We start from the raw sequence: 72,089 nt of genomic DNA, 5'->3' as shown, positions 1-72,089 counted from the left end.
ATATTAATAGATGCTGAGAAAGCTTTCGATAAAGTACAACACCCATTTATGATAAAGGCCCTTGAAATTCTTGGGATACAAGGAACATACCTCAACACCATAAAGGCCATATATGACAAGCCCATAGCCAGTATCATTCTCAATGCTGAAAAGCAGAAAGCATTTCCATTAAGATCTGGAACAAGGTAAGGATGTTCACTCTCGCCACTGCTTTTCAACATTATACTGGAAGTCTTAGCCAGAGCAATAAGAAAAGAGAAAGACATATAAGGAATCCAGATAGAGAAGGAGGAAGTTAAACTGTCACTATTCGCAGAGGACATGATAATATACATAGAGAATCCCAAAAACTCCACAGAAAAACTAATTCAACTAATCAATCAGTTTAGTAAAGTGGCAGGTACAAAATCGACACGCAAAAATCAGTAGCCTTCCTATACACAAACAATAAATCTGAAGAAGAAGAAATAAAAAAAAAATCCCTTTTATTATTGAAATAAAAAAAAATCAAATACTTGGGAATAAACCTAACAAAAGAGGTAAAAGACCTCCACAAAGAAAACTATAAAACACTGTTAAAAGAAATAGAAGAAGACACAAAGAAATGGAAAGACATCCCCTGCTCATGGATTGGAAGAATAAACATTATTAAAATGGCCATCCTACCATAAGCAATTTACAGATTCAATGTTATTCCAATAAAAATTTCAATGACATTCTTCAAAGAAATAGAACAATTATTGAAGAAATTTATATGGAATCACCAAAAACCCCGAATAGCCAAAGCTCTCCTGAAAAACAGAAGGGAATGGAGGCATCACACTCCCAGACTTCAGACTATACTACAAAGCCATAATCATCAGCAGTGTATTTCTTCAGTCTGCCTGTTCTGATCCCCACTCTGTCTCCGGTGAATCCTCTCGCCCTCCCGTGCAACTAGCCTGTATCCTGGTTCTTGTATGGATGAATAAATCTTAAAAAAAAAATTAAAAAAGATGATGTGCACAACCTGGAAACTATGGTAAACCATACTCACCTATTTATTTGAAAGTTGAAAGAAAGTAGGTTTTCAAATTTCTTATTACTAGAAAAATAAATTTTTAACTTTGTGAAGTAGTGGAGGCTAACTAAACTTACTGTGATAATTATTTTACAACATATACATACATCAAATCATTATGTTGTATACATTAAACTAATTTTAATTTTCTTTTATGTCTTAATAAAACATGGAAGATTTTTAAAAGATTTTTATTTATTTGTGCATAGAAGAACTGGGGTATAAGCCAGAGGAATGGGGTGAGAGGTTTCACCAGAGACAAAGTGGGGATCAGAACAGACAGATCTATGGAAATACATTGCTAAGGGGAGCATTGGGTGAGACAGGAGACATCTGCTGAGCTATATGTGGATTAGCTCCCTGGCTGGGATCGAACTCAGGCTATGACAGTGGTAGCACTGAGACTTAATCCTTTGGCCACCAGGAAGTCCCCCCCTTCAGGGAGAATTTTTTATTTTTTAATTTTTTTTTTTTTAGATTTATTTATTTTTACATACAAGCACTGGGTACAGTCAGAAGCGTGGGAGTGTGAGAGAATTCACCAGATCCAGAGCGAGGAGCAGAGCAGGCAGAAAGACTGAAGTACACTGCTGAGGGGAGCAGCGAGCGGCAGGAGAGGTCTGCGCCCCATGTGGGACCCTCCTTCAGTGGCTGGTGAGCAGCCGGGGATCGAACTGGTGCTGCAGAGGCTGCGGGCAGCTTTGCAACCCAGCGCTCAACCGCTGCGCCACCGGGGAGGCCCTCAGGGAGAATTTTTTTAAAAGAACATCAATAAAAGAAAAATCTCAGCAACTTAGAAGAAAATATGCTCAATGATATGATAGTCTATGGCAAAAAAGATTAATTATACACCTAGAAGTATGTATCTGCAGGCAAAAATTAGACAACTAGATAAATCATAGAGAAAAGGAATTGGGAAAAAAATACCTCCTTAGTTTGAGGTATAATGTATTTTATATTGTGCTTCATGATTTGCAAAATTGCAATCATCTTGCCATTTGATCCTTATTAATCTCCTAAGATGATCAAGGAAATGTGTCTTCCTTATTGGAGACACAAGGGAAAAACATGGCTTAAAAATGAACACTGCCCAAGATTACATGGAACCTTTGTGAATATGTCCAAAAAGCTAAGCAATCTGGATAAAGCTGGTGGCAGGGGCCTCAAGGTCACAGCTTAATAACCTATCTCTTTTCTACTTAAGGGAGAAAGTCACAGTTGTCCACCAGACTTGGGCAATCAATGTTCAGAATGCAGGGGCCATGCTGATTTCCCTGACAGATGTTAAACGATAGAAAAATGCAGATAACATACATGGGAAAGTATAGCCTTCTCTTTCTACAGCTGCCAGAATGATCTGCCTGGGGCTTAGTCTGTTTCCCATATATTCTTCCTTAAGTAAAATCCCAGTGATTGTGGCTAGTTAAGAGGGTGAAAGAAAATAGATGTCATCACTCAAATGTTTCCCATGTAGGGTATGTTTATTAGTCATCAGTCTTATATATCACCATTCAATGGAAAGGTCCACATTTACAGTAACCATGTGCCCCTTCATTTTCTCCAGGCTGCAACTAAGTCTGGATAATTTAAATGCCTCTGTAAGCATCCATTTGTGAGCCATTGTAGCTTCTTGCCAAGTTATCGTGGCATTGAAGTCAAAGGTTTGAAAGGAACTTTATGGTACAGCTAGAGAAAATTAACTTTCCAGGAACGTATCAAAATGCCTCATTTGCCTTTTCATCATCAAAGAAGATCCAACACTCAGCTACACAGTACCATCATTCAGAAAACCAATTCTCATTATGTGAGGAAACTGCATAACTGCAAACCAGCATCATTTGCTACACAAAAAAGAGAGCTGCTTTTCAATTGTTTGGTCCTGTTACCCTGTTACCTGATTGTTAATAATCACTTGTGTTCATTTCAATTTTAAACATTAACTGTCTTTTAAATAAAAATACATGTGAACTTGGCAAGTTCTGACTCAAAACACTTGGTTGCCTATAAATCTGGGAAATGACACAGTACACACTTTGCCTCTGGAACACCTCTTCAAAAACCAATGTTATGCAAGGAGGGACACTTGAGAACCAGCGACTCCTGTTCCGTAAAGCCTACCAAATTCTGGGAAGTAGGGGCATGCTAAAAATGACAGGAACAAAGCTGTTTAATCACCTGGGATTGAGACTGTGTGTGTGTATATTGGAATAGATCAGAAATGAACCAAGCTGAGTTTTACTTCCTAGCAATCTTAAGCAATAATATCCTGAAGAGTAATATTCTCCCCATTTGCTTATGACTTTCATGGTTTTTAGTTGAGTTTATTAGAATCACGTATCTCAACTTGTTTGTATTACCCAGTTCTCCAACCAATTATAAATTTCTCTTCTAAAAACTGTTCTCACCCAATAAAAAAAAAAAGGTCTATTTTAAAATGTTGTGTTTCCCTGACTCTAACTATTCTTCCAATCACATACACAAAGCAAGTAATCACTCAACTGATCTTGCAATTGCCAGAGTCCCTTTACATTTTGTCTTTTTAATAATCCCATCAGATATCTAAGAAAGCTTTGTTCCTCAATTAGAGATGAAAAAAATGTCCATAAATATTGAAAAGTTCTGTTCATGGGCATTAGAGATCAGGAGTGCTAATACCTAATAAACCCATAATGATAATCAAATAACTGCACATTGAACAATTATACAGGAATTGTAGTCAGTGTCTCATAGTCCTTATCTGTATGAATCCTCACAAAATATATGTGGGGTAAATGAAACCTATCAGGCTTTTACATCATTGGCCTCTGTGGCTATCATCTGTGGCCTTGATCTTGGTAACATAGAGGGTACATGGGTGTGGGACACATGACTGAATATGGACACCTGAGCATGGGTGTGTGTGAGCATAGAGGTCAGGAATATAAGATCAGTGTTACTCAGAGATGGCTGCAGTGGGATGGCTTCAGGAGGATGAGTGGTGATTACAAGAAGAGACCTCGAGAAGATGCCAGAGGAAAGAGCTTTAGAAATTCTAAGGAGGCTCAAGTTGCTATCCCCTGCTGGCTTGTTTCCCCTGCTTACCATCCAAAACTTTGAAAATGATGCCCCATTTGGAACTGAGTAGAAGAGAGGGAGGGCTATGCCAACAAGGTGAACTGTGGGTTCTGGGAAAGTGTGGCCCTGCCAGCTGGGCAGTTGGAAGCTAGCAACCCTGGATCCCCTATGGGACTGAGTAAAGACAGAGGAAGGGCTCAGCAAACAAAGGTTAAGACAGCAATGTAGGGGAAGAGACCAACAGCATACAGAGACATGGTGATCTTCAGGGACTGCGCCCATCAGACCATCCACAGCATCACTATCCTTGTGTATTATGACATAACAGCCCTGGACTTGGTCTGGCCACCAGTTTCTCACTTCCCAGAAGGAGCACCTGAAAGAGATGCCTGCCAGTACCAGTGATACAGTGGCCCAATGCATGGAACAAATTAGAACACAAACTAACAAACTACAGGGAGAAGGAGAAATAAAAATAACCAAGCCAGCCTTGTGGGGAAGGCACACCACAAAAAGAAAATCAGCCACCAGAACTCAACAACAAAGACATGGACGAACGTCTCTGCCTGCCAGATAGAGAATTTAGAATCGCCATTATTAAAAAAGATAAAGAAGTCTAAAAGAAAAGAATGACATGAGAAATATAATTAATGAGCTAAAGAATGAAATTGAGTCTTTGAGAAAATGAAAGAAAGCAGGATATTAGAAGAGTAATTGAGGAACTAAAGAACTCTGGGAAAAACAACAAAAGCAGAATTGATGTAATGGAGGAACAAATCAGTACTCTCAAAGATACAGATATAGAAAGAGCCAAAAATGAAAAGGCAGTGCAAAGGAAAAAGAATGAAGAAATATTTCAAGAACTATCTGACACCACATGGAAAGGAAATATAAGAATTATAGGAATTCCAGAAGGTGAGAAGAGAGACAGAGAACTTCCAAAGCATGAAGAAGGAGATGAAAATAGACATACAGGAAGCTAGAAGAACACCAAACTACCACAATGAAAGGAAAACTACAGCAAGAAACATAATAATAAAGCTTCTAATTGTCCAAGGCAAGGAAAAAATAATAAAGCTGACAAGGGGGAAGAAACAAATAACCTATAAAGGAAAACCAATCAGGATGACATCACACTTCTCTGAATAAACATTATGGGTAATAAGGAATGGAGTGACATATTCAACAAACTCCAAGGCAACAAATGCCAAAAAAAAAATAATTTACCCCACAAAGCTCTCCAACCTCTATGAAGGAAAAATGAGGACCTTCTCAGACAAACAGAATCTCCAGAAATACATTGCTATTAAAACCCCATGCCAGGGGTCTCCCCAGTGGCGCAGCGGTTGAGCACTGGACTGTGAAGCTGCCTGCAGCCTCTGCAGCACTGGTTTGATCCCCGGACACCGGGTGAGGGTCCCACATGGCACAGGTGGTTGAGTGCAACACTGTGAAGCTGTCTGCAGCCTGCAGCTCCAGTTCGATCCTGGCTGGCTGGCGAGGGTCCCACATGGTGAGGCAGACCTCTCATATCTCGCCTGCTGCTCCTCTCAGCAGTGTATTTCGTCAGTCTGCCTGTTCTGTTCCTCGCTCTGTCTCTGGTGAATCCGCTCATCCTCCTGCACATCTGGCCTGTACCCTGGTTCTTGTATAAGATAAATAAATAAATCTTAAAAAAAAAAACTTTAAAAAATAAAATCAGGAAGAAGATAAGGATGTCCACTCTTGCTACAGCTTTCAATATAATATTGGAAATCCTAGCCAGAGCAATAAGACAAGAGAAAGACAAACAAGGAATTCAAATAGTGAAAGAAAAAGTAAAACTATCACTATTTGCAGATGACATGATAATATACATAGAGAACCCTAAAAACTCCACAGACAAACTAATTAAAAGTTTGTCTTTGGTGGCACAAGGGGTTAAGATGCAGCACTGTGAAGCTATCCACAGCCACTGCAGCACTGGTTCGATCCCTGGCCAGGGAGGTGACCCACGTAGTGCAGCAGATCTCTCCTGGCTTACCCACTACTCCCCTCAGCAGTGTATTTCAGTCAATCTGCCTGTTCTATTCCCCACTCTGTCTCTGGTGAATCCTTTCACCACCCACACCTCTGGCCTGTCCCCCGGTTCTTGTATGCATAAAAATAAATCTTATAAAAAATAAAATAATATCAGTTTAGTAAAGTAGCAGGATACAAAAACAACATACAAAAATCAAGTCTTCCTAATGCAAACAATCAATCTGAAGATGAAGAAATTAAGAAAACCATCCCATTTACAATTAAAACAAACAAACAAAAAAAGCTAGGAATAAAGTTAACCAAGGAGGTGAGTGATCCATATAAAGAAAATTATAAAACATTGTTAAAAGAAATAGAAGACACAAAGAAATGATTAGACATCCCCTGCTCATGGATTAGAAGAATTGACATTATTAAAATGGCCACACAGGGCCTCCCCGGTGACATAGCAGGTTGAGCACCACGCTGTGAAGCTGTCTGCAGACTCTGACGCAGGTTCGATTCCTGGCTAGCCAGGGAGAAACCCACATGGCGCAGAACACATCTCTTGCCTTGCCCACTGCTCCCCTCAGCAGTGTCTTTCGTCAGTCTGCCATTTCTGCTCCCCTCTCTGCTTCTGGTGAATTCTCTTACCCTCCTGCACCTCTGACCTATGCCCCAGTTCTTGTATAAATAAATAAATCTTAAATAAATAAATAATAAATGGCCATACAACTGAAAGCAATTTACAGATTCAACACAATCCTGATAAAAATCTCAATGATGTTCTTCAAAAAAATAGAACAAATATTGATTAAATTCATAGGGACCCACAAAATAACTTTGACTAGTCAATGCTCTCCTGACTAAAAAGGAGAATGGAGCTATTACACTTCTAGACTTCAAAGTATACTAAAAAGCCCTAATAACTAAAATAGTATGGTACTGGAACAAAAACAGACACAAGACCAATGGAGTCAAATAGAAAGCCCAGAAACAAAGCCACACATATATGGACAACCAATCTTTGACAAGGAACAAAGAATATTCAATGGAACAAGGACAGTTTGTTCAATAAATGATACTGGGTCCATCACATGCACAAGAATGAAGCTAGACCACTACATCACACCACAGGCCGTGCAGGATTATGGCTCATTCTGGAAAACGGAAACGTAACTTGGAGCCCTCAATAGATTTGACAAGCCTTTAATGCTGAAGCAGGGGATCAGACACATAAGCAGATCAGAGGGCAGGGAGGCAGGCAGGTATCCATCGTGCCCCTAGATGCCCTCAACCTCAGTGATCCCCCATCATGTCCGAGATCTCTTGTTCATACTTGTAGGTGCACATGCCCCATGCACATGTTCCTAAGTGCTTTCTTATGATAACATGATATCATGTGTGAGTTATGAAATCTAGGAGGAAAACATAGCTGAGGGTGGCAGCCACAAAAGCTTGTGGTGGGAAGTGAAGAAGAGCCTTATTTACCCCATATTTCTTATAGCTTGTAAGCAGGGAAGATAGGGTCCAAATCTCAGTCTATCTAATTCACAAACTGCTGGCTTCAGCACTGTGCTTTTTTCTCCATGATTCTAGTTTGCAGACTAATGCATGTACTGAACTAGTCATCAGAAGTAACAGGGCTGATTTTCTCTTTATAAATATGTGTTTTTACTTTTCCATATTCTTATAAATCACTAATAATTCACTAATCAAGATAAAGGATCTAATGACACCCAAATAATAAGAGAAAAACAAAGTCACAAAAGCAATATGGAAAATAATGTCAATTAACATTGGTTCTTGGCTAAGTGGGAATTTTTGTTCTATATTATGTTCCACATTGGAAAAACTGCATGCAAGTACTTACTAGGATAATGTGAGTTTAGAAGACTGTTATGTTCTAATGCTACTTCACATGCTGATATTTTCTATCAACTTCCTTTCACATGGCAAAATACTATGTAGGAGGGAAGACAGAACCCAAGCTGGCTAAATATTTACATTTTCTATGGTTGTGAATCTTGTCAAAATAACTGTCTCATAGACATCTCAAACAATTTTTTGCTTTTATTTTAATTAATTCAATTGAGTCTATTTTTCTTGATTACCAGTTTACTTTTAACACATTTCTTCCTCCATTCTGGTGGATGTAGACTATCATCTAGTCTCCCCACAACCAATGAAAATAACACAGCTTCAGGCCCTCCCAGGGGACACCAGGGGTTAAGGCACCTCACTATGAAGCAATCTGCAGCCTCAAAAGCATGAGTACGATCCTCGGGCAGCCAGGGAGCATCCCACATCTGCGTCTTGTCTGCTGCTCCCCTTAGCAGCGTATTGCAGTCAGTGTAGGGGCAGGACAGGACACAGTGCAGGTTTTCTATTATCCAGCAGACCAGGCAAAGGAGGAGTCAGAGTTCTCAGTGGTTTTTTGCATGTCTTTTATTGGGGTTTACCTGGTACACAGCAAGCGGGGATGCTGGGGGGCTGGGAGGCTGGCAGGCCTCCCAGCCCCCAGGAAGTCTTCACTCTGTCTGGGCTCTCTGGTGTTCTCTGCTTCTCTGTTCATCCATTCATTCTGCTGCTTCACAGCTTCTCTTTGGGCTTCTCCTGGTGTCCCTGTGACACTGCCCTTAAAAGCCTAGTCTTAGCCCAGGCGAATCCCATCTACCTATGCCCACACCCTATTCAGGTGCCCGCCATCAGGCATGCACTCAGGACCACAAAGATCCATCATCTATCCTGATGGTGGGAGAGCAGAAAAGCCTGACATTTTTCCTTACCCTACAGTCAGTCTGCCTGTTTTCTTCCCACTCTGTCACTGGTGAATCCTCTCACCCCCACCCCCTCATCTCTGGCCTGCACCCCAGCTCTTGTATGCACAAATAAATAAATCTTTTAAAAAAAAAAAAGAGAATAACACAGCTTCAAAGAAGCCTAGGCATACTCCATAAGGTAATTTTACCATTTGCTTTATCACTTTAATGTAAAGTGATTTTAAATTTTGATCAATTTGGATTTGAATTCTTATGTTAGAAAAAAGGTATTTTGCAAGTAAAGATGACTTTGTCATTACCAAGTGTAGGGTAATCAGGTTTTTTCCACCCTCCTGATTAGCATCAATGATCACACTTGTAGTCTTACATGCACACCTAATGTTGGTGTCTGGAGTGTGGTCTGTGCCTGAGTGAGTGGGCGCACCTGAGCGGGGAGAGGGAGCATATAAGCGGGGCAGCAGAGGAGTGCAGCAAGGAGCAGTGGAGAGAATCAGTGACCAGCTAAGAGAGAAAAAAGCATAGAGGGATTCACAGTGGGGCCCAAGTTGCTGTCTCCCTGATGGCTTGTTTCCCCTAACTGGCAGGGATGATGCCAAGGGCTCCAAGTTTGTTTTTCAAGCTGCCTGAACCCATGATGAACCTACCAGGCCTGGATGGTTGCAGAACAAATGGCATAGACAACAGGATGGTTCAATGCAGATGGGTATGGAGCCCTTTGAAACATGAGGAGGGATCGTGGGGTGGCTGGTCAGGAGCAGATGTTATCTGGTGAGAACTGGGGATGTGGCAGGCCGTGTATAATATGAATGCTCATGGTCCTGACTAGGAGCGTTGTACAGCAGGAATGAGGGATTTGGTACTAAAAACTTCCCCCTAATAATTTGTATCCCTTATGGTGATTCTAGCACCCTCTGTGGGATGTCAAGTACACAAAGTCACCACAATGACAACCATCTTGGGTGAAATTGCCTGGCGCTCTCAGACTCAGAAGTGAACACGGGTAATTGTTGAACAACCAAAAAGAATGCCAAAGAGGACAAGCAAGCCTCTTAAAGTCACAGAATATGTTTGTTACCTGTACCCAAATGTGGACAGATTTAGTGAAAGCAGGTGTAGATCATTCTAAAATACACACAAAGTCCAATGCATACCTGTTAGAACTATGGAAGCAACTTCCAGAAGACCAGAGATCATGCCCATAAGAAGACAGACTGCTGAGAACTCCAGGCCTCAGGCACTTGCCCTCTGTCTGGAGGAATTCTTGCTGCTGAGCCCGGCCCAGGGAAATGCCCTGTTCACTTTTGAATAGGGTGAGGGCTGAGGAACTCATCCACAGGGGACAGGCAGGACCAAAGAGAGGCCACATGAGGAACTTGCCATCCACAGGCCCCAAGTAATGTTCAAAGAGTTTTGGCTTTAGTAGGAGAGTGTACTCTGCTGTATGGGAATCTAGAAAAATTCCAGGGGCTCCTTGTCACACTGGTGGCTATGAAAGCAGTGAGTACCCCTGGGGATTGGGTGATACCCCAAAAAGATTATAGACTGCATCACCAATCTCAGAATGCCTTCATCCTGGGGTGGGTGCGGTGTGTGGCTTGTGTTTGGGACCACAGCCAGAGAAGACCAGGAAGCCTGAAGACTACTGACATGTGACAGCAGATGCTGTGAGTGAATAGAGTGATTTCCCCCTCGAATGAACAGAGCCTTCGGCAGCAGAATTAATGGATCATCTGCTGGTGCCAATAACAATCTTGCCTATTTGCCCCTAGGTCGGTGCCTGGGCTCAGTTGTATTTTGTTGCATTGCTAAATTCAGTTGCATTTTGTCTACTTTTGTGGATCATGGCTGCATTGCTTATATTCACTAAGGGAAACTTATGTGTAGATTGAACAGTGAAATCCTAATGCTTTGTGTGATGGTATCAGGAGGTGAGCTTATTAGGAGGTGATTAGTTCATGGGAGGAGCCCTCATGATTGGGATTAGTGCTCTCACAAAAGAGACCCCATTGATTACTATCCCCTTCCACCACATGAAGATAATGACAAAGCTCCTGTTAAAAACTAGAATGTAACCATGCTGGGGACATGATTTTGAATTTCCCAACCTCCAGGACTGAGAGAAATGAATTTCTGTTGTTTATAAGCTATACAGTCTGTGGCATTCTGTTAAAGCAGTCCAAACAGACTAAGACAAATATTCAATGTATATTCCATTAGTCTGTGTGTCTGTTTTAATTGTTATTTTTTAAAGATTTATTTATGCATACAAGGACTGGGGTACAGGGCAGAGGTGCAGGGGGTGAGAGGATTTACCAAAGACAGAGTGGGGAAACAAACAGGTAGACTGACTGAAATACACTGCTGATGGGAGCATTGGGCGAGACAGTCCAAGAGGTCTGCTGCGCCATGTGGGCAGCACCCTGGCTGGCCAGGGATCGAACTGGTGCTGCAGAGGTTGCAGATAGCTATGCAGTGCTGTGCTTAATCCCTTACCCCTCCAAGGAGGCCTGAGGCTGTTTTAATTATTGTGGCTTTATAATATAGTTTGAGGTATGGTAGTGTGATACTCCATTCTCCTTCTTTTTCATGATTGCCTTTGCTATTCAGGGTCTTTGTGATTTCATATGAATTTCAGTAGTATTTGCTACTGTTCTTTGTAATATGTCATTGATATCTTTCATTAGAATTCTCTTGGACTTGTATATTGCTTTGGGTAGAATGACCATTTTGACAATGTTGATTCTTCCAATCCATGAGCAAGGAATATTTTTCTATTTCTTTGTGTCTTATTCTATTTCTTTCAACAATGCCTTATAGTGTTTTTGGATAGATCTTTTACCTTTTTTGTTAGGTTTACTCCTAGGTATTTCATTTTTTGGTGCTAATTGTAAATAGTATCACTTTCTTAATTTGTTCCTCTTTTAATTGTTGGTGTATATAAGGCAATCGATTTATGTAGTTGATCTGTCCATTGGTGAAAGTGAAGTGTTGAAGTCTCTTATCACAATTGTGTTTTATCCAATTTTTTTTTCTTCCCCCAGATGATAGTATTTGCCTGGTATATTTTGGTGCTCTTTCATTTGGTGCATAATCATTGATGAAAGCTATGTCTTCTTGATCTGTCTTTCCATTTATCATTATATATTATCCCTCCCTGTTTTTCATTATCTTTTTAAATGGAATTATATTTTATCTGATGTAAATATGGCTGTCCCTGCCTTCTTTAGTGCCCCTTTTGCTTGCAGGATTGTTTTCCAACCCTTTATTTTTAGCCTATGTTTGTCCTAGGAATTTAGATGTGTCTCCTGAAGACAGCAGAAGGCTAGATTCTGTTTCCTGGTCCAACTATGTCCTTTAATAGGTGTGCTCTATCCATTTATGTTTAAAGTGGTTATTGATATATGATAGTCTGCATATATTGTTTGTAATAGTTTTTAAGTATGTTTTTTTGCTTTCTGAAGATAATATCATATCTTCTGCAAATAATGATAGGTTCAAATATTCTTTTCATACCTTTTATTTCCTGTTGTCTGATTGCTCTAGATAAAACTGTAATACTGAATTTAACAGAAATGGTGACAATGGATATCCCTCATTTGTTCTGATATTAAAGGGAAAGTTTACATTACATCAGCATTATCAAGTTGAGTATAGATTTATGATGTATCTGCTTTATTATGTTGAGGTAGGTTTCTTTTATTCTCATATTGTTTGGAATTTTTATAAATGTTTGCTAAAACTGATTTTTTCTCCTTATTTATTGATATTACACGATTTTGAGATTTTATTGTGTTAATGGAATCTATTACATTGACTTATTTAATAAATCCATCCATGCCTCCCAGAAAAAAATATATCACTTGGCCATGATGCAAAATTTTTGTAATGTTTGTTGAATTTGATTTATTAAAATTTTCCTTGAAGATTTAAACATCAATTTTCATCAGGAATATTAGTCTATTTGTTAGGTTGTACTCTCTGTCTGGTTTTAGTATTAGGGTAATGCTGGCATAATAAAATAATGGGGAGTATTCTTTTTCTTAGATTTTAAAAATAATAAGTCAGATGGCTTAGTTATACTTTAAATGTTTGAGAAAATTTGCTCAAATATCCATCTAGTTATGGGCTTTTGTTTTGGAGAGATTTTTTATCACTGTTTCAATATAAGTTTATTCAGCTTTTCTATTTCTTCCTGGCTTAGAATTAGCAAAGTACATTGAAATGTACTGTTCTAGGATTTGTGTCCATTTCTTCAAAGTTTTTTTTTACTACATTGGCAAACAGTTACTCATATTAATCTCTTATAATCCCTTGTATTTCTATACTATCTGTGGAAATTTCCCCTCTTTAGCTAATTTCCTTTTTTATGCCATTTTGAAAGCTTTATTTAGGGCATTGCATTTTCCACTTACAATTTAGTATTTATAAAATACAATGTTATTTCCTTTCCCTGTGCACATGTACCGTATTTAAGTAGTAAGAATCCCCATTGATAGCTATAGCTCAACCTTAATTGCCAGGCAAGTTTGGGTCCTTCAATTTTATGGGTGGAACAATGATAAATTCCATCCTTTTTAATTTGTAACACTACTTATTAATGTGTTGTCTTTTCTTTTCTTAATCTAGCTAAACGTTTGTGGATTTTGTTTATCTTCTCAAAGAACCAACTTACTTACATTGATCTTTGGTACATTATTTTTTTATTTCTATTTTATTTTCATTCCTATTTTTATTTTCTGCTTTATAATAACTTTAGGTGGTCTTTTTTTCCCCTCTTCTTCAGTTTTATTTAGATGTTAAATTACTTGCTCATTTAGGATTTTCTTGCATTTTAATGTGGGGATATCTATTATATATTATTGCTCTTAAGACCACATTTCGTGTATCTCAAATTCTGATCATTTATATCCCCTTTTTCATTAGTTTTGGGGAATTTTTTAAAGATTTATTTTTTGTTTATTATACATACAAGAACTGGAGTGTAGGCCAGAAGTGCGGAGAGGTGAGAGGATTCACCAGAGAAAGAGTGGGCAGCAGAACAGATGGAGTGGATTGACTGAAATACACTGCTGAAGGGAGCAGCAGGCAAGACAGGAGAGATCTGTTTCACTATGTGGGTTGGCTCACTGGCTGGGGGTTGAACTCATGTTGCAGTGGCTGGGGATAGATAGCTTGATAGTGCTGAAACTTAAACCATACACCACCAGGAAGGCCCTCAGTCTTGGAGATTCTGCTCATTTTCTTATTTAATCCAAAGTTATTGAGCAATATTGTTTTTATTCTCCAAATATTGTTTTTTTCTCCAATGTCTTTAATAGTTATTTTCAAACTTCATGGCAATATGGTAAGAGAGTATTCTATTCGGTAAAATTTCAGTCTTCATAGTTTTATTGGTAATTAAGTTATGTACCAACATATGACCTATTCTTAAGTGTTCCTTGTGTACTTGATAAAGATGTATATGCAATGTTTTAAGATAGTGTATTATTCTATACATATCTATTAAGCCTATTTAGTCTAAATTTTGTTAAGTCTATTCTTTCTTTACTTATTTTTTATTTACCTCTATGTCCATAGTTTAAATAGAGTACTAAAATCCACTATTATTATTATTATGCTGCTTTAATGCTTTAATCCTATTAGTGATTCTCTATGCATCTTGGTGCATCATCAGTCAGTGCATATAACTTTGTCCCTTCTTTCATTAGGAAATCATAATTTCGATTTCTATGTCCTATTATTTTTCTTTAAATTCAAAACCTATTTCATCTGATTTAACTATAGATGTTTCTGATTTTTTTTTGATCACCAATTTCTTGAAAGATTGACTTGCAAATTTTAATTCTAAGTCTTTGTTGTATCTTTTCTGGTAAGATGAATTTGTGACATGTTCTTCTCTCTCTACATTTTTTGCTTTCATAGTTTCTAATAGAACTGTTCCTATTTTACCTTAATAAGTGACTTTATCCACCTCTTACAAGAAGCTGGGTATAATCCTAGTTATTTATTCCCCAATATCTGTAGTCCAACTATTTGTCTTCTATTAAACTCATCTATTCCTCCCATTATTCCTGTCTTTTTAGGAATTAAATGTGTTTTTCAGAATTTTAACTCTGTTTGACATAGTTTTAAGACCCCTTTGTTTTACTGTTTTAATCACCACTTTGAGGTTAACAGTATACAGAGTTTTCCTGGATATAGAATTGTAAGTTGGTATGATTTTGATAGCACTTTAAGTGTATTGTTCCTGTATATACTAATCTTTATTATTCCACTCATGTATTAAGACTTTTTCTCTGATAAAGATTACATCTTTTTTCACTGCCTTTCAGTAATCTTATTATTATGTACCTCCATGTGTTTGTGTGTATATGTATATTTCTCCTATTTTTTTTAATCTGTGCAGTTATATTTTCTTCACATTTAGAAAATTTGGGTATATTGTTTCAAATAGCCTACCATATTCTCTCTCCTCACATTTTTTGTTCCCAGATATGTTTTCTAGATTTTATCAATACTGATTCTCTTCATTTTATTCACAAAATTTTAATGGTACATTATTTTGTCAAGTTACTACTTCTGTATCCTCAAGATCACTAATTTTTCATCTACATTGTCTTTTGTTTTTCATTTCATTAATAAAATTTTCATGCAGACATTCTTCACATTTGGCTATTTAATTTGGATCTTTGTACATTTCAAGTATCTCTCATAATGCTTGTATTTTCTTATAACTATTGGACATAGATATCAAGATATAATTTTAAATATTCTAATTGCATCATCTTTGTCATTATGTGTCTGTTTCTAGTGGCTGCTTTTTCCCTTGTCTCTGAGTCAAACTTTTTATATTTCTGCAGATATCTATTAAATGTATTAGATCTCCAGATTATAAATTTTCTGTTTTGAAGCTCTATGCTGTTTTAAATATTTTATGACCTCTTATAGTTACTTATATTACTTATGGTTAGTATTTTTAAGTTTTAATACTTGTTTTAAGTTTTATTAGGACATATATAATTAACCTCTAGTCTATGGATAATTTTTTTTCCATCTATTAAACTTTTATCCCTCTGTACTCTACTAAATCAACCAAGTTTTGGGCAAGATCTCATAGCCCTTGTTAACATGAGAAAATATTTAGTATTTTTATTTGTCACTCTTTTCTTGATCTCATGGTGTTTCACCCTATACATGTGCATTTCAGATTTACTGAGACTCCAGGGGAACATTGTGCAAACTTTTGGAGTTATTTTTATGAGTAGCTCTCTCCCCTCAGAACAATGTTTTACAATTGCTCATATGAAAGCAGAAAAAGTGGGATCTTGTATTGATGTAGTTGGTTTATTTCCCTTTTCTCAAGGATCTCAGTCAAGCTAGTTGTCAATTTCTGGGAAAGTTATTTCATGTATCTTGTTCACTTTCTTTAAAGAGGGGATACAAATTCTTACTTCCATAAAGCAAATTCTATTATAATTATAATAAGCTATAACTTCCAGCTCATTAATTCTGGACATGAAAATCTAAGCTTTGAGTTTTTGAAATATGAACCATATCTCATTTGCCTTTGTTGTACAGTACCAAGTAGTTTGGTTAGAATACATAAAACAATACATAGATATTTTCTTGAAATACAAAAATATGAAAAAAAATTGTGTATGTTGGTACAGAAAAATAAAGAGAATATTTAAATATTTTAGTTTTTTTTCTGTGCTAATACAGTATAACAGCAAATTGCCATTTACAACCATCACCCCTAACTCAGACAAATGAAAGAAATTTGGCAGTTGCTGTTATCTTCATACCTCTCTGCTGTTATCTTCATACCTCTCTACTATTCACCATCTGTTCTGAGCATAATCTATACAAAATCTAATCTGTGTATTCTGTCTTGTTGAAGAGTCACAAACCTTTGCTTAATTGTTATTTTGCACCCTTACTTGCCCTACCTCTTCACCACAGACACAAAGCCTTTCTCATTATGAATCTGATTTAGCTTATCTTCCTTGAATTCCAATATCATGTAAAATGTTATATATGAAATTCATTATTCTGCTCTTTGATTAAGTTATTAGCATTATTATCTTACACATTACTAGATTATGATGTTAAGGAAATCAAAATAGTTCAATTTTTCACTAATAATTTCTTTTTTTTAAGATTTATTTATTTATTTATATAAGCACTGGGTATAGTCAGAAGCATGGGAGGTTGAGAGAATTCACCAGAGCCAGAGCGGGGAACAGAGCAGGCAGACTGACGAAACACAATGCTGAGGGGAGTAGCGGGTGGCAGGAGAGGTCTGTGCGCCATGTGGGACCCTCACTGGTGGCCGGGGATTGAACCGGAGATGCAGAGGCTGTGGGCAGTTTTGCAGCCCAGCGCTCAACCACTGTGCCTCTAGGGGAGGCCCCACTGATAATTTCTTTATTATAATATAGGGGCTACATTTTTACTAGTTCATATTTATACGAGTTCAACTAAACCTTCACAAAACCATGAATGCCAATGCTCTATTCCTTCCTTCTCCCATCCCGTCCTCCTTCTCTCATGTTCTTTATAATAACCAGTAATATTTTTCACTAACCCCAAGATTTGTTTTTGCTGTACTTTGCCATTATTTTTTTATTTTTGTAATTTGCATTTTATAGATGGGTGAAACCATATGTTACCTGTCTGTCACTTTGTGACTTATTTCACTTAATATAATGTCCTTTGGCATTACTTGGAATTTGAGCTTATTACCTAAAATTTTAAAATACCTGTGCTTAATACTTAATCGAGTATATATTTCATAATTTCTTAATCTATGTGTCTGTTGGCAAAGATGTGGAGAAAAATGAACTCTCCTACATTGCTGGTAGGAATGCAAACTAGTCCAACCATTATGAAAAGCTGTGTGGAGGATCCTCAAGCTACAAAAAATAGAGCTTCCATATGGCCCAGAAATTTTACTCCTAGTAATACTACCCAAAGAACACAAAAACATTAATTCAAAAGGATAACTGCAACACTATGTTTATTGTAGCACTATTTATAATAGGCAAGATATGGAAACAACCCAAATGCCCCAAAATAGATGACTGGATCAAGAAGATGTGGTATATATACACAATGGAATAGTATTCAGCAATCAAAAAAGATAAACTCATGCCATTCACAGCAACCTGGATGGAGCTGGAATAGATTATACTCAGTGAAAGAAGTCAGACGGCAAAGAAAAATATCAGATGGTTTCACTTATATGAGGAATATTCGTGAACCAAATAAGGAAGAAGGGAAAAATATATATTTTTTATTTGTTAGCAGGTAATTATAAATCAGGCATTTGGCAATCCAGTTTTCCAACACCGTTTACTGAAGCTAAGAGGCTTTCCCTTTTCCTGTGTATATACTATGCTCTTTGATATGGATTAGTTGTTTATAAATGGGTGGCTTTATTTCTGCACTTCCAGTTCTGTTCTATTGTCTGTTTTTATTCCAGAACCATGCTGTTCTAATTATTATGGATCTCTCATATAGTTTGAAGTCTGGAAGTATAATACCACCATTTTTCCCTTTTTAATTAATGAGAGGTTTGGTTATTTGGGGTTTTTTGCAATTCCATATAAATTTCACTAATATTGTTCTATTACTTTGAAGAATGCCATTGATACTTATTTGTATTATACAGAATCTGTAAATTGCTTTGTGTGGGATGTCCATTTTAATAGTAGATTGTAAAACAAGAATGATTATTCCTATTTACGAGCAGAGAATATCTTTCTATATCTTTGTATCTTTAATTTCATCTAGCAATGTTCTATAGCTTTCCTTGGTAAGGTTTTTCACCTCCTTTGTTAGATGTATTCCAAGGTATTAAATTTTTATGGTAATATTATAAGTGGGATGAATTTCTTAATTTCTTTTCCTTTTAACTCATTGCTTGCATATTAGAAGGCAACGGATTTGTGCATGTTGATTTTGTATACTGCAACTTTATTGAACTAGTTTATTGTTTTAACTATCTTTTCACGGAACCCTTGGGATTCTCTAAGTAAATAATTATATGACTTGTAAATAATGATAGCTTTAGTTTTTCAGATGTTGAACCATCCTTGTGTTCTGTTATAAATCCCATTTTGTCAAGATCTATAGTCCTTTTAATAATAGATTGTTGGATGCAGCCTACAAATATTTTGTTGAGTTTTGCATCTGTGTTTATCAAGGAGATTGGTCTGTAGTTTTCTTTCCTTGTATTGTCTTTGTTTGGCTTTGGTATTAGTGTGATGTAGGCCTCATAAAAGTTGTTTGGGAATATTCCTTCAATCTCAATATTTTGAAAGGGTCTGAGCAGGATAGTATAAGCTTTTCATCATTAAAATCTTGGTAGAACCCACTTGTGAAACCATCTGGTCCTAAACTTCTGTTTTTTGGGATAATTTTGATTATTCTTTCAATTTCTTGCTTGTGATTGGTTTGTTTAGGTTTTCTATATATCCCCAGTTCAGTCTTGGTTGATTGTATAATTCTAAGAATCTGTTCCTCTCAGCTAGGTTGTTGAACATGCTTGCATATAAATGTTCATGTTAACCTCTTAATATGCTCCAAATTTCTGCAGTGTCTGTTGTAACACAACTCTTTCATTTCTGATCTTTTTTTAAAATTTGTTTTCTCCATATTTTTCTAAGTGAGTCTAGGTTTCTATATATTGTTGATTTCCTCAAATAGATTTTGGTTTCGTTGATATTTTGGACTGTCTTTTTTTATATCCATTCCATTTATTTCTGCTCTAATTTTCTTTTCCTTCCTTTTACTGGCTTTTAGACATTTTATTCTTTTTTTTTAGTTCCTTGAAATAAGAGACAAGGTTTTTTATTTGGGGATCTGTCTTGGTTCTTAATGTGGGCCTGTATTTCTACATACCTCTTGCTAAATACTGTGATATATATATATATATATATATATATATATATATACTCATTATCATTCATCTAAAGGGATTTTTTTTCTTCTTTGATTTCCTCATTAACCCAGTGGTCCTTCATAATAAGGGTTTTGTGTTTCAGTTTCTTCTTGTCTCATAGAATTTTTTTTTCAACATTTCTTTTATGTCAGTCCTGGTGTGATAAACTCTGTTAGATCCTCTATGTCTGGAAAAGCCATCATTCACATTCATATTTGAAACATAATTTTGCAGAATAGAGTGTTCCTGGTTATGAGTTATTATCTTTTAGAACTGTGAACAATCCCTTCTACTCTCTTCTCTCCTGAAGTGTGACTAGAATAAAATCCAAAGATGTCATAATTTGGGATATTTTTATAAATTGTTTATTTTCTTGACTCCCTATAAATTTTATTTACCTTTGATTTTTAATTATCAATAAGGTGTCTTGTTTTGGTAATTTTTCATTTAGAAATTTATCTTCCTACATATCCAAGTGTATTTCACTCCTTCTCATGTTTAGGAAATTATCAGCTATTATTTATTTGAATCAGGTCTCTCCTGCTGCCTCTGTCTTCTCCTTCTGGAATAGTCATTATATATATTTCCTCTTCTAATTAAGTCTGATATTTCATCACTTTTCCTTTGTCTTGTTCTTTCTCTTTTTTCAGTTTGAGTAATTTGTACATTTGAGGTTTCTATTTCTGAAATTCTTCTACCAGTTTAATTCTAATTAAATCACATTCTATTTTTTCTTCATTTAATTTAGAGTCTCTATTTGTGTTCTATTATTTTCATTCTCTTTGGTGAAAAATTCTATTTGTACTAGATATCTTTTATAAAACCTTGCACCTTCCTATCTGTATTTGACTGACATTCCAGTAGTTCTCTTATTTTCAATATTGCTGTTTTAAACTCTTTGTCTTATAGGTTCTCCATCTCTGTATCATTTATAAATGTCTCAGAACATTTATTTTTTTGTTTTCCCATCCCTGTTTTTTTCAGTTTACTTTAGTGTCTTTTTAGTTTACTTTGGTATGAGGTGTAGGCAGGGTGATAGTCTGGGACTTAAATCTTTGCCTCAGTTTTGATAAAGAGTGAGATTAGTCATATCTGCCTCTTCTCCATAGAAAAAAATCTTTCAGTGTTTTGGTTGTCCTCAGTTCCCACCCCATCTGTCTGATGTTTCATTCTGTTGGGGACCATTGTTAAAAGGATTAACTTTGCTGGTAAGGGGTGCTAGATCTCTTCCACAGGACTCATGCTACATGATTCATTTGGGCCTGAAAAATGGGACACCCAATTGGGGTGTATTTCCCATTGCCTAGCTATGGTAGCAGGAGACAGCCACCTCAGCAACCACCACCACAGTAGCACTGATGAGAGAAATGGGCTACAAACGCAGCACTCCTGCTTGATATTTTTCAATGGATTGGCAAGTTCTTTGTTACCATTCTTCCCCTTTGCATCCATAATCGATCCCAGCTTTGCTCCCATGAAGACTCTGTTATTTTACCTCTGGGAAGGAACTGGGGTAAGCTTGCCTTACTTGTAAAGATGCCAGGATTCCTAGTGTCATAGAATGGCCATATGCCAGTGAGTGGTTACTTTCCCTTTCTGAAGAGTCCCTCCAGAAAAATCCATCATGCTCCAGAGTGCCCCATAGATTCATGAATTGTGGGCCCCCAATTTATTCTGCTGACTGGGTGACCTTCCTGGCAATACTTCTCTTTGTCTCTTCCTTCTGCTTCCCTTCAGCAAGCCACAAACCTTAGTGCACATGCTCCTTGGGTAGATGCTAGGCCTCTGTCAGGGAGTTTATGAATCTTCCTTTGAGCAAATATTTTTATAGTTGTGTTTAGGGGATAGAGCATCTCACCTTCGCTATTCCACCATGATGTGGGGGGAATTTCCACTAAGATTTTAATGTACAACTTTAAAATTTTTATTATGTGCAAAATGCACTTAGTGAAGAATATTTACCAAATTGAACTTAAATGATATTTCTGCACCTTTCTTGGATAAATCATGTTTCACCAGTGAAGCAATATCATTAAAATATGCACAGGTAGAAAGAATTAGTTTAAAGAGTAAGGTCACAGAAATAGAATGGGAAATCAAAAATCTGCAGGGTAGATCAGCAGGCTGGAGATTCAGAGACCTGATGTTACAGTTCTCTCATCCAAATCTTTTAGGCTGAAATCCAGAAAAGAGCCAATGTTTCAGTTCATATCTTAATACCATCTGCTTCAGAGTTCCTTCTTGTGAAAAAGAGGTTGTGTTTTTGTGTGCTTCAGAGCTTAAACTAATTGGATAACCAACCCCACTCATATTTGGAGGACAATCTGTTTTACTCAACACTCACCAATTTTAAAAATATCATCCAAAACACCCTCACAGAAACATTCAGAATTATGCTTGACTGAATTTCTAGGCAACGTATTTAAGTTGACATGTAAAATTAGCCATTACAGTCTCAATTATTTATCAGGATTGTCAGACCACAAATACACGTGTATAAGAATTCAAGAAATTCCTAGTAGATTTTCCATTGTACTAGGCAGTGTGATAATTTATCCTCAGTATTTTGATAAATTCCTCTATCCCTAGAGTTATGTCAGTCTTCCAAAGATATTCATTGATAAATTTAGCCATAAATATAGAAAATCATGGGTTAATGCTAAGAAGTCTGGAGCATCCATCTATACGGGATCTTTAGATTTTATTTAGAATTTTCTAAATACATCTTTACAAATGTCTTATTGAGCAATGCAATATAGAGTCTTGATATCTACTTAAATGGGAAGAAGAAAGGGGAGAATCCATGGAGATATAAATTAAAATGCCAACAATTATAAGCAAATTTGGAAACTTTAGTTAAGAGTTTATGATTAAGGAAGTAATAAAGATGATATGCTTTCATTTGTTTATGCATATACACATCCATTCATTTATTCTCTCAACACCCCAATATTCTTTTATATTTATATCACAGACTGATGCTAAAAATTGAAAAAAAGGAGATAAAAAATGTTCTGATCTTATGGCTTACCTAGGAAAAAGCAAAATATAACATTAGTGAAAAAATAGCCAATAGTGAGTGGTTCAAGTCTGAATCTTGTCAGTCAGCTTAGATCACTGCTCTTTTAAAGTCTATCTTCAATAGTTCTTAATGATTTTAATCTGTAAACATATCTTGACTTTCAAAATTCTCTGTATACTCTGCCACCATCTTGGAACAAGCCATCATCTCTTGCATAGAGAATATATGACTCCCACACATTTTTTTCCTAAATCCATCTTTCCCCTAGAATGCATTCTCTATGGTAGAGATAAAGTGATCTTTTTAAAATCATAGTAGTCAATTCCACATCCCTCCTTGAAAGTCTTAAATTGTCTCTTATTGCTCTTAAAATAAAATTAAAAAATACTTGAAATGGTAGATAATGCTCTGGGTAATCCAGCTACATTCTTTTAACAGCTTCTTGCCCTCCCCTCTCCTTACTGATTTACTTTATGCTCCCTTTGCCTTTCTTTGTTCCTTGATATATTTCTTCCCAACTCAGAATGCACTATTCTTGGATACATACTGGTCTCTCTTTGAATATGGTCTGTCTCTGACATGAATTTTTCTATCTCTCTCCCCTCCATTCACTGAAATTTTGCTTTACCCCTGAAACCTGACTTTCCACTCCTATGACTCCTCTATCTCCATGATAACACTCATATCATCATTTTATATCTTTCTTGTTACCTTATAATTGCCTAATTACACTTAGTTTTTAAAAAATATTTATTTATTTATGCACACAAGAACTGGGGTACAGACCAGAGATGCAGGGGGTGAGAGGATTCACTAGAGACAGAGTGGGGAACAGAACAGGCAGATTGACTGAAGCACACTGCTGAGGGGAGAAGCGGGTGAGACAGGAGAGGTCTGCCTTGCCATGTGGGTAGCTCCCTGGCCAGGGATCAAACTTGTGCAGCAGAGGCTGCGGATTGCTTCATAGTGTGGTGCTTAACCCTTTGCATCACCAGGGAGGTCCCACTTAGGTGTTTTAGACCTATAGAAGTATTATGTCTCTCTCCATGACCAGATTCCAAGATCCATGAAGTTGAAAAATGTATTTGTTTCTTAACTTTTATATCTTGAGCTCACTACACCCTGCCAGACTATAGGAGGAATGTAAACTGAATCACAATGTGAAAAATATCAGAAGAGAGTTATGACATATTTTGGGTAATCAGTGGCATAATCAACTTTGTTGGAAAAGATGACATAATCTTAAACCCATCCCCATTAATCAAGATTACAAAAGATATTATACATTTTCTATTATACGTGACACTATGCCTTTATCAGAAAAGTGAAGTTTCTATTTACTATTCCCTAACTTGCCTTTTTTTCCTGTTTAATTAGCATTCATTTCTCAAACATAATCATTTACTCTAAAGTTAAATCTCATTTGTCCTGTTATGAAAGAAAATGGTCTCATGACAGCAAATTTCCTCTTAAGTGTTTAATATAAAATGAAGCCCCTAGAATAATTGTTACTTTAGTGATAGAATTCTGAAAACGTTGGCAAAGCCAATCTTTTTAATTAATTTTCTTACATCTTTGTAAAATTTTGAATAATATTTGATGTTTCCCCACAGCTGAAGTTCCTGGGGTTCTCCTACTACCATAGCACCCCACCATCCATTAACACAATCCCTTGTACTCTCTTATTGTGACCATAAATGATAAGAATTCTGGAATGTTGATGCAAGACTTTCTATTTCTTACTCTTGGATTCTTTTATAATTAGTCTCAATAGACTGACTAAAAACTCCAAATGCTGTTGACTTATGACGTCATGCAATAGTTTAAAGCAGTGTTCTGGGTGAAGCTGCTGCTCTCACTTTATTTCGAAGAGGAAATCTCTATGACTTTGTTATCCTTTGGGTGCTGAAAGTTACCTGCATTCAGTTGACCTATGGGGAGAGACAATACAGATTGATAATAGATTCATTTGCCAGAAAACTATAGGTCAACTATAAAACAGTTCACTTCAGTTTTATCTGTATTATAATGCAATGGAGACTAGGAAAAAGTTCTAACTGCATGACCAGGAAGGAATGGAAAAAAGCTGGTAAACAAATGGCAAGTTCCTAACATATGAAAGATTGCCCCCAAATTTTTAATATATCATTCAGATACTCCCATTGTACAGGTCTGTATTCATATACTTACCTTACCCCAACCTAAGGAATCTGTAAACAGTATATATAAATATTCCTGTACAGCTACTAACACTTTAATTAAGTTATTTTATTGTTTTCACTGTTGCTTTGGTATAGGGAACCATACCTGGCATTCCAAAAAAAATATATATTTTTGGTACCGTTTGAAATATATTTTATTACCCTCATTTATCTGGATTCTGCACTGTACTAGAATTTTCAAGTAGAGCTGGAAGAAAAGTAGACAAATGACATTGTATTCACAGTTCTTTTCTTCAAGCTCCTTACATTTGTAAAACGTGCATAGATACCAATTCTGGCTATGGTGACAAAAAATAACACTGCTAAAAAGATTCAATTTTCCATAACTTTGTTAAAAAATATTTTTAATGAAAAATAAAACACACAGGCAAAATTGCAGGCAGTGAAGTGATAGTTAAGATGTACTAAAAAGTTAAAATATCTTATAGTTATTGTATAACCAATCCTACTACTACCTAAATTAGAAATATTTTTGTGACCATTGTATCAATCCTTTCTGACACCCCTCCAAAATCCCACAGTTTATATTTGAATAAATCCAAAGCAAATCAAATCTAGCAAATGTTTTCACCATATACTCAGACCCAAAAATGAAGAAATAGTTATGAATTGGTTAGTGTGTATGCTTTTGGATTGGTCTACTCATTCTTCCCAGAAAATATTTGTAGGCCCATCCATTTATTTTATCATCCAATAATTTTAATTTTAAAGGGTGAATTTGATAAATTCTATGTGTCAAGTATTGTAGTGAATTTTAATTCCTGAAGAACAAAGTCATGGCTGAACTAGATTTAACGCCTAATACATTAAAACTCCAATTTTATATCCACAGAAATTTGTCATCTCACTGGCAAAAATATTCATGTATCTATTTATTAGAAAAGGGTAAAATGAAACTATAGATAATTTGAGGATCACACTGGTCAATCTAGATAAAAAATGCTGAATTTACTTGGAAGAATCAAATTTCTATACCCTCTTTTTTTTTTTCCAAATGATAGGGATAATGAATATTTCACAAATCTTGCAAAAGCAGGTTTCTCTGACTCATTTCCAAAAGCTTCATGCTGATATATTTTAAGGGACTATTAAAGTCACTAGTTTTTAAAGTAGGCAAAAATAGAATAAAGCAGTGAAGAATGTGATAAGAAACACTTATCCTTGTTTAGTCATCATTTTAAGATGAAGACAGTTTGCAGTGAATGAAGAGCCTATTCAGATTCACACATAACAAGGCAGAATAAAGAGGTTGGGATCACTCTCTCCTTAAAAACAACTATAAAAGACAATATTTGTTCATAGGAAGATCCTGGCACTCAACACAAGCATTGGAAACTCTGTGGATGCAAACCCAGGTAACTGAAAATTCCATAGTTAGTATGGTTTCCCCACTTTCCTTATGGAAGAGGAGACAGAAGACTGAGCCAGGATGAACTTTGTTAAAAGCCCAACAGCAGAGAAAAGGAGTTCTTAGATAATTTACAAATCCCTTGGGAAAGTAAACTAAGAGCAAACAGATATTGTAGCCTGGCAGAAGCAACAACAGAGGAAGGGAGAGGGCAGTGATGGCCATTTTTGGCGGCCATAGGGATAAGTCTGCACATGTCCACCTGCCATACTCTGTCACAGTGCTGCCTCTCAGCCAAACACAAATTCATCGCAGCTCATGAGCCTACTGGCCCAGATCTTGCTCTTCCCACTGGGAGATTCAAGCTTCGAAGATCATGAACCACAGCAGAAAGAAGCAGCAGGGAGGCAAGGCAGGAAAATAAGATAATCTAAGCACAAATTGTAGCTTACTGTGAAAGAAAAGAGGAGGTAGAGGTGGCAAACTTCAGTCTTCAAACTGAGATTGAGCATTTTAGCTCTAGACACCTGTTCCCATCTCTTGCTGAGGTAAACTATAAATAAGAAGAAAAACAAAAGCACTAAAACCCCACACACAAACATATTATTCCTGGGAATAATATACAGGATATAAAAATAAAGGATCTATCACACAAAGACTTCAAAACAATATATAAAAAGGTCACAAAGAGAAACTTTGAATGAAATGCAGACAAATTTAGAAATTGCTTTAAATTGAGTTAAATTGGAAGAAAGAATTTCAGATGTTAAAAAAAAAAAAAAACCCTCAAATGAACAAATCACCTATTTAGGAAAGAAAGAAGCAAGGCAAAGGAAAAATAAGGAAATTTTACAAGAAATATCACACTCAGTAAGAAGACTAAATTTAAGAATGATTGGAATCCCAGAAGGTGAAGAGAGAGAAATGGGACCAGAAACCCTTTGAAAGAAAGAACTGAGTATTTTCCAAACCTAAAGAATGAAATAAACATGAATGTCCAGGAAGCAGAGAAAACACACAAATTTTTTAAAGCAAGAAGACTTACATCTAGACCTACAATTGTCAAATTATCACAAATAAAAATGAAGAAACAATTTGAAGGAAGCAAGGGAAAAAAAAAAAAACTTACAAAACTCCCCAAATAAGGATTTCCCTGGATTCAGCCAGGGAAGAAGGCAAGAAGGAAGGCAACACTCCAGGCAAGAAGTGGAAGGCAGTGCTCACAATTCGAAAAGATAAGAACTGTCAGTCAAGAATACTCTATGTGTGTTGGGCCTCCCCTGGTGGCACAGCGGTTGAGCGCTGGGCTGTGAGGCTGCACTCAACCTCTGCAGCACTGGTTCATTCCCTGGCTGCAGGTGAGGGTCCCACAAAAAAAAAAAAAAAAAAAAAAAGAATACTCTGTGTGAATATAAGTAAAACCCCATGGTAGTCACTAGTCAAAATTCCAGAATAGAGACCAAAGGATGAAGAAACAGAGGGACTGATTAAAATATTAAGGAAACCTATCTAGAAAGAGGATAGAGAAATAAATAGAAAAAGAAACAACAGAAACATAAAATAATCAAAAACAAAATGACTGATAATAAACAGTTCATATCAATAATCATCCTACATGTATATGTTCTGAAATCACTAATAAAAAGTCATAAACTAATGATGTGGGGTGGGCAGAAGTTTCAGCCATCAAAACTTCACTTATAAGGGAACCGTTAAAGCTGAAAAACAAATACAAACTAAAATAATAGGTTAGAGTATACTCATGCATGCTAATAATTCAAAGAGAAAAGGAGGAACTGCTATACTCATATCAAATGAACTAGACTTTCAACTAAGAAAGGTAATCAGACTTTCAACTAAGAAAGGTATATAATGATAAAGTGGACAATTCACCTAGACGATATGACTTATTTATATACCCAATACAGAAACACCTAGTTATATAAAGTAACTATTAACACATCTAAAGCCAAATAGCAGTAAAAATACAATCATTGTTGGAGGCTTCAAAACATTAACTAGACTAATAAAGAAAGGAAAAGAGGAAATCCAAATAATATTGAATCAGAAATAAAGAGGCAAAATTATAAGAGACACTGTATAAATACATGAGATCATGAGAACCTATTATAAAGTTTCTATGCAAACAAACTGGACAATCTTGAGAAAAAAAAATGAACAAATTTATAGATGTATATTATCTCCCAAAAGTGAATAGGGATGAAATAGATAGCTTAAGCTGTGCAATTCCAAGTGCTAAAATTGAAAATATAATAAAAAGTCTCTGTAAGAAACAAAGCCAACGTCCATTTTTGAGTTGGTTTATTTGCATGGTGTGAGGTAGTAGTCTAGCTTCATTCTTTTGCAAGTAGCAGTCCAGTTTTCCCAGCATCATTTACTAAACAAACTGTCCTTGTTCATTTACATATTCTTTGCTCCTTTGTCAAAGAATAGTTGCCAATAAATATGTGGGTTCATTTCTGGGTTTTCTGTTCGATTCCATTAGTCTGTGTGTCTGTTTTTGTTCCAGTACCATCCTGTTTTAATTAGTAAGTCTTTGTAGTAGTGCTTGAAATCAGGGCATGTGATACCTCTAATCTCCATCTTTTTACTCAGGAGACTTTGACTAGTTGAGGCTTTTTGTGGTTCCATATGAATTTCATCAATATTTGGTCTATTTCTTTGAAGAATGTCATTAAATTTTTTCTGAGAATAGCATTGAATCTGTAAATTGCTTTTGGTAGGATGAACATTTTGATAGTTAATTCTTCCAATTCATGATCAAGGGATGTCTTTCCATTTCTATGTGTCTTCTATTTCTTTTCACAGTGTCTTACAGTTTTCTTTGGAAGACCTGAAACCATAAAATATATAGAAGAAAATATAGGCAAAAGACAACATGACATACATCTCAGTAACATCTTTAAAGACTTATTCCCCCAAGGCAAAGAAAATGAAGGAAAAAGGAACAACTAGGATTATGTCAAACTAAAAATCTTCTGTACAGCAAATGAGACACTAACGAAAACAGAGAGACACCCTATTGATTGGGAGAAAAATTTTACAATCCATACAACTGATGAGGGACTTATAACAAAGATCTACAAAGAATTCACAGGACTCAACAAAGACAAACAATCCTGTCAAAAAAAAAATGGGCAGAAGAGCTAAAAAGACAATTCTCCAATGAGGACATAAAAATGGCCAACAGATACATGAAAAAATGTTCAATATCCCTTATAAGCAGGGAAGTGCAAATCAAAACCACAATGAGATACCCACCTTACACCAGTAAAAATGTCACACAATTAAAAAGCAGGCAACAAAAAATGTTGGCAAGGATGTGGAGGAAAATCAACTCTCCTACTTTGCTTATGGGAATAAAATTGGTCCACCCACTATGGAAAGCTGTGTGGAGGTTCCTCAAACTACTTAAAATGGATCTACCATATGACCCAGCAATTCCATTCCTAGGAATCTACCCAAAGGACACAAAAACATTAATTCGAAGGATACCTGCACCCCCATGTTTATTACAAAAATATTTACAATAGGTAAGATATGGAAACAACCCAAATGCCCAAAAATAGATGACTGGATCAGGAAGATATGTTATACATACACAATGGAATATTATTCAGCAATCAAAATAGATAACTCATACAATTCACTGCAACATGGGATGAGCTTGAAGAGATCATGCTCAGTGAACTAAGCCAGAAAGAAAAGGAAAAATTATAGAATGGTTTCATTTATAGGAGGACTATAGGTGAACCAAATAAAGTATCAGGAAAAAAATAACAATAATAATAATAAAACAACAAAACTAGCAGGAAACCATAAATAAGAGACATTCTGAGAGGGAGGAGGAAGAAAGGGATCAAAACAGGAGAGAGGGGCCTCCCCAGTGGCTCAGTGGTTGAGTGCTGGGTTGCAAAGCTGCCTGCAGCCTCTGCAGCTCTGGTTGGATCCCCGGCCACCGGGGGAGGGTCTCACATGGTGCATAGACCTCTCCTGCTGCCCGCTGCTCCCCTCAGCAGTGTACTTCGTCAGTCTGCCTGTTCTCTTCCCCGCTCTGGCTCTGGTGAATTCTCTCACCCTCCCGCGCCTCTGACTATACCCAGTGCTCGTATAAATAAATAAATAAATATTTAAAAAAAAGAAAAAAACAGGAGAGAGAAGAGCACAAGGGACTATGATGATGGTTCATGGGTGAAAAATGGTGGTGGGGATTTTATAGGGAATACACAATGATATAAAAGATAATAATAATAACAATAATAATAATAACAAAGCCTACAAGTTAATGGCTTTTCCTGGGAATTTTACCAAACCATACCTATTCTACTGAAGTTCTTCAAAAATAAAGAGGGTGGGGCCTCCCCAGTGGCACAGCAGTTGAGCGCAGGGTTGCGAAGTTGGCCGCAGCCTCTGCAGTGCTGGTTTGATCCCCAGCTGCTCCCCGGCCACCAGAGGAGGGTCCCACTTGGATCGCAGACCTCTCCTACCGCCCACTGCTCCCCTCAACAGTGTACCTTGGTCCTTCTGCCTGCTCTGCTCCCAGTTCTGGCTCTGGTAAATTCTCTCACCATCCTGCGCTTCTGACTGTACCCAGTGCTTGCATAAATAAATAAATAAATAAATAAATAAATAAATAAATGAATGAATAAATGAATGAATTAATCTTTAAAAAATAAGCCTCTATAAAATGGGAATAAATTGAATTTAACTACATATTATAAGAGCCATTTTGTAAAAGACCCACAATCAACATCATAATGGTAAAAGTTAAAAGCATGTTCTCTTAGATCAGGAACATAACAAGGATGCTCACTATTACCACTGTATTCCACATAATATTGGAAGTGCTAGCCTAAGGAACTAGGCAAGAAAAAGACAATGGAAACTGTTGCTACTTGTAGATGACATGTAAATATAACAAGAAAATCCAATAGATTATGCCAAAAATTATAAAAAATAATGAATACAGTAAAGTGACAGGACACAAAATCAAAAAAAAAAAAACATTTGCATTCTATAGACAATCAATTGTATCAGAAGAAAATCAAACAGAGATTATAATACCATTAACAATGCACCAAAAAGAATGAAATATATGTCAGTAAACCTAACAAAGGAGATGAAGGTCCTTTATATTTAAAACTATAAAAGAAGACACAGAAAAAATGGCAAGATATCTTTGAATTGGAAAAATTAACACCATTAAAATGGCCATATTACTAAAGTAATTTACAGATTCAATGCAATACCTATCAAAACACCAATGACCTTTTTCAAACAAATGGTAGAAATAATTGTACAATTTATATGAAACCATAAATGGCCTCAAATAGCTAAAGCAAGTCTGAGAGAAAAGAACAAAAATGGATGTATCATACTACATCCAGACTATATTGCACAGCAACAGCAATCAAAATAGTATGGTACTAGAGCCCAGAAATTCAGGCCAGTGGAATAGGATAGAAAACCCAGAGATAAACCCATGAAAATGTGGACAGTCAATCTTTGAGAAAGGAGTGACATAATGGAGAAAAGATAACCTTTACAAAATGGTTCTGGGAAATATGTATAGTTACTTTCAAAAAAAATGAAACAAGATCCATACTTAACTCCACACACAAAAATTCAAAATGGATTAAAAATCTGGATATAAGAATGAAGCCATAAAGTAGTTGAAAGAAAATATGGGGACATACATGTACCAAAAATTTGTATTTGGAGACTCAACCCCAATGTCAAGGGAAACAAAAGCAAAATTAAACAAGTAGAACTACATCAAACTAAAAAGCTTTTATACCTCAAAAGAAACTCTCACAAAAACAAAAAAGGCAATCAATAGATTGGGAAAAAATATTTGTGCATCACACAGACAAGGGGCTTTTCTTCAAAATTCATTAAGTTCTACACTATCCAAAAGCAAAAAAAAAAAAAAAAAAAAAATCAAGAAGTGAACAAAGGACCTTAAAAGGCACTTTTTTAAAGAAGACATTCAGATGGCCTACACACAAATGAAAAAATTATTCAATGTCACTTTGCAAATACTACCTCATCTCTGTGAGAATGGCTCATATAAAAAGAATGAGATCAACAAATTTTGGAGAGTTTGCAGTGATAAAAGAACTTTCATTCACTGATAGTGGCTATATGACCATCTTAAGAAAATAAAAATGGAAATTCATAACTCCAGCAATACCTTTACTAAGTATTTATTCAAATAATACAAAAACTATAATAGGAAAAGATTTATCTATGCCTATGTATATAGCAGCACTGTCCACAGTCGTCAAGCCATGGTGCCAGCCTAATTGCCCTACAACAGGGAAATGAGTGGATAAAGATGAGTGGATAAAGAAATTGTGGAATATATACTTGATGGAATACCATACAGCTATGAGAAAAGGATGACATAGCGATATTTGGCATAAAATGGATGGGCTTGGGGTTATTATGTTTAGTGAAATAAGTAAAAGTGAAAGACAAATATTGGTTTCACTCATTTTGAGATTATAAATAACAAAAAGTAACATATACAAGTAAGTATAGTCAGAGTGAATTTTGAACTCAGTAAACTGTTAGAATGGTTACCAGAAGAAATAGGAGGGAGGAAGGAAGACATGGAGGAGGGAGGCAGAAGGGGTATTGTCATGGGTGGTTTGATAGAGGGTAATGGGACATGTGCACATATTGTAAACCAAAAATGTAACCTCACAATTTTTTTAAAGCCTTTTGAAAAAGTAGCTCTTTATACAGTTTTGATCACAAAAGAAATGAATGAACATTCTTCTCAAGTACATGTTGAACATTCTCAAGAACAGATCATACATTGGGACACAAAAATAATAATAAAAATATTAAAATTCTATCAAGCCTCTTTTCTGATCACAATGGTATGAAAGTGGCAATCAATCACAAAGGTAAAACTAGGAAAACCCAAACATGTAGTCTCTAAACAAAATGTCAAAAAATATGTCCCAAAACCGAGGAAAGAAATAACAGTAGATATCCAATAAGTTGACAGTACAGCCAATTTTATAATTGCAAAATTATCTACACCAAAAATTATCAGTTAAATGATCAAAACTCAGCAAGTAAAAAATATTGAAGACTGCTAGGGGTAAAAAAAATAATTAAATATAGATAGTTACACCAATCAAGCTTTCATTAGACTTCTCAAAAGAAACAGAAACTATACGGACTAGAAGATAGTGGAATGATATATTCACAATCCTAAAAAACAAAAAAATGCAAGCCATTAATAAATATCTTTGAAACATGATGGAGAAATAATTTCCCAGAGCAACAACAACAAAATTTAATGATATTCTTTTCCACCATGACTTTCCTTACAAGAAAATGTCTAAAGAAGTTCTTTTATATAAAAAGAAAAAACACAAAATCTTGAGCACTATGATAAAAAGGAACAGAAAATCAGAAACATAAACAAGAATAATATGAGACAACAACAAAACATTAAATGAGAGAAAGAAAAAGACAGAATCTTTATTATCAAGTGGTAACAAGTCAATATTAGTACCAAAAGAAGATTAATTTAGATGTAGAAAATTTAATACAATTCTCATGGTAACCTCTTACACTAATGGAGGAAAGGTAGGCTGGTTCAGTGCCCATGGAAGCCATGCTGAGTTTCCTGAAAACACTAAAAATGAATCTGCCATATGAACCAGCTATTTTAGTCCTAGTAATCTCCCCAAAGAACACAAAAACGCTAGTTTGAAACACAAAAGCACTAATTCCCCCTATGCTTATTGTTGTACTATTTACCATTGCCAAGATATGGAAACAACCTAATTGCCCAAATTGCTTTATATACATAATGAAATTCTACTCAGTGATTAAAAAAGATAAACTAGTGTCATTTGCAGCACATGGATGGAGCTGGAAGGGATTATGAGAAGGAGAAAGATAAACACTGATGGATTCAATTACATGTGGAATATAGAGAAATCAAATACAGGGCCAAAGACATACCTTAAAAGCTGGCCATAGGTCTGAAGCATCCTGGAAGTGATAGGGAGGGAAAGAGTGAGTGGGATGGTAAAAATGTGGGCGGGACAAGGAGCACAGGGACTGTGTTGGACGATGGGTGGTGGACTATGTGTTCCTTGCTGGTGTTAGAACTATGGTGACCACATCTGAGAGGGAAAAAATCCTTTATTGTCAAAAATGAACAAGTATGTAAGAAAAAGTTACTTCATTAAAAAAGAATAAAATTTTTGAAGTGATGTCCATAATAAAGAAAACTAAGCTAAAATATATGACTTACCTAAGCTCCATATCAATAATCACTCTTATATGTATAGCCGAGTTCTGTTAAAAATTGCATGGAGGGAGGGAGAGTAACAACATGGTAGAACTGCTTGCTACAGGTAAACCTGAAAGAGAAACCAAAAGTATGTGAAAGCGCAATGAAAACAAAATCCAGTTCTTTGTTGAAAATTAAAAAAAAAGTGATAAAACCTTTGCTAGGCTCATTAAGAAAAAAGTAATTAATAATTAGAAATAAAAAAATATGAAACCATTACAGATAACACAGGAATACAAAGGATCGCAAATGACAATTATAAATATCTAAATGCAAACAAATTGGAGACAACCTAGAAGAAATGGACACTTTCAGAATTATACAACCTTCTAAGACAGAACCAGGATGAAACAGCTTGAATAGACCAATCTCAAGCACAGAAATCAAAACAGTGATCAAAAATCCCCTGAAGAATAAAAACCCAGGACAAGGTAACTTCACCAGCGATGGTACAAAACATTCAACAAACATCAAATACCTATCCTTCTCAAACTCTTCCACAAATCTAAGAGCTTATGATTTCAAAACCAGAAAAGGATCGCACATCTGGTACCAAACTTTCAACAAACATCTAATATCTATACTTCTCAAATTCTTCCACAAATCTAAGAGCTTATGAGAAACCATAAACTAAAGAAAACGATAGAACTATGTCTCTATAAACATAGATATGTCTCCACAAAAATATCCAGGAACTTACAGGCCATGCAAAGGGATATAATATCACCTATTAGAAGGGAAACGCAAATCAGAATCACAATGAGATACTACCTCATTGCTGTGAGAATGATCTGTATCAGAAAGACTGGAAACAAGTGTTTGTAAGGCTATAGAGAAAAGGAAACTCCCACTGTCGGTGGGAATGTAAAGAGGCAACCTCTCTGAAAAATGTTAGGGATATTCCTCAAAACAAAACAAAACAAAAACATGGACATGCTATATGATCAAACAATGCATGCTAGGATTTATCTAAAGAATAGGAAAACACTTATGAAAAGATGAATGCTCCCTTTTGTTCATGGTAGCACTTTTCACAATATCCACAATATGTTATCAACCTAGATACCCATTGGCAGATAGAAATAAAGAAATTGTGGTATAGTCAATAGAAAATCAAAAAAATATAAAGTCATGCCATTTGCAGCAACATGGGTGTAGCTAGAAGGAATTATGCTCAGTGAAATAAGCCAGAGGGAAAAAGAAAAATATCTGAGGGTTTCACTTATAGCAGGAATATAGGGAAACCAAGTAAGACATCAGTGTAAAAAAATAACAGTACAAAACACAACAAAGCAAAAATGGACAATTATAAATCAGAGACATCCTGCAGGGGAGGAGGAGGGAGAGGGATCAGAGGGAGGGAGGGAGGAGCACAGGGGACCGAGGTGATGGTGCACGGGTGCATTGGTGAAGGAAACTCGGTGGGGACTACACCTGAGGGGGTGGGGGGAAGCAAATATTGTTTAAAAATGAACAGTGATGTAAAAAAATTAAAAATATATATAAAAAAGAGAAACAAAAAGAAAATAATATGAATATAGAATACATTAAATAAGCTTGACATCCTGGATTTATATATATCCTACACTATACTCCAAATTATGCCATATGCCTTCCTTACAAAATCATTTATAATACTTAAGACATTGATTATATGTATATCAGGCCATAAGGGAAACATTCCTAGCTGGTCCTCTAAGAAAATAAATAAAAATAAGACCTCTAGAAGGAAGAAACAGCATCAAAAGAATCCAATTGGAGTTGTTGAATGTAAGTATGTACATATATTGCAATATGATTACTAATGTAGCTTAGTTAGCATCTCTATCCCGTTACGTAATTACTATTTCTTTGTGTGTGTGTGTGTTCTTAAATAATTAGATCTAGTCTCAGCGATTTTTAAGTTTACAGTACAATATCGTTGTCTATGGTCACTATAGTGAGCATTAGCTTTCCAGGACTTATTTATCTCCAGCTTCAAGTTTGTGGCCTTAAAAAAACATATCTCCAACTCCCCATATCCCCAGCTGCTGGTAAACACCACTATACTCTGTTTTTACAATTTCTGCTTTCTTAAGAGTCCACATCTAAGTGATATACAGCATTTGTTTTTGTTTGACTCAGCATAATGACCTCAGAATCATCTCTATTGTTGTATTCCCTTCTTCCTTATGGTTAAATAATATTCAGTTGTATCTATGTATAAAACAACTTCTTTTTTCATTCATTCATTGATGGACAGTTGTTTCCATATCTTGAATACCGTAAATCTGGATTATAACCAGTATTGGAGTTGCTGGATGATATTATATTTTCAGTTTTGTGAGGACCCTCCATTATATCTCCCATAGTGGCTGAAGCAGATTTATTTTTTATTGAAGTATTACTGGTTTACAATGTCGTATGTGATTCAAAGGTATAGGATCACAACTCTTCAGATATATGTTACCACAACACATTCACCACCAAGGCACCCATAATCCTCCATTCTAAAGTAGCCTCAATTCTGGAGTCAGACTTCTACGTTTGTTATAGCTTGGTTTCTGTCTCACCCTCTGTTTTATTTCTCTATATCCCACATATAAAAAAAAAATCCAGTATTTGCCTTTCTCCTATATTTTTTAAAGATTTATTTATTTATGCATACAAGAACTGGGGTACAGGCCAGTGGTGAGAGGATTTACCAGAGATGGAGTGGGGAACAGAACAGGCAGATCGACTGAAATACACTGCTGAGGGGAGTAGAGGGTGAGTCAGGAGAGGTCTCTTGCGCCATGTGGGTAACTCCCTGGCCAGGGATCGAACTTTTACTGTAGTGGCTGTGGATAGCTTCATAGGTTGTGTCTTAATCCCTTTGCCACCAGGGAGGCCCCTTGCTTTTCTCCTTCTTAATTATTTTCCATAACATAATCCTGTGCAGTTCTACCCATGTTGTCAAAAATGACAAGAATTAATCTTTTTTTTTAATACATGAGTATTATTCCAAGTGTATATATACCACATCTTCTTAATTATCTGTCTTTGTGCACTTAGGTTATTTCCATAACTTGGCTATTTTAAATAAGTGCTGAAATGAACATAGTGTGCAAAAGAAGTCTTTTATTAAAAATGCTTTAAAAATATTTACCACAAAAGAGTATACTAATGAGTATACTTTCATTAAGCTAACAACTTCTATACTGCAAAAGGCTATGAAACTATAAGTCATTAGCTCTGGAAGACATTTGCAATATGTAATATTTATGAAAGGAATATTATCTCAAAATTAAAAAAAAAATCATGTCCATAGTACAGTTATTCTATAAAAAATTGGGCAAAAAGATATGAGCAGGAGTTTTACAAAATAGGAAACATTTTGTTAATCAATATTACAAAAGGAAGTTTAACCTCAATAATAGGGAAATGAAAATTAAAATACAATGAAAATAATCCAGTCAAAAAATGGGCAGAAAAGCTAAAAAGAAACTTCTCCAAAGAGGAAATGCAAATGGTCATCAGGCATATGAAAAAATGTTCAACATCACCTGTAATCAGGGAAATGCAAATCAAAACTACAATGAGATACCATCTCACACCAGTGAGAATGGCACATATTAAAAAAAACTAGCAACAACAAATGTTGGCAAGGTTGTGGAGAAAAGGAGCTCTCAACAACAAGCAACTATAAAACGGAGACACACTACAGGTGGGGTGGGGCGAGGGGAGAGGAAGGATTAGGGTCAAAATAAGGGGGGGTGCAATCGTATGGGAAATATAACCAAAATGAAAATGCATACCTTGTGCAAATATGAAAAGTGATGTAAGAATTATATAAAATAAAATATTTAAAAAATACAATGAAAGATTTTAGCTACTCAGTAGGCAGACACTAAGACTTTGATGACACACTAATTGGAAAGATATGGAAACTCTTAGTCATTGCTGGTGCAGTATGGATTCTTTTCAGTTAAACTTTTGTAAATATCTCATTTGTTTCCTACCAGGATACTGTCTGACACACATGCTCTTGCTTATGTCCTAGCTCTTAGCTTCATGGTTGTATGCTATATTCTTGTGCTTTATATATATTAGAAAGAAATGTGTATTTCTATATATATTATATAAATTATATATATTAGAAGAAAAACATCCATTTAAAAAATAATATACAGGCTATTATTGATATCACAACTCAAAGAATCCTTGAATTAATTTTTTTTTTATATTCCTAGGTTCAAAGGCATTTAATTAGATAGAGTCTTTGTGATAATAATCACATTTACAAATGAAATTTTCTGAAAAACTTGAATTTCCACATTTGTATAAAACAGATTTAATTTTCCTCTTTCTGAAATGTAGTTGAAGTTTTCCTAAGAGGTGACTATAATCAAGTAGATTATACTTTGTAAATTTCAAAAATTATTTATTTATTTTACAGTTCAAAAATATTTTAAAATATATTTCTCTCTTAAAATAAGCTTGGATGGTGGGTGGATAAAGCAGTTACTAAAGGAACCACTGAAGTAAACAGAAGCTAAGTCTTTAAGAGGGTGACTTCCATATACTAACTAGTTGCATAGTTTATACTTGACATTTCAGTCTTCACTCTTTCCCAGACACGGTTTTACCTCTAAAGATAATAATAAGCTTATAAGTCTGTGAAATGTTTCACCACTTTCAAAATGCCTTCCATGTCACGTCATCTGTTTTGATTCTCACATTCACCCTTGAGTTTCTTTAGCATATTCCTTCCTTCTCATAATATATAGAGGGCATAATTTAAACCAAACATAGTATTAGTTATGAAAATATAAGACCTTTTTGTTAAAAAATTTTCTAGATAATCATATCAAAGTAACAATAAAATAATCTTATTTTGTTTCACAAACCCTATAGTTATATTCATCTATTTGCCTAAGAAATAAGTGAAATAATTTTTTTGGAAGTTCTTGGTATTTTTTTTTTTTTCAGAGGAGGAATGAATGAATGTTTATATATCATCCAAATAAGATCTGCTTCTCTGGGTTTTGTGAGGAAAAAAAGGCAATGTGTTCCTCCCTCTAGAAACCTATTTATTTTACATTTAGCAAAGGACAAAGGAAATCTTTCTAGAAGATTTCTTTTAAATGTTCAATGACATCTAATGAAAAGTATTCAAATTAATAATATAGTATTATTAAGCAATCCAATTTAATTTCATTCTTATTTGTGAACATATTGCTTATTATTATTTTTTTTCTCTCTCTCCCTAATATCCATGAGGCTTGCCTGCAAATTGTAGTCTGCTTACAGGCAAACTACATTTCACATCCCATCAAACCCACCTGCTCACACTTGGCAGGGTTTGGCTTGAGTTGCTGCTCATTAGAGCCCCTGGCAGAGAATAAGGGTGGGTGGAAGAAGCAATGAAACCAGTGCCTGAAAAGTGAAACTGAGGGTTAGGTTTTATGTGGGGTTTTATTTGGTGAGTGGTTACACTGCTTTTCATTATACCAGATAGCAGGTTGCTGGCAGCATATTTAAGAGATATGGGACTTTTAAAGGGCTGAACATGAAATTAAAGCTTGATGAAATGAATTCTAATCTGCGCCCCATAGTCTTATGCGTGCCAGGAAACATACACACTAATGCTTTAATTGTAATCGGGCTGGTGTCTTAAACGCTGCAACAATAACCAGTTTGGTGCACATGGAGAATCTAGAAAACAATGCCATTAAGATTTTATATGCCATCTTATGCTCCATTTTTTTCATAACATTACAGTTCTATTACATTCATCAGGTCTATAGGCATTTTCTACCCCATTTACCAAACTGGTTCCAGTCAATGAAGTTTTGCATTATATGCCCCCAGGGAAAAAAATAAAGCAAGATTTTTACTGTCCATGTTAATGCCATTTAAACATTACTCAAACACATGCTTAAGACCAACAGTTCTGATTACACAACTTTGGTTTAAAGTAGCTTCCAAACTGACTTCTTAACTGGCAAATTCTCAACGGCTCATGTCTTCCCAAACTTCTTTTTGGAGGATTGGAGGTCCGACAAAGTGTAGTTTGAGATGCCACAAACACTCTGGGTTGTTTTTAATAACTTCATTTTCTAAAAAGGAAGAGAAAACAGTATTCAGTCTATTTGTTTTGCTTATTTTTTTTTAAATGCGTTTTAAAATGTTGCTTAAACTGGAACTAATTCTCACCTACCTCTTGGGAGGATAATATCTTTGAAAAATGATATAACATTCTAAAAATGATGTGAGTCCAAAAGTTAGAGTTTGAAGTAGGAGTGAATAGTGAGGTACAACAGCATTCCGTCTCTTTTTTAGAGGACTTGGATTTCACTCCACTATTCGAGTAGGAGAAAACAGATCTGTCTTTTCTCTGTTTGGATAAGGAAGGGAGAGGGCTTAAAGAAGAGAAACATTTTCAATACCAGCTGTTCCCTAACTCAAGTCCCACATAAATTTATTCTCTCCTGACTGGAGATACTAGGACAAAATCCTAAGAGAGACAAAAATAGAATAGTAAAATTGCACCACTAATTCACTTCATATATCTCAAATTTTGTTACAGGAGAAGAAGAAGGCAGGAATACATTAACCCTTATTCAGTCTAGTGATACGAACATAGATAAGAGTTTAGGTATCAAATAGAATCTCTGGACTATACTGTAGTGGTGGGAGAGTTTTAAAGACACCTCAGTGTGATAAATCCCAGTTGCTAATTCTTTCCATTAGGGTCTCCAACATTTTTAAAAAATATACCAGATATGCAAATAATGCCATCTCAAGACTATGCAACTCACTGTCCTTCTTTTGAATAAGTATCAAGACTTAATATAGTCTTAATGTCAAAGTTTTCATATCAAATCTTATATTTGTATTTAATATTTAGGGATTCTTCACGAAGTTTGGGATATTTACCTCATAAACCTATTGCTAAGTGAATTTACCAAGCAAGTTTGGGATGTGTGTGCTTAAGCTCGGCAAGAATTTAACTATTTCACTATAAAAGTTTGAATGAGATTTAAATGAATAAGCATGTCAAATGGGAATTTAAAATATTGCTTTAATATGGCTGCATATTTTATTCATTTTGGCCATTGACAGATGTCTACTTAAAACTAATGTATGGAGGGCCTCCCCAGTGGCGCAGCGGTTGAGCGCTGGGTTGCGAAGCTGCCCGCAGCCTGTGCGGTGCCGGTTCAATCCCCGGCTGCTCCCCGGCCACCAGAGGAGGGTCCCACATGGCGCGCAGACCTCTCCTGCCGCCCGCTGCTCCCCCCAGCAGTGTAGTTCGGTCCTTCTGCCTGCTCTGCTCCCCGCTCTGGCTCTGGTGAATTCTCTCACCCTCCCGCACTTCTGACTGTACCCAGTGCTTGTATAAATAAATAAATAAATAAATAAATAAATAAATAAATCTTTAAAAAAAAATACAAAAAAAAAAAAACTAATGTATGGAAAATCCAGGCAACCTAAAATTCTATAATTTCTTGCTTCAGCCATTATCTTATGACAAAATATTTGCTAGACATTTTCTTATTTCTTGTCGGTGACATATTCTTCACTGAAATTTCCCATGTCTTTCAATGGTGCCAATATTTTGGAAATGTTCATGTTCATTTTATTTCTTTTCCTACACTCTAGTATAGGCTCCATATTTTTGCATGCATTTTCACCTTCCAGACAACCTAAAATCTGCCACATGAAAAGTCGTAAATTTTGGAACTCAACAGAATTGGTACCAGCTCCATTTCTATCACTTGCTAGTATGTGGTTTTGTATGTGTGTGTCTGTTTGTTCGTTTTAAATTACCATCAAGTGTTTTTTTTTTTTTTACAAGTATTTTCTTTTCTTTTCTTTTTTTTTAAGGTTTATTTATTTATTTATTTATACAAGCGCTGGGTACAGTCAGAAGCGCGGGAGGGTGAGAGAATTCACCAGAGCCAGAGCGGGGAGCAGAGCAGGCAGAAGGACCGAGGTACACTGCTGAGGGGAGCAGCGGGCGGCAGGAGAGGTCTGCGCGCCATGTGGGACCCTTCTCTGGTGTCCGGGGAGCAGCCGGGGATCGAACCGGCGCAGCAGAGGCTGCGGGCAGCTTCGCAACCCAGCGCTCAACCGCTGCGCCACCGGGGAGGCCCCCATCAAGTGTTTTTAACTTAATGTTATGACCCAGCATTTCCTCATCTAGACAGGGAAACAGTTTTATAAGGGTAGTATTAGAGATACTGTGCAAGGAAAGTATTAAACTGATGGAAGTTCTCAAAAAAGTAAGGACCTCTGGGAGAGTAGAATGAAGAGGGATCCATATGGCATTCTGGAGACGACTAGAATGTATCTCTCCTCATTCCGAAAAGAGTATGTGAGTTAGATCTGAAACTGGAAGCAGCTTGATAGTTCACCAGAGAGCAGTGAGTCTTCTCTGAGAAAGGAATCCTTGGCCACAGCTTGACTTCTCCAGTGACTAACTCATCCGGGCAGGGGAAGCGAAGCCTGAAATGTTCGGTTTGCTGTGAGGGGAAGTCAGTCCGACAGGCTGAGTTGCCTTTCTTGTCCTTGGCATTGTAACAGTGCACGGTCTTCTGTTGTTCCTGGAACCACTCAAGCATATAATAAATGGAGTAACGGTGATTGGAAACGGTCGGCCCTCGATGATATTTCCGCAAGTTGTTTTCCTTCTACAACTTGGTAATGGGTTTTTCTAACTTTAACAGGATGGTTGAAGTGTCTCATGATTTTATATGCTGTTGCCCACTCTGGAGCCAACTCTGTCCAGTTATCATGTCATTTTTTTTTTCAATACTGCAAATCCATTCTTTTCCCAAATCTTATGTTTTCCTTGGAGAGTTATATGATCCTAAGTAAACAAACACTGAAGAATCATTTTGGGTTTTCTGAAGAAATATGAATACATTTTTTGTTTTTAATCAGTTAAGTTTTCAGATCCGTAGACTAGGTTCACTAAATTCTGTAGAGGTCAGGAGAAAGTAAGGAATGCTTGACAATCTTGGTGCAGGAGAGAAACTGAGCACTGTGAGGCTGACCCATTTCCTTTACCAACACCTGGAAGGGGAAGGCAGAGGTCCAAGTTATGAAAATTAAGTACTGAAATACTATGAAGACAGAATAATCAGAATTACTAGGGTTGAAATCCTAACAATATGCCTTACTAGGTGAATGACCTTGTACAAAATTCTTAACATCTGTGAATTTCAGTATTCATGTTGTAACAACATTGGTGGGATCAACATGGTTTGAACACTTATTATACACTGGCTACTTTTCTAAGTACTGTGCTTCTAATAAAACACTTAATTTTCACAACAATCTTATGAAGTATGAAGAAAATGTTGTTTGACTTTGTAAAGAGGAGAAAAGTAAGAGAAAAGACACCTGGCTGAAGGTAACAAAGTCAGTAATGACAAAATTAAAATTTGAATCTAGGCAGCTTGACTTCAAAGCCCATATTTTAATTACTATAATATAATTAAATCACATGGCATATAGTTAGCAATTAATAAATGTGAAGTTTCAATATATACTTATAATTATTTCTATATTCAGACATAAGCCTTTGTAGCTATATTCAAGGTTTGTTTTTAGAACATTGAGCAAAATTCCTCAACCTTTTGTCTGCTAAAAAAATCAGCTTTGGGAATTTGCAGTTGGAACTACAGCGTTGGCAGCCAGACAATCACTGATTTAGGAAGAGCTATTTTCCTCCTGAGCACTGACTGTAAACACTGAGATGACAGGGAAGCTCTAGAGTTGGCATTCACATTGGATAGGAGTCTTTTCCACTCTGTTCCTCAGCATGATTTCCTTTCTTTGAAGGGGAAAATAAAATTAAATACCTTTTTTAAGTTTAAAAAAATCATCATTTAACTTCTTTTGTTACTGAAGCAACATTGGTTTACCACTGTATATGGTTCAGAGTTGTAGGATCACACCTTTTCAGATGTATGTTTTCACACCACACCCACAACCCAGGCACCCATTGTCTTCCAACATATTTCCATTGGACCCTGCACACTTTGCTCTCCAGCCTCCCCTACTTCACTGGTAGCCCCAATTCTATAGTCAGAGTTATAATATTTACTATTTATTTGGATTTTTCTGATCTGTTGTTTGGCTTTTCTATATTAGACATAGAAGTGAAGCCATCCAGTGTTTGACTTTCTCCTTCTGGCATTTCATTTAGCATAATCCTTTTCAGTCCCATCCATGTTGCCTCAAATGGCAAGATTTCATCGTTATTTACAGCTGAGTAGTTATCCATTTTGTGCATCAAATCTTCCTAATGTACATATCTGACTTTGGACACAGATTGTTTCTTTGAATTGGCTAGTGTAATGGAGCTGCAAGAAACATGGGAGTGCATATTCTTTCAAATTAGTGTATTTTGCATTCTTGGGTAGATAAATAGGAGTGGAATTATTGGAACACATGGTAGATCTATTGTTGTTATTTTAAGAAACCTACATATTACTTCCATAAGGCCCAAACTAGTCTATAATGGACCCATGTGAGAGTTTATTTTTTTCTACATCCTTGCCAAAACTTGCTATTTCTGGTCTTTATGATAGGAGTCCTTATCACAGGTGGGAGAAGATATCTTATTATGGCTTTCATTTGCATTTCCTTGATAATTTATGATGAGAATGTTTTCATGTGCCTGTTGGCCATCTGTATGTCCTCTTTGGAGAAGTGTCTATTTCACTCTTCTGCCCAGTGTTTGTATTGGGTTATCATTTCATTTTTGTTGTGTCAGAGGAGTTACTTGTAGATCATGGATATCAGCTCTTTGGCAGATACAGGAGGTGAAAATATTTTCTCCCATTTATTAGGGTACTTTTTTTTATCTAAATGATAGTTTCTTTTACTGCACAGAAGTTGTTTTTTTTTTTTTTTTTTGGTATAGTCCCTTTTGCTTACATTTTCTTTTTGTTTCACATGCCATTGGAGAGCAATACACAAAGACATCGCTGAAGTCAATGTCTTTCCAATATTTTTAAAAATTATTGTGTTTTCATTCTACACACAAATATTTTATCCAATTTGAGTTTGGTTTTGTATATGGTTTGAGATGATATTGTAGTTTCATTCTTTTGTATGTGACTTTCCAGTTTCCCAGACAATTTGTTGATGAAACTTCCTTTCTCCAGTGAATGTTCTTTATCCTTTGTCATAGATTAATATTACATACAAGTGTGGGTTTATTTCTGGGTTCTCAATTCTATGCCAATGATCGTTGTGATTATTTTCACTCCAATATCATGCCTTTTTGATTAATATTGATTTGTAGTATAGTTTGAAGTCAGGGTTTATGATACTATGATTCTTCCTGTTTGTTGTTAGTATTGCTTTGGCTGTGCAGGGTCTTTTGTGGTTCCATGTGAACTTCAGTAATGTTTGTTCTATTTGTTTGAAGAATGTCATTAAATTATTGATAGGGTGATAGGGATTTCATGGAATCTGTATACTGTTTTGGGCAGAATGACCATTTTTATGATGCTCTCTTCTAATCCAAGCAAGGTATAGCTTTCCCTTCATTTGATTCTTCTATTTATTTTCACAATGTCTTTTAGTTGCCATTGAGCAGGTCCTTCTTAAGTTTACTCCTAGATATTTAATACTTTTTACAATAGTATAAACAGTCATTTTGTTGATTTCTTTCTATTCTTGCTTATTGTTGGTATATAATGATTCAATTAATTTTTCTAAATTGTGTAACCTGCCACTTTGTTGTGCTCATTTATTGTTTCATTTTGTTTTGTAGTGGAGCATTTAGGATTTTGTTTGTCGTCCTCAAAAAGTGACAGTTTTTCCTCTTCTTTACCAATTTGGATTCCTCTAATATATTTCTTTTACCTAATTGTTCCAACTAGAATTTCTATTACTGTGCTGAATAGTAGTTGTGAAAGTGGACATCCTTAATCTTGCACCAGGTCTTAGGAAAAAGTTCATATTTCTGCCATTTAGTATGATACTAGCTGTGAGTTTACCAAATATGGGTTATTATACTGACATATGTATGTCCCATCCATTTCCATTTTTTAGGAAATTTTCCATGTTGAATGTTACCAAATGTTTTCTCTGTATTGATAAGATGTTGTGATTTTTATCATTCCTTGTTTTTACATACAAACCCTAAATACTCCACTATAATTTTGAATTATACTGATTGATTGCTTATGTTGAACCATCCTTGCATCCTTGAAATTAATAATAGTTAATCATGATGTATGATCCTTTTAATGTATGGTAAATTCAGTTTGCTGAGATTTTGTTGAGGATATTCATCTATGTTCATCAGGATTATTGGTCTAATCAATTTTTTTGTGTGTGTTAGGGAGACACTGGGCTCAAAAAATTGTATTTGGAAATATTCTTTTTATTGTAACTCTTTTTATTGTAACTCTTGGGACAGTTTAGGATGGATTGGACTTAGCTCATCTTTCAAGGTTTGGTAGAACTCACTACTGAAACTATCTGGTCGTGGACTTTGGGATACTTTTAATTACTTTTCAATTTCCTCCCTTGTCAAGTATTTTTTTTTATTTCTTCCAGATTTAATCCTGATATAGTTGTATGTTTCTAAGAAGTTATCCATCTTTTCTAGATTATTCAATTTACTATCATACAAATGTTCATAATAATCACTTATAAATGTCTGATTTTCTGAAATGTCTGTTCTAACTTTTATTTCTGATTCTATTTTATTTTTCCTTTTTTTTCTTTCTGAATCTAGCTAGAGGTTTGTCAATTTTGTTTATTTTTTTTCCAAAAAGACAAGCTTTTGGTTTCACTAATCTTTTGGACTGTCTTTTTGATTTCTATTTCACTTACTTATGTTGCAATTTTTATTATTTCCTTCTCTATGTTTGTTTTTCTTTCACTCATTTTTAGTTCATCTTTGTCTAGTTCCTTAAAGTTAGAGATAAGATTATTTATCAGAGTTCTTTCTTGTATCTTTCAGTGGGCCTGTATTGCTATAAACTTACTTCTTACTACTCCTTTTCCTGTGCGCAATATGTCCTTGGAGATAATGTCCTCATTTTTATTTGTCTCAAGGTTTTTTTTTTTTTTTTTTCAGTCTGTTCTTTGATTTCCTAATTAACCCAATACTATTTGTAGTAAGGTTAATATTGAATTCGTTTTGTACTTGATTTCTAGTTTTATATCATTGTGGTCAGAGAAGATATTGGTATGATTTCACTCTTTATGAATTAATTGACATTTGATCAGTGACCCAATATATGTGATTGACCCTGGAGAATGTCCTATGTGCCCTTGGCAAGAATATATATTCATCTTTTTCAAGCTTCAGTGCCCTAAAATAAATATTAATGTCTATTACTACCATGCAGTCTAATCCTTGGTTTAAAGGCATTTGTGTCCTTGTTTATTTTCTAATTGATCTGTCCATTGGTGAAAGTAGTATGTAAAATCCCCTGTCACTCATATATTTTTCCAAGGTCTACTCTCAGATATGATAGTAATTACGTTATGTATTTTGATGTTCTTCATTTGGTGAGTTTATTTTGATGAATGCTGTGTCTTTTTCATGTATTTTCCCTTAATCATTATATAATGTCCATCTCTCGATACCTTTTATAGTTGGACATCTATTTAATCTGATATAAGTATGACTGTACTTGCTTTATTCTGTGTCCTACTTGCTTGTGGAATTGCTTTCCAACTCTTTACTCTGAGTTTATGCTAAACTTCTCAACTCAAGAGTGCATTTCATTGAGGGAACAGAAAATTGGATTATATTTTCTGAATCACTCAGATATTTTGCGTCTTTTAATTAGTAAGCTCAGTATGTTTACATTTATGGTGATTATTGATATATAAAATACTGCCACTGTTCTTAATTTTTTGTTCTATTACCTTGTTCAGTTATTTGTAAATATTTTTCTATTTGATTTAGACACAAGAGTTCATTTCAATGTTTCTTGGAGGAAGGGCCTAGTGTCTGCAAACTCCTTCAGCTTCTGTTTGTCAGAAAAGGCTTTTATTTCCAACTCATATCTGAAGAAAAGCCAGCTAGTTCTTGGCTCACAGTTTTTATTGTAAGTATTTTGGTTACAACATTCCATTCTCTCCTTGCCCCTTATGTTTATTCAGAGAAGTCTAAGAAATCTGACCAGGGTTCTCTCAAAGACCATCTTTGAGACCATTTTTTCCACCTACCTAACTTCAGTAGCCTTTCTTTGCCTTGAACTAATAGACATTTCACTACAATGTGTCTTAGTGTAGGTCTCACCATATTTAGGTAACCAGGTTTTCCTTTAGCTTTATGGACTTGTACATTTAATTTTTTCTCCAGGATTGGAAAGTTTTCCTCTATTATTTCTTTAAATAATTTCTCTTTTCCCTTTCCTCTTTCCCTTTTGATTGACCCATTAATCTTATATTGCCTTTCCTCATCTCTAATCTAAATGAAACTTTAAAAATTTTCATCTTATTTGGTCATATTTTCCTTTGCTATAAAATTTATATACTTCTTTTTCCATAATGGTTTTTGAAATATATGTTTTCAATAAATCTTTCAAGTAATTTTTAGTGGTTTTGTTTCTGTGCTCTAGACACTATGAGGACAGAATTCTAACTCAGTGATTATGTACTGGGAGGCAAGCCCTCTTTGATTATCTTTCATACAAATACAGATTTCACTTACTCCTTACCCCTGTGTATGTAAAATATTATTTAATTCAAAAGCTTTAACAGCACCTCCCTGGTGGCCAAGTGTTTAAATCTCAGTGCTATCAGCACTATGGCTTGAGTTCCATCACTTGCCAGGGAGGTAACCTACATATGGAGCAGCAGACCTCTCCTGTCTTACCTGCTGCTCCACTTAGCAGTGTATTTCAGTAGCTCTGCCTGTTCTGCTACCCACTCTGTCTCTGGTGAATCTTCTCACCCCCCACCTCTGGCCTACTCCCCAGTTCTTCTATGCAAAAATAAAAAGGTACTCTTTAGAAAATAAAAGCTTTAACAGTATTAAAAGTCCTGAATCAACTAACCTGTTTTCAAATTGCAATTTAAATAAATTTCATATTTCTTCTTTGAGCACATTAAATTTTTCTTCCTCAATTTTCAACATTATTTCATAAAATAAGTATATTTCTCCAGTCCCACTGATATACCACTTTCCAATTCTTTATTGTTTTCCCAAACCCTCATGACTCTGTTTCTACAGTTCCTTATCTTGGATATGTCCTCCTCACTCACCAACATATCTTTAAATTTATCTTATCAAAATTATTTTCAATGACAAACTTCATCCTATGACAATTACTTGTGATAGGATACATTTTCAACAAATTATCAATTGTATACAGATTGATAGTTTAAAAATTCTTTGTGAGACACACATTCAGATACCTACGAGGAAACAGAAGTATTGGACATCGGTTGTTATCATCCTGCCATTGTTAGTTTGAATTGTATTATTTCACATGGCTTAAAAGTTGCTTTACAAATGTTCTGTGCACATTTCATTTGTGTTCATTTAGTTTCTTATACTATTTTGTTTTCTGGAAATAAATTTTATTTATTTTTTTTTCCATTTAAATCTGTCATCTGGTTTCCTTTAAGATTTTTTTTCACATGTTCTCTGAGATTATACAAATAGATCAATAGTTCTTTATTTCTAATTAAGTCAGTTGTATCATCCTTTATAATTCCTTAAAGAAATTCCAATGTATTTTTACCTTTCTTCTATAATTAATCCTTAACTAATGTCTATGTAAAATGACCTATTGCCGGATCTGATGTCTAGTAACTGTCTTTTATGAATGTTCAATGAGTCACCAACCAAATGACAAATAAATAAGTGAATAAATATAAATAGACCAACCAACTGAAAAGAGCCTTTGGGAAGGCGCAGCACAATATTATTTTCCTATTCTTAAATAAATTCACATGAGAAATCTTGGTTCATGCATAAACCGAGTTTAGCAACTGACAGAACTGACATTCTGGCAATTTCACCAGACTTGTAAAAGTTGTTACTTTTGACTGAAGAAATGAAATTTGCATTGATAACCAAAACAGACTGACATTCATTTGCTTGAATATGATAAATCTACAGCAAGTACACTAACCAAATAACACATTCATTGGAAAATAACTTTAGTGTGAAATTAATAAGTTCTTTTTCTTTTTTCAACATGGGCAATAGGAACTTTTTGGGTTTGCTTAAACATTATCTCTCCAGCTTATACATTATTTACTTTTTCCAATGTTATAATAACACCGTGGCACAAATACATTCTTTCCATGTAAGATAATTGCATAAATTAAGTTAGTCCAATACTTACACCTAGCCTGAGTACAAAACATTTTTTTTTTCATGTTTTGATTATAAGCAAGTAAATGAGCATATGTCCAATTACATTTTGGGTGCAATAGCTTTAGCCACCACATTTTGGCATTTTATTTTATTAGCTAAAAGTTCACATATGGTTTCCATGTCTCTAAGCTGTCTTTAAGGATACAAGAGTTGTATAACCTAACATTGTTTTCTTTCCTGCTTTCTCCCAGCCGCCTTCCTATTTTTCACATATGGTGCCTCATAGAGGGACCTTTTGGTTTTAAAGATTATATGTGAAAATTGTGAAAAACCTGAATGTTTCCTAGTGCTTTGAAGAAATGATGAAAGAAATACTCATTTTTTTTTTTTTTACCTAACAGGAATCTGATATGGATGCCAACATATTTATTATAGAAACAGTAGTATTAATATACAAATATATAAGACTTACAATGATTATGATTTAGCAGCTTCTTTCTGCTGGCCTGGTGTAACATTAGACTTAACAGTCCCTTCCCTTCTCAGAAACCTCCCTAGAAGCTTTGGAATGAAGGAATAGGGAAGTTAAGTGAACACCTTAAAGAATGAAATGTACAAGACATAGCCATGCTGAGGAAGCACACAGGATAATGGAGCACAAAGAAACATATTCAGTTCTGTCCCATTTCAACATTTGGCCTGTGGATCTGTGTTACTGATACAGTTAATGGTTTGGAAAACTGCAAGTCTTGCATATTTTGGCCACAGATTGGAGATACCCTTTTTGAACAACCAACTAAAAGTTGGTTCTTTTTAAGGCTATTCCTCCTATATTTCAAAAGCCTTAGAGTAAGTCAAATCTCCATCACTGACTGTATAATGACAATGTTACATAGTATTGCTAAACAGAGTAGAAGTTTTGAATATATTGTTGATTTACAAAAGAAGTCTGAGAATTCATAAAGATGCAGTGTTAAATCTCTTGAAGTTCAATAGATACTTAATTAAAAAAGAAAAACAATATGGTCCTAAAATAGTGTACTGGGTTAAATGTTGAATTAGTCATGCTATATAAATAGATTAGACACCTGGCTTTCCAAAATATAATAGAAAAGTCCCACTTTTTTCTGTGATAATATGTTGTACTTGATTTGTAGGACATATACCAAAGTGCTATTTAAAAGTTGGGGTTACCATGAATGTCAAATTACAAACATGTTATACTACCTTAGGCTTTTTTTTTTTTTTTTTTTTTTTAAGATTTATTTATTTGTTTTATACAAGCACTGGGTACAGTCAGAAGCACGGGAGGGTGAGAGAATTCACCAGAGCCAGAGCGGGGAGCAGAGCAGGCAGAAGGACCGAGGTACACTGCTGAGGGGAGCAGCGGGCGACAGGAGAGGTCTGTGCGCCATGCGGGACCCTCCTCTGGTGGCCGGGGAGCAGCAGGGGATCGAACAGGCGCTGCAGAGGCCGCGGGCAGCTTCGCAACCCAGCGCTCAACCGCTGCGCCACCGGGGAGGCCCTACCTTAGGCTTTTGACAAGCTCACTTTTCAAATACATCTCTCACGTCTGTTAACTGCTACCTTTATATATTTTGATACATTTTGAGTGTTTGGAAAGTCAATTTTTACAAAATATTATCAATGAATGTTAGAGTGATACAAATTTAGAGTTGAGTTAGATATTTCAATTTTCATTTAATCTGGTAAAATCATGTCCAAGATTGATGGTTTACTTCCAGTGCCTAGAAACTTAATTTAATAGTATTCAACCTGGAGGACATATCCACTTTATAAGATTGAGTCTAGTGACCGAACTGCTAATATCACATTATATAAAGCTTACAGATACAATGATACCCTCAGACTGTGGTTTCCACATTGTATGTTACAGTTCCTTACTACAGAACTCCTGTTACTGTACTATTTATGAGCAGGTAAAATTTTATATTATTATTCATTTCAATGCTATTTAGAAATATACTACATAGCCTAATCTGAATGTTCTCAGAGTAACTATTTTAATAATACTAACAAAAGTAGTATATATCATTATGGTGCATCCACTCTGTGCCTGGTACTAAGTTAAGAGCATTATATGCATTATCTACTTTAATGCTCCAATAATAATATTATCTCCATGTTGCACATGAGAAAGGGAAGCTAAGAGAACTTGCAAGTATTTCACTCTAAACCATCTTGCCCATAAAATAAAATTGAAGCTTAGCCTAAACTGTCTATGAAATAATTAATAGATTTTTATAATGGTATGGATTATGTATTAGAAATTACATTCTTAATATTAGAGCAGTTGATTAAGGAAATACGTTAATCAGAAATGTTGAAGAATTTCTCTGAAAAGTATTTTAAAAGATTTCTTTTTAAATAAAAAAATTTGTAATAAGTAATAATATATGAGGTACAAAATTATAAATTTATAAAAGATTTTGCAGTGAAAAGGACATTTTACTCTACCTATAATTGCTGGTTTTCCTCCCAAGGAGAAACTAAAACCGCCCATTTCTTATTCCTCCTCAGAGATATTCAGAGATATCTCTATCTCTTTCTCTTTTCATCTCTCATACATGCACACCCCCACTCCCCCAATTCCCCTCCCACACACAACACTTAATTTCCTATTAAGTTCCTGACAATCTCCTATTCCTTATAATGGATGCCCATTCTCTTCTGGATTAAAATGTGTCCAGTTAAAATACAACATACACAAAAGATCTTGTCATTTGAGCAGCTATTCAATATCGATCAATACAATAAAGGAAAAGCAGAAGCTGATAGTTGGGGTTTTCCAGTTGTTATTTGGAAGGGTGTAGATTATATAGTTTCACTTCTTTCTGACTGAAATATCAGTAAAATGCTAGAAATGGAGTAACTGCTTTGCAAAAAAGAATGTGGTAGGGCAAATGTTAACAAAATGGATGATGCATTGTGTTATTGTAGTAGTGCCAAGACTACTTTTAGGTTAGCAAAAGAAAATTCCTTATTTATGCTTCACTTTTTAACAGCAGCATAATATTCCATTTTGTGGATATAGTATAATATATTTCTAGACTACCATCAAATTCCAGTTTTGTTATTTAAATGTTGCTAAAAATAATGTTGTGGTTAATATCCAGATACATGTCATTCTGTGAAGTAGCAAGCATATCTGTGCAATACATTCCTAGAAGTAGAATTGCTTGATCGAAGGATGCACACATTTAACACAGTAAATGATGCCAACTGGCTTGCCACTGAAGTTATTTCAGCTTATTGACATCATTTCATGAAAAAAATTTCTCCATATTCTTGTTAATATATCAACTTTTAGCTTGAGTTTTACATATGGAAAGGTGAAAAAAGAATCATGTTCCTGTATTGTTCAATGCAAAATTTTGCCATTGCAAGTAAAGTTCAAAATCTTTGCATTCATGTGCCTTCTTGGGGTTTAAATCTCAGTGCTATCACCACTGCAGCCTGAGTTCAATACTCAGCAAAGGAACTAACCCACATATGGTGCAACGGACCTTTTCTATCTTGCCCATTGCTCCCGTTAGCAGTGTATTTCAGTAAATCAGCCTCTTCTGCTCCCCACTCTGTCTCAGGTGAATCCTCTCACCTCCTGCACCTCTGACTGATACCCCAGTTCTTCCACAAAAATAAATAAATAAATGAATAAATAATAAATGAATAAAAACTTTGCATTTGTTGTAGTCATATAATGCTCATTTACCCAGACTTTGACATTCTTTACTAAAGTTCCATTATGTTAATTTTAAAGGAAATGTTTAAAGGAAATATTCAAATATTAGGAAAATAATTTTTATATAAGTTATAGATTTCCTGGTTTTGAATTTATTTTTATGTTTTTTTAATGCATGAAGAATTATTTTACATTTATGAAATCAAATTATTTTTATGGCTTTGACATTTACATGTAGCAGGAAAAGTCTTCCCCTTTCAGATTATAAAAGCATCCTCCTGTGTATTTAATATTTGAGCCAGTTGGGAATTCAGTTGGTGTAGCATGCATATGAGGTAAAGTTTCAACTTCATATCCTTCCAGATGTTCACTGGTTGTCCAAACCTTTTCCCCATTCTAATCTACACTGCTAATTTTATCATATGCTAAGTGCCTGTCTATTTCTGAATCTACTTATGGTCCTTTTAGACTATTTGTCAGCCTGTCTACCCAGGTGCCAGCATCATACTGCTTTAATTATTATAGCATAACAATGCAATTTAATATCAAGGTTTTTCCCCCATTATTTACATTTTTCAGAATTGTTCTTGTTCTTTTTTTTCCCCATGAATTTCAGAAACAGCTTGTCTATTCAAAATGTTCTTTTCTTAAAAAGTTATCATTAAATATATAAATTAATTATGGAAAAAACTGTGTTATGTTTTGTCTTTTTGTTTAAAAACACTGCATATTTGCATTTAAACTTATTTTACTTCTTAATAGCATCTTATAATTTTATTGATCTTATGCATATCCTGTTAACTTACTTTTTTTATATTTTACTTGTAGTTGCCACTATACTTATTTTAAAAGGATGTAAGTTTTATCACCTCACTTGCCAATATTTTTATACATCACTTTTGATATTAACATTCCCCCAACAAACTTATCAAATGCATTTATTGCTTATGAATCATTTTAATTCATTTTCTTGAATTTTCTAGAAAAAATAAATATATCATTAGGAAAAAATGATGGCTTTCTTCCTTTCCAAAATTTATATGTGTTATTGTTTCACTTTTTCTAATTGGAATGGCTAGGGTAGAAGTTCAAATTAAACTTAGGACTCTTAACTACAAAATATATAAAGAGGGCCTCCCTGGTGGTCTAGGGGTTAAGTCTCAATGCTATTACCACTTCGGCCTGAGTTAGATCCCTGGCAAGGGAACTAGCTGACATAGTGGTGCAGCAGACCTCATCTGTCTCACCAGCTGCTCTCATTAGCAGTGTACTTCAGTAAATACCCCTACTCTGCTCCCCACTCTGGTGAATCCTGTCACCCCCCACAACTCTGGCCTACATTCCAATTCTTCTATGGAAAAATAAATACCTAAATGTCTTAAATATGTATTTTATATATACTATATATAATATATAATACAAATATATATATATATATATATATATATATATATATGGTGGGAAACAAGGAAATAGAGAAAGATTGGCATGGTGATAAATACAAAATATGTTGAAAGTCAATAAAATTCTTCAATGAGATAATTTCAAGTTTTAATTCACAATTTCATCTTTCTAAGCAGTATTCATAACAAGAAAACCAATGTAAATAATAACATTAACTAGGAGTTTAGTGCAAAAAAAAATCTATCTGAAAAAAATTCCTTACTCTAGAGAAAACTCATCCATGATATTGCCTTATAATTATGTTCAATCATTTTTACTGTAATAAAATTTTAAATTTTAATATAGAATGTTTTATGTAAATTAACTGGAAACTTTAAGATGATTTAGGTAACTTTAGTAAGTTGTGAAACAGAATTGTCGAATGTTTAACCATCTCCTCTATTTGTTATGTTTCATGATTTATTTTCAGGTAAAACAGACAAAAAAAATGGATAAAAGGAGCCATCACATAAGAAAAATGAAACAGGGGAAATAATTATTAAATGGCATTAGAGATGATAAAGTCAGTATACAGTGATAACAGTTTACCTATTTCAAATGTTGATCTCAGAACTAATTTCACAGCAAATTCTTTCTTTAAAAAAAAAAAGAAAGAAACATGTCATGGCCAATAACTGCTGAAAAACTGTGGAGACTGGCACTTCCAAATGCTTGGCAGATTATTAAGCCAATTTTTATTGAGTCCACTCTAGCCGTTGGAGGGTCTGTGATTCCCAACTGTTTCACATCAGAGAATGAAAACAAGTAGGGCCCAGCCAAGACCACATTGGTGACTGCCAGCCCCTTTATATGCCAAACATGAAAGCAACAAGTCCAGATGCTTTGATCCTTGCATTTTTGGACTCAGCCCAAAGTTATAGAAAAAAAGCACAACTCATGTTAGGACAACATACATTATAACTAGAAATCAATCAATAGCACTGTGACCTTCAAACTCAGTAAATGTTTGGAGTTAGTTTCAGAGCATGTAATCTAAATTGGGGATTGGAAGTTGGAACTGGTCCTAAACTAACAGAAAAAAAAATGTATATTTTTAAATTATAGAGATTAAAGGAAGCAACCGATGAAGTTTTAATTTATGTGTATATGTATATGTATATGTATATATACATATAATTTTTTCATAAAGAATGTGTTCTAATTTAAAAGACCTTAAATAGCAAGGAAAAGAAAGTCACCACCACAATGAAAACCTCTTTCCTACATATAATTAAAAGAGAAACTAAATTGTGGCAGGAAAATATATTGGAAGGAAATTATGAGCTTTCTCCCAATTTAGGGTAAGAGAATAATGAGATAATTTAAGAGGTGAGTCATTCCGTTGCTAGGACACTGCTCTGACTTGCAGCAGTGCTCTGGCCTGCCAACTTATGAAACAATTGGCCCTGGTCTTGGCAGAGTTGGAGGCATAAATTCCCCAACACAGGTATATTGAAGAACTGGTGATGGCAGAGCTGAGCTGAAAAGTTGATGGCCCATATGATTTTGGGCACAAGTAAAAGTGCAATCTCAACCCTTGTATTTTAAATCACTGCCTGTAGCCAAGGTAGTTACTTGAAAAAATCTTCTGGGACAGAAGAGGTAACAGTAAAAAATAGCTTAGTTCAGGGGGCCAAGATCTGGCAACAAGAAATAATCAAAAGTAATTGTGAATCCTTTATTTTGTTTTTTCACTTCACAATAATGTTTTGACTGTAGTGTCACACAATTTCTGTCTAGACAACATTGTGATAAAACCTCACCACTTTGCATTGCAAAGCTTTTGAATTGTTCCTGGCACTAACTACACTTCTAGCACAAAAGCTAATTTATAGTAATGCTGATAACATTCAAGAACCTATCATTAAGCTTTCTCCTTTTTCTCATTTTATTTTAATTATACCTTTTTAAAGATGTTTTTCTTGTTCAGAAAAGTAAATTAGTTATGCAGTAAGACTTTGAATTTCCATTGATTTGTCAAAAAGCAATAATCTAAGATAGTCTATCTATAGTGTAATATTTTAAAGAACTTCCAGGTACTGGCTTCTCCAGTTCCTGGAAGATCTCATCTCAGTCTCTCAGCCTGCAAATATTTTTTCCCCTACAATATGAACTTATTTAAAATGCCTCACAGCATCTACAAGTGAGCTAGGTCAGGGAAAATAATCATGTTGTCATTTTGATATTTGTTATCCCTATGTGTTTTGGAGAACGGCAGAAGGTAGGTCCTTTTCATCTATCTAAATAAAATGAGTAAGTTAAGGCACAGGAGCAAAAGGTGGCTGTTTGTAAATAATCCCATTTACCCAAATCTAAGAACAGCTGAACTCACTACTTAAAATTATTGATGTAAGTTCATGGGCTCCATATTTTACACTGAGATTTTTAGTTGCTGTTAGTCATTTTGTACATCAGTTAATGTTTATATTTTATATACATGTTCATTGTTTAATAGTCATATCTTTATATCTATGTGCTCCCTCTCTTAGGGGAATTCTTCTTTTAACACTAAAGAAAAGTGTGAAAAGAAGTGGGTCTATTTCCAAATAGGTATATAAATGGCGAGTTTAAAAAAAGGCATAGCCATTTGTTCTTTGTGGAACCCTTATAACTTGTGAAAAGCTGTTAGAGGCTGAAGGAGACTTTTAAAAGTGGAAAACAGTTTGCTACTGTGGAAGGACCACAGACTGTGGAGAAGGAATATTTAGCTTAATCCTGGCTTCTTAGCTAGTGTATAATCTTGAATAAATCACTTCTCCCTATATCTCAGTTTTATCATGTTTAAAACTGGAAGAAGATCACTGTTACCTCCTCTCTGGTTTTTGATTAAAGGAAACAATACTAAATAGATGATGATCAATTTTAAACTATGAGCATGTAATCAGCATGGAAAGGAAATTTTCTCCTGCTCCAAATGAACTTCTCATTCATTTCTGGAAGCAATGTATTCTTACATTAACTGATTTGGGTACCTAAGAAGTTTCTTATTAATCTCAATGAGTAATAAAAAATTAACTGCTTTAATAGTTAATGGACAAAAGACATCAAGTCATATGGGATAGTGAGCAAAGGCTTTAAAATTTGAGAGGATTCCAAAGTACGGGTATGAATGCACAAAGTCAAGAAAAAAGAAAACACATAGATTTTAGGAGTTCTGTAAACCACAATAGGAAAGTACAAATATACCATAAGTATTCATTTAGTAGATCATTTATTCACTCAAAAGCATTTACTTAATGTAAAGATAACAGTTTGAAGGTCTTTTGGAGAATATATGAGGTAAAATATAGAGAGCTTTCATTCAAATCTGATGTGCTATAAATAATTATAAAAGCGGGGCAACTATATCATATTAGAGATGGAACAAGTCAAATCTGTATATCTGAAAGGATAGTATATAAGAGAGGCTAACAGGAAATATCTGTTCCAATTTCTCTAGCCCTTGCTTGCCAAGTGGGGAAGTGACACTCAAGCCAAAACACAGTGATGTATTTTTGGAACAACTCCTGGCTCAGTACTGGGTTTGGAATAACCATGGAGGGGTATTTTGGATGGTGTATCTAGTATACTTTGTGTTGGCACCTCGGTTGTTGTTCCGAAGCTAGGTAAGCCACTCTGTCTTGTCAGAACACAGGCAACTCTGGATGTCAGGCAGATGGCCAGGAACACTAGGAAAGGGCTGAAAGAGGGTCAGAGGTAGGAGAGGAAAAAAAAAAAATTCAGTCCATTCCCAGCTGGATTGTATACAAAAAGTGCTGGCAGTATATGCTTTAGATCTACAGTCCAATAAAGAGTTTAAATAAAGGACAATGGTTGCATCCAGTGACTAGGTTGGCCATGAACTTCCTGGACAGGTTATTGAAACAACAATAAGTGACAGACATAAGAATGGTACTGTTCCAGGGCAACCCCAATATAAAACAGGATGCCTGACTGTGGGTCCTCACCTACATGCTTAAAGGGTACTTAAACTGCAGACACACACTAAACGCTAACCAAGGTTTATTTACAAGAAAAAGGGAAATGAGGAAATGTACAACTTGGGGAGAAAAGAGGGACATAAATTTTTAAATGCATCCTACACCATTCTATCAACCTGGAATCCCAAATGACCTGCCATGACCAAACCTGCTTGGCCAAGAGCACAAGCCAAGTGCCCAAGACCCCACTAACATGACTGGTTTATTTACAAACAGAGAAAACGGCTGCTTAAACGCTGCCCTTAGGCCCTCACAACTTCCCTTTGGGGATCATGGGAATTGTAGTTCCCAGTCTCTTGATGGAGTGGAGGTGGCATTCACAAAGCCTGTATGGAGTTTGCTCAGGACATCCTTTCCCCTAACAGTACAAAATATCAAGAATCAGAAAAGAAGAAACGTAACCTAGTGTGAAACTTATCAGGAAATCAGTAAAAACCTCTTTTTCTTAATTCTTTCTTAAGCTCTAATTTATCTGTAAAAACTCTATATTCTTAATCTCTCATTTTCTATTTTCTGTTTTAAGCAAACAATTATATTTTAAGATTATATTTTAGGTCAGAATTATATTTTAGGATTTCTTGCAGCTTATTTTTAGACTTTTTTTTTTAATTATACAAGCTGAATATTTACAAGCTTATATCAAGCATTTTCACTTTCTGGTAATATTGTGTTAGTTTCGTAAAGATGAAACCTCCCACCAAAATAAGAAAAACTGGACAATACACAGATAAACATATATACACAATTAGTTCCCCCTCTTTCTTACATTATCTTTCTTCCTATATCACTTTCCATAGATGATAATGCTAGATAGATGGTAGATAAATTCTATGTTTAAAAATCTGGGTGTATTAGGGCACTGAAGATACTTAAGATAAAAATTTCCAAGAAAAATGAAATACAGAGCAAAAGTGGAGCCCAAATGTTCTGTACCTTCCCTGCTGATTCATAAGCAGAAGCTAATAGACTGAATATTGAGATTTTCTGCAATGTCTGAATAGCAAAAGTTGGGGCCTCCCCAGTGGCGCAGCGGGTTGAGTGCAGCGCTGTGAAGCTGCGTGCAGCCTTTGCAGCACAGATTCAATTCCCAGCCGGCCAGAGAGATACCCACATGGCACAGCAGACCTCTCCTGTCTCACCCGCTTCTCCCCTCAGCAGTGTTTTTGGTCTGTCTGCCTGTTCTGCTCCCCGCTCTCTCTCTGGTAAATCCTCTCACCCTCCCATGCCTCTGGCCTGTACCCCATCTCTTGTACAAAAATAAATAATAATAATAAAAAAATAAATCTTTAAAAAATAATAAATAAATAAATCTTTAAAAAAAGAGTGTTTGTATAATCTGAACACCAAAAGTTGGATTGTAGGGCTCACCAAGTAAGTACCCTAGAAAAGAATTCATACTTTTAATTGGGCTACATTAAAGGGTCACACTTTAAACTTGGGTATAAATTAGAATTAGATTGCCCCAGACAAAGACTAAAACTTATTTGACTGGATTAAAATGACCTATTCCTAACTTAGCAATATCATATGATCTCAATACAAAAGAAAAAACACACAAGAGGAACAACTCTAAAGAGAGTCAGAAATAGTAGTTATAAGAAACAAACTTCAAAATAACCATAGTGAAAATATTCAAAAAATTAAAAAGCAAGAGCATTTAGCCTAGAATTTAAGGCTAAAAAATAACAAAATGTAAATTCCGAAATATAAAGGTGGAAAGTGGAAATAAACAATAGATATGGTAGTAACAATTTAGATACAGGTGAGAAGTGGATTATCAGACTTGAAGACAGATAAGAAATAATAATATGTAGAGTAAGTCATGGATAGACAGAAACTATTTAAAAAACAAACAAACAAACAAAAAAGACAAAACAGCATAAAGTAGCAGAACAGACATTCAAGACATGGTAGCCAGGGACAGAGGGAACAAAAGTACCATTTGTCATAATCAGACCCTTAGATAGAAAGAAAAGAGAATTTTCTAAATTCTAAGAGAAACATTGTTAACCAGAGTCATAAGTGCAGTGAACTTTGAATAAAATCAATATAGAGAAAACAACTCTTACAGATGTCACGTTGAAATTCCAAACAAAATGGAGACTATCTTAAACTATTCCAAGGAAAATGTGTATTTTGCATGCAAATTAGTAACAAGATTGACAGTCAATGATTAAGGTCTGCAATAAAGGAATGACATTTTCAAAGTGATGAAAGAAAAATAATTGCCAATGAAGAATTCTACCCCATGTAAAATTATTCTTCAAAAATAAATGTAAGATAATGACATTTTATCACAAATAATAGACCCATACTAATGGAAATTCTATAATAAGTTCCTCAGGCAGAGGGACAATGATCCCAAAGGAAATGTGGGAAGTAATAATGCACTATGGAACTGGTAATTATTAGGGTAAATTTAAATAAATATTTACTGATTAAAACAACAAAGATGTCTTAATGAATTTCAACTAGATATATAAATAAAATATTTGGCAGCATTAACATGAAAGGCATAATAGTAATAAATGGATTAAAAGTACTCTATGGTCCTTGTATTATTTGAGAAATGTGAAAAAATACCAATTAATATGAAATTATAAAAATCAAGTATGCATTTTTAATATTTAAGGAAATAAAACAATAGAATAGTACCTCATTAACAAACTAATAAGATAACAATAAACACAAGAATAAAGGAAAAGGAACGTAGAAATGATGGGGCTAGTAGACAGTAATAGGTAGAAGATAGAATTAAAACCAAATATATAAGATATAATATTAAGTTTAAATGGCATATATGCTATGATAAAATACAAATATTATTAAAATCTACTTTTAAGAAAAATAAAAAACATGTTCTTTATAGGAGGAAAATTTAAAATATTAAAAAGTTTAAAAGATGAAGAATAGAAAAGTATCTTGTAAGCTATCAACAAAAGAAATCTGGTATTGCTATGTATTAATAACAGACAAAACAGACTTTAATGCAGGAATTATTATTCAATCTAAAATAAAAATTTCTTAATGTTTAAAATTCTATTTTTTCTACTGATAGAACTGGAAGGAAATATTGAAAAAATTACAATTGCTTCAATACATGCCACTCAGAAATTGATTGAAAACAAGCAGACAAAAGTTAGGATATAAAAGAATTAACATTAATAAATTTAACTTAAGTTATACCAATGAATCACCACACTCAATACCATAAAATGGATATTTATTACAAATATTCCTGAAGCATTGACCAAAATCTAGTCTATGCTGAACAATAAAACAAATCTTAAACAAAGTGAAAGATTGGAAACTATACAAGTATGTGCTCTGACCGCAATATAATAAATCTATAAATCAATAAAATATATTTATAAGTCTCCAAATATTTGAAAATTAACAACATATGATTCTACATATTCTATGAGTCAAAAAATCACAGTGGAAATTAAAAAAATTAAATAAATGAGTAAAAATATAACTATCAAATCTCAGAATGCATCAGCTAATGCTTAGAGGGATTATATATATTCTGAAATACACATATTAGAAAAGAATAGAGGTTGAAGACATTATCTAAATATCATCTCAAAAAAATTAAGCTAAAAATGAATTCCAAAGAAAAGAAATCATGATGTGACCACAACAATTAATGAAATATTTCAATAAAACATTATGTAATAAAGTCAACAAAGGCAAATATCATGTAAAAAAAAAACTAACAGCAATAAAGAAATACTGATAAACAAATAAGGGGAGGGGGCTGTGGTGGAGGGCAGAGAGAAAGAAGGCATGATTTGCCAGTATCAGGAATGAAAACGTAAATCCAACAGTAGTTAAAAAGAAAAAGTAAAGAATATGATGCACAATTTTATGTCAAAAAATGGGCAAATGTCTAGAAAATATTTTAGATGATAGTTTCTTTAATTATTTAAACAATACAAAAGTAACTAAAGAATAGGCTTTAGAGCCATATTTTGTGTGGTTCTAAACATTTCCTTTTAGGGCCTCTCCTACATTGCTGGTGGGAGTGCAAACTGGTCCAACCACTATGGAAAGCTGTATGGTTGTTCTTCAGTTTACTAAAAATAGAGCTACCACATGACCCAGAAATTTCATTCCTAATGTTCTACCCAAAAGACACAAAAATAATGATTCAAAAGAATACCTGTACCCCTATGTTTATTGCAGCACTACTATTTATAATAGGTAAAACCTGGGAACAACCTAAATACCCAAAAATAGATGACTGGATCAAGAAGATGTGATATATATACACAATGAAATATTATTCAGCAATCAAAAAGATAAACTCATGCCATTCACAGCAACATGGATGGAGCTAGAAGGAATTGTTCTTAGTGAAATAAGTCAGAAAAAGAAAAATATCAGATGGTTTCATTTACAGGAGGAATGTGAGGGAACCAAATAAAATATTGGGGGAAATAATAACAATACAAACATAACAAAACAAAACAAAAACAAATAAACAATTATAAATCAGAGACATCTTGCAAGGGAAGAGGAGAGAAAGGGATGAGAGGGAGAGCACAGGAGACTGAGGTGATGGTGCATGGATGAATTGGGAAGGAATTTCTATGGGGACTACACCTGAGAAGGCAAGGTAGGGGGGAAGCAAACATTGTTTAAAAATGAATAATGATGTAATATATATATAAATTTAAAAAATATGTTAAAAATGATGAAGAACAAACTTACTTTTGCATCCACAAAAAATAAAAATAAAAATAAAGTTTTCTTTTTATGACTTTTCAAATTTTGTTCAGTCATTTGCTGCCCTTCATATTGACAGTTGGAAACTTTTAGCATCTGTAGTACAGTATCACTACTGTGATTTTGGTTACTGAACCATGGATAGAGAAGTTTTGGTGGGTGACGGCATAGATTCATAGAATGTATGTATTCCAAGGTATTTGTTTAAATGCATTCCAAGGTATTTAATTATTTTAATGCAATTTTAAATGATTATTTTTCTGTTTTCTTTTTATTGTAGTTCATTATTTGCATGTAGAAACATCACAAAATTTTATATGTTAATTTTGTAGCCTCCCACTTTACCGCATGTATTATTTCTAATTTCAGCTAAAGTTTCTGGGATTTTCCCTGTATATTATTATTGTGTCATCCATGAATAGTGGCATATGATAGTTTCATAAGTTTTGCTTCTTTTATTCTAATTTGAGTGTTTTTTAATTGTATATCTTGTTTAATTACTCTGCCTAGGACTTCCAACACTGTGATGAATAATAGTGGTGACAGTGGACATTATTTTATTCTTCTTAGAGGTAAATCTTTCAGCTCTTTATCATTGAATATGATTTTGGCTGTGGGTCTGTCATAAATGGCCTTTATTGTGATGAGGCATTTCCCTTCTATACCCATTCTCTTAAGGATTTTTGACATAAATAATTAAAATAGGATCAATACATCAAGAAGACATATAATTTTTACATTATTTTTGTTGGTATATCATGTTTATTGATTTGCATATGTGAAATATATTTGCATACTTAATCATGTGGTTTAAAAAAAAACTAAAAGATTTATAAAAAGCTCATTTCACCATTTCTGACCTTCAGTTTTTCTTTGTCTAGGAAATCCATTTTTTCTTCCTCATATCTGAATGATAGTTTTTAAGGGTATAATATTCCTAACTGAACATCCTCAGCTTTGAATAATTTGAATATCTTTGTACTCTCTCCTGGTCTGTGGAGGTTCTGCTGAAAAATCCAATGATAGCCTGATTGAAGATGTAAAGGAATGGAAAGGCGTCCCATGTTCATGGATTAGAAAAATAAACAATGTTAAAATGTCCATATAACAATGTTAAAATGTCCATATAACTTAAATCAATTTACATGTTATATATCGCATTTTCCCCCTATCTACATGCAACATTCTTTTTATGTGTTGTAATTTTTTGGTAGTTTCAATATTATGTATCTTTGCATTAAGTAACTAGGTGTTCTGATAGCATCATGGATTTCATATCATTAGTTACTTCCCCAGTCTTAAAATTCTCATCTACGTTTTCTTTCAATAAACTCTCTCCTCCCTTATCCCATTCGTTAACTCTTACACGTTATCTTTATGTTGCCTTTAATAAAGAACTGGATAATTTTGTAGAATTGCATCATCTTTTATGTCTTATTTTTCTTTTTTTCACCTGACTCATTTCTATGTTCTATCTTCAAACTCACTGATTCGTTTCTCAATTCCTCCATTCTACTTCAATAGATTTATGTAGTTACTTAATAAATATGCAGCCCCTTTATAAATATTTCAGTTTTTTACCACACGATTAAATGGGGCTTTATCCTAGGGATGCAAGGATACTTCACATAAGCAAATCAATAAAAATGATCTCATTTATTGAATTCTTCAGAACCTGAATCTTGTTAGTTTCTTCATTACAGTTTAAATATTTTCCTTCTGTTTGTTAATTTTATTCCTGAGTTTATTGGACTACATTTCTGAGTATTCTTGTTTCTTTATGATTTCTATGTTGAAGTCTCTTTCCGTTAAGTCATAATCTCCCATATCTTTAATTTGGCTTCTGTAGAATTGCTATTCTCTCCATGTGATGATATTACCTTGAAGTATCATGTTCCTTTTTGCTTGATTCTTCTGTCTGCACATTTAGTTTTTCTACCACCATTTTTATTATTTGTCACTTTTTATTTGTTTAAAATCTAGATTAGCAACTTAATACTTATCTATTAAGTATTATCTATTAGTCTATTTCTTTGCCAGCATGTGGTGCTATAATTTTACTTTTGGGTTTCTGTTGACTGCTGCATGCATTTCAGCCAACTAGGAATTACAGACAGCTTTTTGGTACTCATCAAGGTGATTATACAATTCCCAAAGGTAGAGATGTTATAGCTGAGAGAGCCTTCCTTTCTTCCTTCCTTCCTTCCTTCCTTCCTTCCTTCCTTCCTTCCTTCCTTCCTTCCTTCCTTCCTTCCTTCCTTCCTTCCTTCCTTCCTTCCCTCTTCTCTCCTCTCTCTCTTTCTTTTTTTCTTTTTGCCCTCCTTGCTGGAGACCCAGCCTTTACATAGCACCTCAGCTCTATAATCTTAGGATTCATCTGTCCAAGGTTGTGGAACTCTCCTTTGCTCTCTCTCCTCTACTCAGGACTTTGTTTCAGGACTTTCTTTCAACCATGCCATCTCTAACCCCCACAGCCTACTACTGCTATGCATCCTTATCTTCATATTCTATCACACAGATGTGTGGATCTCTCTGTGATAAGCAGTTAATCCTTATTTATTGTATATTTTATTGTGGATTTATAGATTCCAATTAGTTCAATTGCTCTTACACTAAAATAATTGTGGATACCACTTTTATTTCATTGTTGTTGTCCTTTGCCTTTTAGTACATAATGTAAACAATGAAATGATAGAATTTGTATGACTTTTGAAATTTCACTCATTTGGGTTTCGTCCATCCCTATGCTTAATCTGTCCCATTCTCCTGGATAAGTACTTCTTACTCTTTGGTTTTTGTTTTGTTTTTTTTAAGATTTATTTATTTATTTATTTATGCAAACACTGGGTACAGTCAAAAGTGTGAGAGGGTGAGAGAATTCACCAGAGCCAGAGCGGGGAGCAGAACAGGCTGACTGATGAAATACAATGCTGAGGGGAGCAACAGGCATGGCAGGAGAGGTCTGCGTGCCATGTGGGACCCTTGCCGGCTGGCCAGGGATTGAAACAGCGCTGCAGAGGCTGCAGGCAGCTTTGCAGCCCAGCACTCAACTGCTGTGCCACTGGGGAGGCCCCAGTACTGTTTATTCTTTAAAATTTGGCTCTTATGTTATTTTAATAAAGACTATATCCATCACCACAAAAATAAAGTTCATAATAGCAAATGCAAAATGCACTTTTATTGGAATGCTTTAAAACTACATCTAACAAAACCTTAAGTAATTTGGCAACAAGTTTGTGATGTGAAAATTGAATATATATATGTTTATTGTCATATTGAAGCATATTTAATGAAAATTTGACTAGCTACAATTTTGTACATTTAATTAATTCTTCCTGAATAGATAATCAGATTGTCTGAGAAAATATATATTTCTACTAATTTATAATTTATGGCATTAAGTTTGAAGGAAAAGGCAATTGCCACAAAAATTCAAAGGGAAAGTACAAAAGAACAATGCCAGGAACTTCAATCAATGGTTCAGCAAAATGGCTTTGACTCAAGATAACTGTGTTTTGGAAGGCAATCTTAGTGGACACCCACACTTCAATTTTGATCACTGTGATTATGCCAGGGGAATGTCACTCTGCCAATATATTTACAGCTTGCATATAGTGTTTCAGAAGATGGAACTCGGCTTATACAAAATCCTAAATCATAAAACATTTTTGATCGAGGCCTAAATTCATAAACTCAAACAAAATGTGACAAATAATAAAAATAGTGGTTGAAAACACAGCTGCATATGTGTTTTCAACAATAGAAACAAGCACTCAGTATAAATCAGAAATATACTGCATTGTACTATATACTAGCATAGTATATATGCTAGTATATAGTATATAATATAAGTCTGATCCTGTCCATATATAGATAGGAAATTTCTAGATCTGAGAAATCTAGATTGAAATGTTTGTCTAAAATAGCAGTTTAAAAACGTCTCTTTTATTACAAAGATATTTCAAAACATGGGTTAGTTACTATGTCTCATCCTCTCCTGTTTTATTCAAAAACTAATAAAACTTCTTTAAAATACTATGACAGTGTGAATGGGAATGCAAGGAAAGATGTCAGCTTTTGCCAGAATAGAAGTCACAGTTATTTGGAAAGACAGAAAAATACACATGAAACTCTAAATAATGATAGGAAAAACTGAAAAAATGTGCAATTTGTAATTTTTTTCTCTCACATGAGAAAACATTTAGCAGTTTTCAATGATGGGAATCAAGCAGTAGTCATTCTTGTGGGGAATTGCACACATTATTAGTCAGGAAGCACCAACATCAATATAAGATGAAGTGTAAGAGAAAGAATGCAGTGGCTAAAGTCCAGTCCTAATCTGGGTTTTTCCTACCTGTGTAATATTGAAAAAGATACTTATCATGTCTGATCCTCAATATCTTCAACAATAATATAGGGAAGCCTAACATTTAATCTCGATTGCTTTGAAGAATCAAGACAGAGTATTAAAAAGTGCCTACAGCATATTCTGGCACATAAGTCACATGTGTAAAAGTAATTATCTATGAATTTATGAATGCATGCATATGATAGAGGTGGAAGAAATAGAGCAAAGAAAGGACACAGAGAAGGAAGGAATAGAAAATTGGAAAAGTAAAAATAGTTCAAAGTAAACAGAATCACTGGAGAATTTGACTGTCTTCTGATTAAATTATGGTAGAAGACCATGACATGGTAGAAGACCATGACAAAGAAGAGTGAGCCTCTATGAAAAAGGAGTTGGAACCAACAGATTCATTGTAATCAAATGCTTAGCACAAAATTAATTGGACACATATTTAATATAAAATTGTTAATATACTCTATGGTTATTAGTTATAAATAGTTTTCAATTAGAATGAGCTTGCTATTACCATTTTTGTAATTGGTAGAATTTTTTATAGGAAGAGCGATAAAGCAGATAGAGTCTTTAGACCATTATAGCCACCTGAATGATAAGAACATGGGGTAAAAAATAATCACTGAGGAATACCACTTAACTATTTTTTCAAGATTTATTTATCTGACAACTGTTTACATAACTATATAATTTGGGGAATATAGCTAAATATAAGTACATGATTCACCCACCCCTCACCAAAACTCCACTACCACTACCCTATCACTTTACTCTTTGTCCCCCTGTGGCAGCCACCTATTTTTAACAGAGTCTAAAAATTATATTTCGTGTGTTTTGCCAGTTTCTTTGGTTTGGTAACTTATATTGCAAATGAGTAAAACCATACGGTACTTCTTTTTCACTTTCTAACTTTTATTTAACATATTCACCTCAAAAACCATTATTTTTTTCTGTTCCAGAAGGCACTATTTCACCTTTTTTTAAGCTTTGTAGCATTTCATCTAATATATATTCCATGATTTATTTGTCCAGTCACCTAATGATGGACATTTAGGTTTATTCCATGACTTGGTTATTGTGAATAATGCTGATATGAGCATAAGTGTGCGCAAATATTTTCCTGTTAGTTTTCACAATGTTTAGGTAAATATCTAGAAGTGGAATTGCTGGATATATGGCATGTCCCTCCTTCCTTTCCCTTTCTGCCCTCCCTTTCTCCCTCCCTCCCTACTGTCTTCCCTTCTTTTCTTCCTTCCTTCCTTCTGGAATCTCCATACCATATTCCATAGAGGTTGCACATGAAATTACATTCCCACCAACAGTAGATAAATATTACTCTCTTTCTACATTTTCATGAACACATACTGTGTTTTATACAGACCATTCTCACAGGGATAATGTGATAACTGCTTGTGGTTTTGATTTGCTTTTGCCTTTTAATAAATGGTGTTGAGCTTTTTTCATATGCCTGTGGGACAGATGTGCCTCATTATGTATTTTATACATATTTTGATTGGATTGCTTATCACTGTTTACTTGTATGTGTTATTTGTTTTTTTGGGATTTAGCTGCCTCATGAACATTTCATGCAAATATCTTTTCTCACACCACAGATTACCTTTTAGTTTTTGTGGTGATTTCCTTCATTTTACAAACTTATTTTTTGTGTTGATATAGTCCCATTTATTTAGTTTTGCTTTTGTTTCCCTTGCAATTAGAGTTGCATTTTTGTGGTGTCATTGAAATTTCAGAATTGTTTGTACTATTTCTTTGAAAAATGTCATAGTGTATTGAACATGTAAATTGATTTAAGTTATATGGACATTTTAACATTGCTTATTTTCTAATCCATGAACACAGGACATCTTTCCATTCCTTTACATCTTCTTTTACTTCCTTTAACAGTGTCTTGTATTATTCAATGTATAGGTACTTTACTACTCGTGTTCAATTTATCCAGGTATTTCATCGTTTTTGGTGCAATTGCAAGTAGGATTGTTTTCTTAATTTCTTTCTTCTTATTCATTGTTTGCATATACAAACAATGTTTTTGGTTTGTATTCTACCACATTACTATCTTCGTTTATTGTTTTGAATAGTGGTTTGGTAGAGTCAGATTTTCTATGTATATAAACGTGTCATTTGTGAATAATGATAGTTTCATTTCTTCTCTTTCAATTTGGGTTCCTTGTATGTCTTTTTCTTGAATAATGACTCTGGCTTGGACTTCCAATGCTATGCTGACTAGTAGTGCTAATGATAGGAAATCTGGTCTTTCTCATGAACTCAGGGAAGATGTTTTCAGTTTTCACCATTGAATATGATGTTGGCTATGGTTTTGTCATGTTGGCCCTATATATGCTCAGTTATGATCATTGAGTTCTTATAGAGAGATGTTATCATAAATGTATATTGAATTTTGTCAGATGCTTTTTTGGTATCTGTTGACAAAATCATGTAATTTTTATTTTTCTCTTTTTTGATGTGGTTAACAATATTTGAAACAATTTTGCATGCGTGGAACTGGATACCGATTGATCATGACATATGATTCTTTTTATATATTGTTGGGTACCATTAGCCAAATATTTGTTGAGAATTTTTGAATCTGGTTCATCAAATATATTGGTCTGTAGTTGTGTTTTCTTGTGCAGTCCTTGATTGGTTTGGGGATCAAGACAATGTTGGCATTGTAAAATGTGACTGAGAACTTCCCCCACTCTTCAATATTTTTGAAGATTTTAAGAGCTAAAAAGCATTGGATCACCTTGGAAGTTTTTGTAAAATTCACTAGTGAAGGTATATGGCCCTGAA

This window comes from Talpa occidentalis, unplaced genomic scaffold (assembly GCF_014898055.3).
Source record: "Talpa occidentalis isolate TD23 unplaced genomic scaffold, MPIMG_talOcc4v2.1 talOcc4.4, whole genome shotgun sequence".
Lineage (NCBI taxonomy): Eukaryota > Metazoa > Chordata > Mammalia > Eulipotyphla > Talpidae > Talpa > Talpa occidentalis.
Note: the sequence above shows the minus strand (reverse complement) of the source record.